At 48.2% G+C, this 59,751-nt stretch overlaps 1 protein-coding gene across 1 annotated transcript; it reads right to left on the bottom strand.

Moving 5' to 3' along the window:
- Positions 1-17,229: 17,229 nt before the first annotated feature.
- On the bottom strand, positions 17,230-51,536 carry STRA8 (stimulated by retinoic acid 8). The gene is made up of 6 exons (XM_074983967.1): positions 51,477-51,536; positions 51,076-51,228; positions 38,414-38,699; positions 33,091-33,170; positions 30,753-30,864; positions 17,230-17,462 (listed from the first exon to the last, which is right to left on the bottom strand). Exons 1-6 carry the CDS (start codon positions 51,494-51,496, stop codon positions 17,388-17,390), a joined length of 726 nt encoding a protein of 241 aa, XP_074840068.1. The 5' UTR covers positions 51,497-51,536; the 3' UTR covers positions 17,230-17,387.
- Positions 51,537-59,751: the final 8,215 nt, after the last annotated feature.

Genomic DNA, 59,751 nt, shown 5'->3' with positions numbered 1-59,751 from the left:
AGGAGGTCAAAGGAGACAAAGACAGTGGTCCTCTCTGGCCTTAAAATCCAGGAACCTCACAAAGCCTTTGCTCTGGATGGAGTAGCCAGAGTGCTGCTGGCCAGAACTGAGGGGCATTGGCAAAGCTGTCTGAGGAGTCCACGACTGGGACGGAAAGGTACTCTACAGGTCATAGGGGAGGGACAAAGGCAGGTATGTGGGAGGCCAGGGCTACGTCTACACGTGAAGCCTACATCGAAGTAGCTTATTTTGATATAGCGACATCGAAATAGGCTATTTCGATGAATAACGTCTACACGTCCTCCAGGGCCGGCAACGTCGATGTTCAACTTCGACGTTGCGCGGCACCACATCGAAATAGGCGCTGCGAGGGAACGTCTACACGCCAAAGTAGCACACATCGAAATAAGGGTGCCAGGCACAGCTGCAGACAGGGTCACAGGGTGGACTCAACAGCAAGCCGCTCCCTTAAAGGGCCCCTCCCAGACACAGTTGCACTAAACAACACAAAATACACAGAGCCGACAACTGGTTGCAGACCCTGTGCCTGCAGCATGGATCCCCAGCTGCCGCAGCAGCAGCCAGAAGCCCTGGGCTAAGGGCTGCTGCCCACGGTGACCATAGAGCCCCGCAGGGGCTGGAGAGAGAGTGTCTCTCAACCCCTCAGCTGATGGTCGCCATGGCGGACCCCGCTATTTCGAAGTTGCGGGACGCGCAACGACTACACGGTCCCTACTTCGACGCGGAACGTCGAAGTAGGGCGCTATTCCTATCCCCTCATGGGGTTAGTGACTTCGACATCTCGCCGCCTAACGTCGAAGTTAACTTCGAAATAGCGCCCGGCACGTGTAGCCGTGACGGGCGCTATTTCGAAGTTAGTGCCGCTACTTCGAAGTAGCGTGCACGTGTAGACACGGCTCAGGAGTGATATATTAGGCAGCTTACCTACTGTCATCTTGGAAGCTTTAGTGTGTGATGTTTTACACTTCTGTCTTGGTTTAAATGGAGTTCACTGCATTGAGGAGGCAGAACACGAGGAATGTACTGTAAGGGTTCAGGGCTTATGTAGGTTTCTTGGAATTTTAGAGACGGCACATATGGATGTTTGTTTTTCCAAACAGTTCTTTGAGGTGAAAGTTTTGCATTAGAAGAATGGGTTCAGTGAGACACATAAAGGCTACATCTACACTAGAAGCATCTGTCTGCAGAAGCTACGGTTGGAAGAGCTGTACCGACAAAACATCTGTCAACAGATCGCGTCTACACATAAAAGTGGATTGATCTTTTGATCCGCTCTGTTGCCTAAAGGGCCCCCCAGAGTGTCTACAAAGCTTTTTAAAAGGCATTTGGTGTGTAGCCACTCTGTGAGTTTTTGTCTACAAAACTCTCCAGTGTAGACATAGCCCAAGTGTGCAGCGTAGGCAGAACGAGGGCAACATTAATGAATGAGCTTATATACAGTATGATCTGAAAGAGAAATCTCGTATGGATTTGCTTTAGAGTTGATAGAAAATATGCTATAGGGCAGTGGTTCCCAACCTTTTTGAGCCAGCAACGCACTTTGACAATTCAGTAAAGACTTTGTGATCCAAGGCAGTTCAAAACCAGTGGCAGGGGAAGGTTCTTCCCTGGGAAAAATTTTTTTAAGTCTTGATTCCCACCCCCAGCCCCCAGGTTTAAACCCCTCGCAGCTCCAAACTGTCCCCCCACCTACCTCACACGAGCGCCGCTGCTGCTCCCTGCTGCTTCTTCACCGGGCCACCACTGTCTCTGTGCAGCTTTGCACAGCCCCCCTACTCCCTTCCCCCATCCGCAGCGGGGCAGTTCCCTGCTCTGCCACACTGAAATGGGATTCAATTTAATTGGTTTAACAGCCAGATCCTTCCCGACAGCTGTTAAACCAGTTCAACTGAGTTCCATTTCAGCGTGGCAAGGCAGGGGCTGGGAGCTGGAGGAGTGAGCAGCAGCAGCTAAAAATGGCTCCTTAAAGAGCCATATGCTGCTCGGAGCCACCCAGCTGGTGACCCTTAGAAAATCTAATGGTGACCTATGTTTGGGTCCTGTAATAATGAGAAGCTTAGTGTAAGGCTAAAGGCCTAGAGCAACAGTCAATGCTTTGTTAACATACAGCAAAGCTAAAGGCCTCAAGCCTGACCAATATTAAGTTAAAGCAAAACCTGTGCTAGGTAGATTCTGCCCACAGGAATGCAGCAAGAGACAGAGCTGATAAGTCACAGGGCCTAAAAGCACATAAAAACACCTAAAAGCACCCAGAGCCAGGCACTTAGTGCTACACATAAACACAGCCTGCTTAGTACCATGCACTCCCTATACCCTCCCCATAGATAACAGCTTAGCACCAGGTACATTCCCACCCAAGTTTAGGAACAGGTCGTAATGACAGCATGATGGAGAGTGTTGTTTTGATGGTACCACCATTATCCCCCCACAAGTTAATGGGTAGATCTAGTTACTTTAAGGGGTGTCAGTGAATTACAATGAGGGGGGTTGTACCTGGATACGTAACTTGTTTATGGCTGTGTATAAAACTGTGTGTAACGGGCTGTGTTGAGAAACCTAGGGGATGACGGAGCTCCCTTGCCATCAACTGAGTTGTGTCCATTGTCATGGCATATACCTGTGCCAGTGTAAACTGTTGAGTCATATTGGAGACGCATGAGGATGTTGGAGACCATAAGTCAACAGCAATAAACCTGGCTCCAGTGCCTTCGTACCTCACTTGATTTGTGGTTTTGGGGGCTCTCCAAGGTCTGCAGTGTTGGCTAACTACAGAGTCGACACTGCTGTCCAAAGAGAGCACACGCATGCAGCCAAAGTGATTAACATCAAAGGGAGCAGATTGGACAACCGAACACTGTTCCGGTAGACGCCGAACCACCTTGGTGACCCCAGCTGCTGATCTGCTGAGTAAGCAACCTGTCCTCTATAGGAATCACGATCTAACATGACAGAAAACTCAGAGCTAGGGAATCCACTGTATAACCCCTCCCTTGAAATCCCCACAGAGTTTGATGAAACATGGACCCACCGGATTGCCAGCCGGCAGGGGTCCTTATGAATTTGAAAAAGAAAGTGGGGAAACTTGAACTGGCATATGTAAAGCAATGACAGAAACTGAAGCTCCAAAGAACAGTAACAAAACCAAAAAGTACAGAACTTTGCAAATGATAGAACAGGCAGTGAGATGTCTTAAACAACATACTACTCTACCTGCCTCCAAGGTGAAGGGAAAGATCGGAGAGAGAAAGGAGGTCACATAGTCAATAAATCACTAGAAAGTGCTAACGCTGCAGACAGGGCAGCAAACAGTCCAAAGAGAGAACATTTTCTCCAGTTAGTTGATTGAAAACAGCTGTTAAGAACTTGAAAAAAAAATGTGCCATCCCACTGTTGTACAACAGACTGCCAATGCTTTTAAAATGCTGGCAGAGCTGGGACAGAAATTAAATACAGTCAGCCTTAGCCAAAGTAAAATTCCGAACATGGGACAATTGTAATGGATGCCACACTGGGGACATGTGGAATAACCCAGATGTACCATCTTCTATTGACCCATGGGCAGAAGTGGTCACACAGCAACTACCTTATGCAGAGAACCAGGTTTTGGAAAAATTTCGGTCAAAACCTAGATCAGTTTACGTTAAAATGGGGTCTACCTGGTGAAGGAGAAAGTCACCTTCCTTATAGTTACACCCCAACTTACTCCTGACGGCTCCCCCAGAAACAAACTATTAAAAGAAATACAACATACTGCCCAGGAGAAAGTGGATGTTTTAAAAAAAAATGGTTAAAATGGGGGGATACTGTAACAAAGCGTTGGATAAATAAATCATACGCACCTCGAGCCAGAGGGTTAACAGACAGGCTCGATGTTTTAAAAGAGAATGAATTAACTGTTAGTCCCCCTCCCTCTAGAATTTTAATGAATTTTGGCATGGTTGCATAAAGGTGCCCAACTATTAAAGATATCATCATCATCAATAACCGTGGGCTCAGCGCCTGTTGGTGTCTGATGCCTCTCTCCTTCCATCTTTCCCTGTCCAGGGTGGAGTGGCTTAGTTTCTGTAGACTAGCTCCACACCAATCTACTATATCATCTATCCATATTCTGTGGGGTCTGCCTCTCCTATTCGAGCTGTCCATTATGCCTAATACTGGGCTCTTGATTTTTCGTTTGTTGTTCATTCTGCAAATGTGCCCAAATAGTTGTAGCTTCCATTTTATAACCATCTGCAGCAGGTCCTCTTTCAGCTGTATCTTTCTCCTCATTGGTGACCTTCTGCATCCATCCTGTTCTCCGAATCTTTCTATAACAACCCCTTTCGAACATCAATATTCTTCATTTCAATTCTTTCGTTATCACCCATGTCTCACATCCATACAACATGCTGCTGAATACATGTTTTCAAGATGCTCAGCTTCTTTCCTAAGCTAAGTGCTTTGCTTTTCCAGATCTTATCCATCGCCTTCAAACTTGCTCTTGCTTTCGCTATTCTAGTTGCTAGAATTCCTTCTTACAGTCTAGCTCATACGTTATGTAGCTCCCCAGATATGTGAACTTCTCTACATTTTGAAGTTCAATATCATCTACACTGATCTTCCTTCCTATTTTCTTATCTCCAAATACCATGGTTTTTGTTTTAGCGATGTTCATAATCAGTCTGTACTGCTTCCCTTCTTTGTTTAGCACCTGCACTGTTTTTGCTAGCGTCTCCTTATCTTCCTCAATGATAACTATATCATCCACAAAACTCACGCTGTTAAATCTTTTCCCAGGTACAGATATCCCTTCTACCTCTTCCTTGATCTTGTCCATTGCTCTCTCCAGATGTGCGATGAAGATACTCGATGATATTGTATCTCCTTATCTCATACCTTTACGTGTTTTAAACCAACTTCCCAACTCCCCACATGTTTTCACCGCTGCCTCCACATTGTCATTGATATCCTTCAACAACCGTATCAGTCTGCTATCCACTCCGTATGATTCCAACACTGCCCAAGTCACTTTCTGATCTATACTGTCAAATGCTTTTTGAAAATCGATGAAGCAAGTGTATATGTTCTTGTTCTTTCGTCGAGCTTTCGTCGCTATCAGTCTTAGTGCCAATATCTGCTGTATGGTACGTCTATCTTTTCTGAACCCCGCTTGCTCGTCTGCTATATGTTCTTCTATCTGCGATCTTAGTCTCTCTGTCAGTATCATCATCAGCACCTTGCCTAGATGACTCATTAGGGCAATCGTTCTGTAGTTCTTGCACTCCAATGTACTTCCTTTCTTCGGTATTGTCACTAGCACGTATCTTGTTCATTCCTTAGGCGCCTTCCCTTCTTTCCATGCTATATTACATAGTTGGTGTATTTCCTGAATCATGCTTTCTCCACCATATTTGATCATCTGTCCCATGATCGTATCATTTCCAGGGCTCTTGTTGTTCTTTCGTCGTTTCACTGCTTTTTCTACTACCTCCTTCTAAATATCAGTCACTCTCAATGCTCGGTGGAGATATCTCTTTCAGTTCTTCAGTTGGTCTCTCTGAGGCACTCGAGTCCAACTGTGCTCTGTATAGGTCGGTGCAATATCTCGTCCATTGCTGCACAATCTTCTCCCTGTTCATGAGCACTTCCTCGTTCTCATCTTTGATCGCCATCTACTTTGGTTGCCATTTCCTATTAATATTCCTAATTGTTTTATACCCCTCCCTGGTCTTACATTCGCCATAATACCTCTTTATATCTTCACATTGCTTCTCTAACTATTTCTCCTTATCCTTTCTGGCTGCTTTCCTTACCTCATTGCATTTTACCCCATATTGCTGTTCTGCCATCTCAGAAACATCTCTTCTGATCTTCAACTCTCTCTTCTCTTGAACCAACTTCAGTGTCTTCTGGGTAATCCACTCCTTATTGATCTTTTCTTCTGGAACAGTCTGCTCAATTGCTCTTCTATAGCGATGGCTATCCTTGCGACTCTCTTATCTAGGTCTTTCTCTGTGGCGATATTCTTAATCTTCTGTTTGAGCACTGCTCTGCATGCATTCCCTCTTTCTTCCCCACATGGCCTTGCCACATCTCTTCTTTTCTTAAACTGTGTCTTACATTTTCCTTTGAGTTTTATCTTGATGTTTGTGATCACTAGACTGTGGTCTGAGTCTCTATCCACTCCTTGGAAAGTTCGGCACTGCTGTACTGATGTTATCCATCTTCTTATCAAAATCATATTTATCATGTTCTTGGACTTCCCGTCATTCGGTTGCCATGTCCAATTCCTACAGTCCTTTTGTTGGAATCTCGTGTTGCAAATCACCATCTCATGCTCTGTAGCAAACTCTAGTAGTTTCTCACTGCTTTTGTTTCTTTCTCCATATCCAAACCTTCCCATGACTCTCTCCCAACCTTCGTTATCTGTTCAAACCTTCACATTCCAATCTCCTCCAATGATCAAAACATCTTTCTTCAGTATCTCCTCTACCGTCTTTGTCAAGTCTTTATAGAATAGCCCAGTCTCTTCCTCTGTACTGTCCTATGTGGGTGCATACACCTGAATGACTGAGATGTTGAATGGTTTTGCTTCAAATCGCACAACCATCATTCTTGCACTCACTGGTTTGTATCCTAATAATGCTCATCTAACTGTTTTGCTAAGAAGGAATCCGACTCCTGCTTCATGCTTTGTTTTGTTTCCCGACCAAATGACTTCACAGCCACATATCTCTCCTGATGCTGCCCAACGCATCTCTGTCAGTCCAAGTATATTGCACCAGTATCTCTCCATCTCCTTCCAAAGCAGCTCTAATTTTCCAGGTGCCCACAGTGTTCGGACGTTCCACATTCCAATGGATAGCATATGTGTTAGCTGTAATTTTCTTTTGGTAGCCAACTTATTGCTCCAACCCCAATCACTTGATTGGTATCACGGACCTTGTTTACCTGGCTGACGTCTGAGCTAGCATCTTTTATCATTTAGTTGTACTGGCATCAGATTTCATTCATACTGTTTGACAGTCAGCGCATCGACACTCATCTGCCAACCCTCCTCCTTCAGCCAGGCTTGGGACTGGCATGGAGCTCGTAGAGGCTTCATGGCAGAGTTTATTAAAGAAAGTAGACATTAATATTGCCCAGGAACCAGTGTTACACAGACTTTATTGGAAACATTAAGCAGACAAACCCTAAGTTTTGATAATAATGCTGCTCAAATGGTTACATGTATAAGTCAAAACATTTTAAATTATCTAGTGCCTTCGCTAAGGAATAGCAAGGCTGCCAGGAAAACCTCCGGCCAAACTGGCAGGCCAGATTCCAATGCACCTTAGGATACCAACAGGGGAAATTAATACAAAAAAAAAGATACAAAATATCGATAGAGAAGATTTAAAATACTGGGTGCTGAAAGCCCTGCACTGGAGTGATGGAATGAGTGAATGTATGTTGTGAGAATGAGAGTAAATCTCTGCCTTGGAAAGAATGGATTGAAAAACTGAAAATTGCTTTTAAACAACAGGAGGGAACCCCTGTGCATGAGTTTAAAAACTCAGTTGCCATAGTGGAGAACAGAGATTAGGATACTCTCTCCCCGTGGCTGCAGCCGGGTTGGAGAGATTGCAGAATGTCAAAAGGCAGTGTGAGACAAGCGAATGAATGTGTGCTGCCTGAAATTTTAAAATAGGAGAGAATGAGAAGCTGCAGCAGCACAGCTGCAGATATGTATAATTGGCAGTAAATCTAAAAAGTCAGAGGAAAAAGATGTAACAAAAGTTGCTAAAGTAAATATGTTAACTCACGAATTGAATGAGCCTGTTGTGAGTAATCCAGTAATCTACCTCTTCAGCTTGGTGCATGTACCATTCTGGAGAAGTGTGCCATTTCTGGGAGAAAAAAGCAATTGATTGAGGCAAAAATTATAAAACTATTGGGAATAATTTTAAATTTGCCAAATATGCGTATTAAACAAGTTCTTATTGTAACAAAGGAAATTAATGATATAGCTTTGATCTCAATGGGACTTGCTACTCAGCCTCTAAAAGCAATACATTAAAACACCTTCCTTCCATTGGAATGTCTGAGCAGTAAATTCCTTAGAATGAAAAATAATAAAACGAATACAAATTGAAAAATGAAAACTAATCCACAGCGTTCAGCACCTAACAAGGCACCTTTTAGGCTTATCAAAAAAAAAAAAAAGGCTGGAACTTGAAAATTAACTACAAACTGTTAAAATAAAACCATGAAGTGGGGAGCTGCTGTAATAGCGTTCCCTGAAATAAAGTGGTTCACAGTGCTTGATATGGCAAATGGATTTTGCAGTCTCTCGCTAAATCCAGAGTCTTGGTATTAAACAGCTTTTGTATTTCAGGGTGTGCAATACTTATGAAACATTTTGGCTAGGAAGTACTGTGACGCACTTACAATCTTTCACAATGTGGTTAAAAAATATGCTGAAAAAGAAAGAATTGTTGCAGACAATATCTTGGTGGTCAGTGAAACAGAGCATAATAAAACTTCTAAACTTTTGCCAAAAGTATGGTGTAAAATTTAACTCTTCTCACTTAAAAAAAAATATTGCATATTAGAGCAGAAACTTAATGGCTCTTAAAAATAAATTGGGACTGTGTAAACAACTTGCTGCCTATTGAACAATACAAAAAGCCCAAAACCACATTATGTATTACAATTAAAAAATAATAATTGCATGTAGCTACACAATCTCATAGGAGAGAGAAGCGTTTGTTTGTTTTTTATTTTCACAGGTATTTACCCGCCCGGCAATGCATGCGGTCCAATGCAGTGTGGGTTATCCAATACATAGGGGCTCCCTGATACCATACAGATTGACCAAACCTATGCAGTGGTCCAGAATTTATAAACTGAGATCTTACCATCTACCACTAAAATACAGACGGCAAGCCAAACCCATCCAGTTAGAACTGTTTTACAGTGGTGGGTAAAGCAAAAAGAAGACAGCAAGAACAACATACCCACAGAGCCGCACCACCTGATCTTAAGAGTGCCTAAGACTGGACAGTTGCAAATATCAAAAATTCCTGGACAAAATTTAATAACAACAGAGGAAGGATCGTAAAATAACTGACTTTACTAAAAGTACACAGGAAACATATGTTTGTTGCTGGATGTTACATTATGTTCTTAATTGGGATTGGTGCTTTTTTTTGGTTGTTGTTTTGTTTTTGTTTGTTTTTGCTTGCTTGTTTGTTTTTTTCACTGCGATTTTATAGACAGGTTCCAATAATAACTCTAAACTTCACACTCCTCCTAAACAGGCATACATACCAAATAAAATTAAGCAACTACAAAATTGGCCGCAAATATTGTACCATGCAACCATCATAAAGCATGTGCAGGAACAAGGAATAGATAATATTAATTCCAAAGTTTTTACAATTTGCTAAATTTTACAAAATGCCTAAATTACATCATGAGGATGGCAAACATGTACCTCATGACGACCATCCCTAAATGGATGTAGAAGCCAGTCAAAGTGTATTATGCAAACAGTGTGGGACTGTGGTAAATAATACCTATGTACAACCTTACCCCTCTGTGTGTTTAGTCACAGACACTGGCCTAGAGCTTAATCAGGCTTGGTGCATTAAATATGAAGGATGGTGGCTGTGTGAATGCTATTCTACAATTAATACTGATAATACCAAAAAAGGCTGGCTTCTCTTGGTACACATGGAACTAGTACAAGAGGTGGTGCGAATACAAGATATACTCTGTGCCCTTGGATACTCAATTTTTTTTTATGTGTACTGCCACTAATACTGAATTTTTGTACCTGCTACCAGTACAATTCAAATTGGGTCTCATGCCTATTGGCCAACAAGCAGTGTTAACACTGCCCCGGAAATGCTCTTCCCATCCATAAAACATTACAGCTGGACAAACATAATTTGGTAGCCCAACAAAGGAGGGCCTAATATCTCATAGCCCTACTCACATCTCCTGTCTCTAGTTACATTGCAATAGTGTATGCATATTACCTAAGCACCTATAACAGTCTATATCCTTATATAACCAGTTATAAGCATTTATGCGCACTTATTTTCACAACAAAGAGCTTTGTCCTCAAACACCCATAAGAGCCAAAGCCATCTCATGTTATCAAATGCATTTACCTCATCTTGTGGTTATGGTCCCAGGCCTAACATTCCTAGGCCCTCCATAAGGGACGAACCAAAACTGGCAAATAAAATCTGTCTGCCAGTCGTATGAGGGAATGTTCAGACTTTGGGACAGATGGGGCATGAGTGTGTGGATGGGAGAAGAAAGATGTCCACATAACAGTGTTTAGCCCACTGGGTCACCTTTCAGTCTATGCATTGTGCTTTTCTGGGATGCTGGGTAAACATCCTCCTGATAAAAAGACAAAAAAATGGGGGAATGTAGTAATGAGGGGCTTGGTGTAAAGCTAAAGGCTGAGGACAACAGTCAATGCTTTATTAACATGTAGGTAGGTAGGTAACATACAGCAAAGCTAAAATGCTCAAGCCTGAACAATAGTAAGTTAAAGCAAAACCTGTGCTAGGTAGATTCTGCCCACAGGAATGAAGCAAGAGACAGAGCTGATAAGTCACAGGGCCTAAAAGCACATAAAAACACCTAAAAGCACTCAGAGCCAGGCACTTAGTGCTACACATAAACACATCCTGCTTAATACTATGCACTCCCCATACCCTCCCCATAGATAACAGCTTAGCACCAGGTACATTCCCACCCAAGTTCAGGAACAGGTTGTAATGACAGCATGATGGATAGTGTTGTTTTGATGGTACCACCATTATCCTCCAAGTTAATGGGTGGCTCTAGTTACATTAAGGGGTGTCAATGTATTACAATGACGGGGTTGTACCTGGATACGTAATTTGTTTGTGCCTGTGTATAAAAGTGTGTGTAATGGGCTGTGTTGCGTGATCTAGGGGATGACGGAGCTCCCTTGCCATCAAATGAGTCACATCTATTGCCACGGCATATGCATGTACCAATGTAAACTGTTGAGTCATATTGGAGACTCATGAGGGTGTTGGAGACCATATGTCAACGACAATAAACCTGGCTCCAGTGCCTTCGTACTTCATTTGATTTGTGGTTCCTGGGGGCTCTCCAAGGTCTGCCGTGTTGGCTAACCACGGAGTCTACACTGCCGTCCAAAGAGAGCACATGCATGCAGCCAAAATGATTAACATCAAAGGGAGCAGAGTGGATGTCCGAGCACTGTTCTGGAAGAGACGCCCGACCACAGGTAGGTTGGGAATCCCTGCTATAGGAGGCTCTTGAGAGTTTCAGTCCCTGTTGGATGAATACCATGTTGTCATGACTGCATGTCACCTGTCATAACTGTCTCATTGTTAGCTTGTTCTTCCCCATTCTGTCTGTTGTATCCACTTGGTTTTTGTTATGTTTGTATGACACCTAACATGATGGAGCCCAGATTCCTGACTGGACCTTGATGGAATTACTGCAGGACAAATGATAAATACATATCTTAGTTAAAGGAAACCAAGCGGAGGCAAAAAACTATAGTGTAGAATACTAGAGAGTTGCAGAATTTCGTCTGGTCCTGTTAGTATTTAGTAACGTTGTTACCTGAGACTCTCTTCTCTTGCTTCAGAGTAAAACCTCTGGAGACATCTTAATCCTTAATCAGACAGTTTTTTGTTTTTGGTCTCTGATGTCACATTTGTTGTAGACAGAGTTGGAAGTATTAGATTTGTATTGGTGATTGTCATTTTCACCATACACACAAAAGCCAATAACAAAGTACTTCATTGATGATAAGTACATTGTATACACAGGCAAAGGAAGGAAAAGGCTGCTTAATAACTTAATTTAGAGCTTGATTTAGGATATTGACTTTTGTATATGTTGGTGTGATGTTAAAAATTTGTGTTTTAATAGTTTATAAAGCTTCAGCTTTTGAATCTCTGGCTCTCCTGTCATCAAGTAATTGCCAGCCTGCCCCCATAATTTCTGACAACTGTGAAAACTCAAAATATGAAATTTTTAAATAATCATTGATATTATCCACCAAAATTATTTAAAAATAATCAAATTCTGCCAGTTGTAGGCTTTGTCAAAAGCACTCCTTGTTGATTCAAATTACTTGAGGTTCACAAATGTAGATTTCAATTCACAGCAAAAGCTCAGCATACCTTTCTACCATACCTACTGTAAACTGGAATCTGCACCCTCAGAGTAAATGAGAGCTCATGAGGTCTAGACCAGAGTTTTAGCTTGCCTGTGAAACAGCAACTTTGCTGTCAGAAATGTTTCTGCTTCTTGTTTATGGTTTGTGTGGAATCCTAGGGGCCTCAACCAGGTGGGAGGCCATTTTATTAGGCATGGTACAGGTATCTAGTAAATTATTGTGAACTAAAGGTAGCAACTGTTGTTGGCTTTGTAGACATAGACTCCATAGCCAGGAAAGAGCCTTATCTTCCTCTGCTTTGACCTCCTAGATAGCACATGCCATGAGATGTGTTTGTATGTAACTAGCTGTGATGTATTATGCTCTAGACTTAGTGGTTTCTTGTTTCCGTTATTCTCCCATCTACAAAGTGAAATCTCCACACTGAAAATCTGTAGCTGAGCTGTAATACATGATCACTCTCACCTTATAGGGGACCTCATTGTATGCCCCATTTATAACTTTTGCAGCTGGGAAACCCTAGGGTGACCACCTGGTCCATTTTTACCAGAACAGTCCCTTATTTAAGCTTTCTTACAGGTGCCCTGACCTGTTAAGAAAATGGGCAAATTGTCCCATACTTTGTGGGGCTCCTGTTCCCTGGCACTTGGGGCTTCTGGGTGGCAGACCCTGCTGCTGGGGAGCCCTGCTGCAGGGCAGCTGCCCAGTTCTCTGGCACCCTAGGCCTCAGGGCAGCAGCCCTCACTGCCAGGGAGCTCCTCCATGGAGCAGCTGCCCTGTTCCCTGGCACACTGAGCCTTGGGGCAGTAGCTCCTGCTGCAGGAGAACTCATCCATGGGGCACCTTCCCCATTCCCCAGCACCCCACCGTGGAAGCTCCCCACTGCAGTGAGTTTCTCCATGGGGTGGCTGACTCGTTCCCTGGTACCCGGCAGCTGGGGAGGCAACTCCACGGGACAGCTGCCATGTTCCCTTCCCCCACTGCCATGAGGCTGGGAACCCCTATTCTTGACACCCTCCCCCCACCAGAATGTTGCAGAGCCCTGTCCCTGGTGCCTCACTGTGGGGCAGCAGGCCCCACCACCAAGAAGCCCTGACATGGCAGTGCACCCCTGCCCCAACACCAGAGGCCCACGTCCCGTATTTGCCATAGGCCATGTGGTCACCCTATTGGTATTCCAGCATTTGTAGGCTACGTCTACACGTGAAGGCAACATCGAAATAGCTTATTTCGATGTAGCAACATCGAAATAGGCTATTTCGTTGAATAACGTCTACACGTCCTCCAGGGCTGGCAACGTCGATGTTCAACTTCGACGTTGCGCGGCACCACATCGAAATAGGCGCTGCGAGGGTACGTCTACACGCCAAAGTAGCACACATCGAAATAAGGGTGCCAGGCACAGCTGCAGACAGGGTCACAGGGCGGACTCAACAGCAAGCCGCTCCCTTAAAGGGCCCCTCCCAGACACAGTTGCACTAAACAACACAAGATACACAGAGCCGACAACTGGTTGCAGACCCTGTGCCTGCAGCATGGATCCCCAGCTGCCGCAGCAGCAGCCAGAAGCCCTGGGCTAAGGGCTGCTGCCCACGGTGACCATAGAGCCCCGCAGGGGCTGGAGAGAGAGCATCTCTCAACCCCCCAGCTGATGGCCGCCTTGGAGGACCTGGCAATTTCAACGTTGCGGGACGCGGATCGTCTACACGGTCCCTACTTCGACGTTGAACGTCAAAGTAGGGCGCTATTCCGATCCCCTCATGAGGTTAGTGACTTCGACGTCTCGCCGCCTAACGTCGAAGTTAACTTCAAAATAGCGCCCGACGCGTGTAGCCGCGATGGGCGCTATTTCGAAGTTAGTGCCGCTACTTCGAAGTAGCGTGCACGTGTAGACACAGCTGTACTGTCCACTCATTTCTTCCTGTCTTCTTCCCTGCTGCCCATCTACCTCAAACACCCTTCTTCCCCAAGAGCCCACTGCGTGTTCAGATCCTGGCACCTCTTGTGACAGCGCCACCTCGTGTCTGCCAAACTAAGACTTACGGTAAAACATTTACAAGTGTCTGGGACAAAAACTAAAAATCCTTCCCTGCTTTGTCATCATGACCCTCTGTGCTCCTGGTGTATGGTGCGAGCTCTGTGCGCTGTTTAGCCCGTAGGCTCTGTGTTCTATAGGCTGTCCCGTCTCCTTCCGAGGCGCCCATCACACATCAGTGGTGCTCAGCAGATGATTAGTCAGTTGGAGGAACCAAATAATCTCTTCATTTTTTTGTGGTGTCTCTTACTGTTTCCAACCTCCTTCAGCAAAGCTGACCAACTTTCCCAGGCCTTCACTGGTTCACCACTCACCTTCTGACCTGCAACAGCAATGAAGGGTCCTGTGGCACCTTACAGACTAACAGAAAAGTTTTGAGCATGAGCTTTCATGAGCACAGACTCACTTCATCAGATGCTGAGTCTGTGCTCACGAAAGCTCATGCTCAAAACTTTTCTGTTAGTCTATAAGGTGCCACAGGACCCTTCGTTGCTGTTACAGATCCAGACTAACACGGCTACCCCGCCGATACTTCTGACCTGCATTACCTTAAAATCATTACTGTCCCTGTGATGTGATGGGTGTAAGGTGGGCTTACATAACTAAATGGCCTGGACCAGAACTTCTGTCCTTGCTGCTAAAATGCCAGCAGGTCTTCTTCATGCCACTTTGTGTAGAATTCAACCACTGGCATCGTGTTTCAGGTCTGAATGTTAGTGTGGGATTCACACACAGACATCATGTGACCCCACCCCTCCAGCAGCCCCATGTGCTCTACTCTGTCCATCCCCCCCCTCACAGCCTGCACCTCCTCATCTGGCCCCACAGGCAGGGTGCTGTAGGGAAGGAAGTTCCTGCCCCATCCCTTGCCATGGCTGGCTGTCCTGGCCCATAGTCAGCTGGCCTCTCTACTGGCACTACATCAGCCCCCGGTGGGCAAAAGGAATTAGTGCAGCTTTTCTTCCCCTTTCCCCAGAAGCATTCTGAGGGCCCAGAGAGAGATCTGTTGGGGAGGTTACTCCTGTGCCTGTGCAGTGACAGAATTCCCCCAGGAGTAAACTGAGCAGCGTTCCTTTTTCTACAAAATGAGTTTTAGCTTTCAGGGGTGCAACCAAAACCACAAACACACAGCCTGAGTGACAGCTGACTGCATTAGCAGAGGGCCTCAGAGTTGCCACTGGCCCTGTTTAGCCTAATGGGAAGCTGACTCCACCATGCCGCTCCTCTGGGGTGTCCTTGCCAACACCACCCAACAGGACACTGTGTGGCAGAAGTGTGTAGTGGGTCTGCCTCACTCCTCCCCTTGGCTGATGCAGCCTGGTTACTAAGGTATTGGGGAGCCCCCATGTTACCACCCTGCTGCCTCTGGGAAAGTTGGGGATACACCTGCTGTCCTCCTTCATCTATGCTGCTGCTTCTTGGAAAGCAAAGGGGCCCCACTGCTACTCCAAGTTGTGGGTGAGCACAGAGACATGGCTGTGGAGCTGTGCAGGTCTCCATGCTATACTGTGCCTTGTGTTCTCTGAGGGACCCAGTTTGGGACCCACTTCTCTCCTGCTTGGGGCAAGAACTCAGTAGCTGGCAATGCTGTGCTTTATATACAGTACCGCCATTGACTTACTGTGCGCAAGGTCACCTAACCGCTTTGGCCTTAGGTTACATATGAAACATGCAATTCACATGTTAATAAAACCCTTTGAGATCTCTGACTGAAGGGTACTTTGAAAGCCCGAGAATTATTTCTTCTCTATTTTGGGAGAAGGCCTCTACTCATCATCCTGCTTCAACAGCCTGACAGTGATTCCCTCAGCAGAGATTGCTTAAGCACCTATGGGCAATCCTCATTTGTTGTGTTTTGGTTTGTTTTTAACCCTGCCATTAAGTCTGATTGCTCACTAGCTCAATAGTCACTGTCTGAACAGCTTTTTACTTCTTCATTCCCAGCTCCTCCCCCCGTACACAACAACACTTTTTGTTTCCATATTTTTAAAAGGCTATTGAAAGACCAGAGAATGCAGAAAACAGGCACAAAAATGATAAAGATGGCTGGGAAAAAATGCCTTAACCTGAAGGACTGACCTCACCTGAATAGTAACAGAGAGGTAGCTGTGTTAGTCTGTAGTCCAACAAAACAAAACAGCAGAAATATAGCACCTTAAAGACTAACAAAATGATTTATTTGGTGATGAGTTTTTGTGGGCCTGTCCCATGAAAGCTCATCACCAAATAAATCATTTTGTTAGTCTTTAAAGTGCTATATTTCTGCTGTTTTGTTTTGTTGACCTCAATTGGTTCAATTTACCAAAAAGCAGCTTGAGAGGTGACTTGGTTGTAAGTACAGGGAGAAAGTCCCAAGTACTAAATGGTGGTTTACTCTTACAGAGGAAAGCATAACATAAACTAAGGGCTAGAAGCTGAAGCCAGAAAAATTCAAGTTAGAAATGAGGCGCAATATTTTAAGTGAAGTAAATAACAATGGAACAAACTACTTCAGGAAACAGTGGAGTCTCCATCATGTGAGGTTGTCATAGTGAGACTGGATGCCTTTCTAGAAGTTATGCCTCAGAGCCAAACACAAAAGATACTTCAGTCAAATATGATTACTAGACGCAATAAGGGGTAGGTGGGTGCTACGTAATGGCCTGTGATACACAAGAAGTCAGACTAAATAATCTAATGGTCCCTTCTGGACATAAATGCTCATGAATATGAGAGACAAAACTCATGGTCTTAACCCTTGCCCTTTTGTACATGATATGCTCTTGTGTATGTAATCTTTTGATTTTGGCACTGGTCTTTGCTTTGGTAAAACAAGACATCTGACAAAAACTCATTCCTGATGAAATGCAAAGTCCGCTTTACAGAAACAAAACCAAAAGCGCTAAACAAACACCAGTCAAACAAAAACAGATGCAATACACAATCTCATTTTTAAAACTTTATAAATATCTGCAACCTAGAAACATTTTAACATATAAATTATGTAACTGCCGCACAAAAGCACTGATGAGGGAATGTACAGTAAACAGTAACAAATCACTTCAACACAGGTGCTCCATCTGTGCCCTGAAGCAGCTCGCTGAAATGGGGGCAGCATCGCTGCCGAGCCCACGCGCGTCACACAAAGCTCTGTGATGCTTCAGTTAACGGCAACACCTGTGGTTACAAATCTTCATCATCAAAGGTCTCCGTGCACCGCAGCATCACGGTCTCATAGTCAAACGGGAGCGCCTTGTCCTGGAAAACAGAAAGCAAAGGCGGGGGAAGGAGGGAGTTGATTGTGGTTATTACAAAGCGGGAGATCTGGCACCTGTGCATTTGAGCAAAGCGAGCGTGAGCACTCCCACCCTGTCAGTCACCAACTGACACGTGCCAGCCGAAGTCAGCGTGTTGGTTGTTGGAGCTGAGCCAGTCTCCTTGTTACAACTAATTGCTGAGAAAGTGGGAGTCAGGCCTGGGCCAGCTGACATCACGTAGCGATTTGCCACTGAGCGCGAAGGTGCATGGTCAGCTCTCAGGTCCTTGATTTGTAGGGGGTGAGCACGTTGCCCAAGCTATTGCGGGCAAGATTCACAAAGGGCCTTACCGATTGTTGTGCTCAGGGTCATGCTGCCTAGCGCTTAGGTGCCTAGGGAATCACTGGAACAACACTGTGCTCCGCAAAGCCCTGTTAGGTGCCTGGGCTCCTATACGCTGACGGGAGAGACAGTCACCAGAGAATGAGATTCACAAAGCCAGTACGTGAGCTACCCAAGCAACACCCACGGGAGGGATGAGGCCTAAGCCCTGTCAAGGACAGGCACCTGCGTCTGGACTACACGCAGCTTTGCTACTGATCCACCAAGTGGTGGAGGACTGACTCTCAGTGCAAGACCCAAAACAAGGGAGGGTGGCATGGAACTGCTTCCTTGTGATCTTCAGTTTAGGGCATAGGGGACTCATCTGGGACGTGGGGAACCTCCACTGCACACCCGCCTCTGCCTGGGATTTGCACAGGGATCTATCACACCGCAGGCAAGTGCCCTGGTCACTAGCATATGGCACAGGGTGAGGTGGGGCTCCCTCGAGCTCTGCTGCTGAAGTTGTCCCATGTCATTTAAAGGCAACGCTTACGTAGTGATTGGACTAGAGGCTAGTGGTTGTGGTAGTCCCGGGAAAGGTGATAATTCCTGTTTAACCCCCGCTTCTTCCCTCAGGAGCCGGGGGGGCCATGAACTGTGTGTGTGGGGAAAGAGGCAGATGATGCCCAGAGTCTGGCTGAGTACCCTATCCCCAAGCTTATCTCCGCTGTCAATGTGCTCTTCTCCCCGCCTACGACAGGAGAAATCTGGTACGCTCTGGTCTGGCAACATCCAGGGTCAGGCAGGACCCCAGATGTTGCTGGACCAGAGAACCTGGCACCCTGGAGCAGGGGATAGCTGGGAGATGGGCTGGAACTCTGGTGATGGGGACCAGAAGTGGCCAAGAAGTGGTGGCCTGGCAGCGGCAGGGGAGCTGCAGTAGGGCTGGGAGCTGGAGCCATGGCAGCCATGGGAGGGCTGGACTCTGGGGCCAGGGAAGCCAGGGCAGTGGTAAGCTGCCAGCCGGGGGCAGAGGTGGAGCCAGCGACAGGCTGAAGGACCAGCAGCAGGGGACCACCTCTGGTCTGACAAATTCCCTCGCTTGGGAGCAGTCTGGTCCCAAGTGTGCAGGACAAGGGAGGTCCAACTTGTACCTGTTTTGTGTGTCCTTGCCTGAGGCCCCAGTCTAGCAGGGTTGCTCTGAAATTGCATTCCGGATTGAGTCCCTGCAGGAGTCTTAAGCTGTGTCTACACGTGCACGCTACTTCGAAGTAGCGGCACTAACTTCGAAATAGCGCCCGTCGTGGCTACACGCGTCGGGCGCTATTTCGAAGTTAACTTCGATGTTAGGCGGCGAGACGTCGAAGTCACTAACCCCATGAGGGGATAGGAATAGTGCCCTACTTCAACGTTCAACGTCGAAGTAGGGACAGTGTAGACAATCCGCGTCCCGCAACGTCGAAATTGCCGGGTCCTCCATGGCGGCCATCAGCTGGGGGGTTGAGAGACGCTCTCTCCAGCCCCTCAGCTCACTGGTGGCCGCGTGGAGCGGCCCCTTAAAGGTCCCCTCCCCCTCCCTGACTCTGCAGGAAGCTGAGGCAACGTGCAGGCTGCAGCCTGCACACGCGGGCAGCCTGCACAACCCTCAGGCACCCACCCAGCGGCGATGGCGAGCCAGGAGCCCCCCCAGCGCCCCCAGGGGACCCCCCGCAAGGGGAGCCAGGGCAGCCAGCCCAGCCAGAGGGCCAGCCAGTCTGGAAAGCGGCAGCGGGGCCCCTCCTGGACGGAGGCCGAGCTGCGGGACCTGCTGGGGCTCTGGAGCGAGGAGAAGGTGCTCCAGGTAATGGGGAGCAAGAGGCGGAACGCTGATGCATTCGCTCAGCTGGCCGATGGCCTGGCTGCCCGGGGTCACCCTGCCCGCACTCCTGATCATGTCAGGAGTAAGGTGAAGGAGCTGCGGCAGGGTTATGCCCGGGCCCGGGATGCGGCCAGCCGATCTGGGGCCGCCCCCGTCACTTGCCCCTTTTACAGGGAGCTCAGGGACATCCTGGGCTCCTGGCACACCTCCTCCCCTCCGGCCACCCTTGACACCTCGGCTGACGAGCCCCAGCAGGCCCTGCAGCTGGAGTCTGCCCCGGAGGCAAGCCCCGCACCCCGGGGGCCCCCCCAGAGGCCACCCCCAGGACATCGCGGCAGGAGGAGGAGGAGGAGGAGGAGGGGGGCTCCTCCTCCGCAGAATCCAGCCTGCAGATCCTCCTCCTGCCATCCCGGAGCCGCAGCAGGGCCTCCGACCCCCAGGGATCTCCGGACCGTGGGAGCAGACCCACAGGTAGGTATCCCTCTCTGGTGGACACCCCTGGGCTTGAGGGGCGGGGGTAATAGATGTGTGTCCAGGGCCCCCCACACGCTCACATGGCCATGGCCCCAAGGACACCAGGGCCATGGCCCTCACAGCACTGCAGCCATCAGCCCCTGCCCCCGCCCCCCCGACCCTGCATGACAGTGCCATGCCCCATCCCCAGGCCAGGGGGGAGCGGAACCTCGAGGGGCCCCCTGGCGGAGTGGGTGGGACACCCCGCAGCAGCAGCATGTGATGGAGTGGGGGGAGTGCCAAAGGGAGACTCAGGCTACATATGAGCAACAAGAGCCGAAGAGCTCCCAGGGCCAAAGGAGGATCCTGGCACTACAGCTGGCAGGTGACACCTCTGCCCTGAACAAACAGGAGGGAGGAGCCGAGCTGGCTTGGAATTGGGGGGCGAGGGCGGGGGCCACAGGTAGAGGCTAGGGGAAAGGAGAGCTGGTAGGCAGCCAGCCTGAGGAGGGGGAAAGCTGCATCCCAGAGGGGCCCCCCTTGGGGTCTTCTCCCCACGACGGGTTGGAAGGACTGTCTCTTCCGACAGCTGGTGCTGTCACTCCCGCCAGAAAGTGGCCATCTGTGGCCTAAGAAACCTCTCCTGCTCTCAGACCCTGCGGGGTGAAGTGAGAGTCGCTCCCACCAGGGGACAGGGTGCAGGGCAGGGGGACCCCTGAACCCCATCCATCACAGCAGCATCTCCCGGGGACGGGGATGGGGAACCTGCAGCACAGGGCGGGGGGGACAGAGGCCACGGCTCAGGGCCCACACTAACGCCTGTCTCCATTCTTCTTTCCCCCCTCCTCTCCTGTGTCCTGCACCTGCACCTGCACCATCAGAAGGACCGGAAGAGAGCGCCGGCGAGGCCTCAGTTGTCCCGGAGAGCCCTCCGGGACCATCGCTCCAGGGCAGCCCCTCGGCCGAGGAACGACCGGCCCCGCGGAGGGCTAGACGGCGGACCCCGCGCCTACTACTGCCGACGGCAACGGACTCCCAGCTGCTGGCCATCCTCCGCCGGCAGCTGGAGGTCTCGGAGCAGCACCTCCAGCTGCAGGAGCGGGCGCTGGCCTGGTGCCAGGAGGCATGGGAGGCCTATATGCAGACATTTAACCGGCTCGTGGACTACCTGGCCCCCCATGCCGCGCCGGCCGAGCCATCGCCCGCCCTGCCCGCTCCTGCAGCCCCACCACCAGCTGCTCCGGCTGTTGCCGGCCCGTCCGCCGTCGCCCCACCACCCACCCGCGAGGGCCAGAGCGCCGAGGGACCCCTGGAGCCACCTGAGACTCGCCGGCACTGATACCTTCCGGTCCAGCCCGCTCCCACCCAGCCGCGGACCAGACTGCAGGCGCGGCGGGGCTCCCGGCCGGGCACGCCCAGTGCCGGGCTATAGGGGCGAGGGGCCCGGGACGTGGTCCCCCCCCTTGTATATAGTTGGACCCTGTTTTTTTGGTGCCCCCGTTTGCCCCGTCCCCCCCATGTAAATAGTTCTCCCCTTTCTCCTCCCTGGTTTTCTTTTTATTATGTATGCCACACAGTTGTTTCTTTGGATTGTTTTATTTTTGTACATATTGCTTTGGTTGAACGTTTGTACTTAGTTTTCTGTTTGTGCTTCACATATTTATTTACACCCCAAAAAAAAGGTTCAGCCAGAAAAAAAAAAATTTACGTTCAGCCACAAGTTCGTGCTGTCATTTGTCCAGGACAAGTGGTGGGGGGGGCGGTGGGGTGCTCCATGGTGTGGGCGTTGGGGCAGGAGTGTGGGGGAGGAAGGGGCGGGCAGTAGGGGGCCTGGGCAGAGTTCACCCCGCGGCCTGTTGGTCGAAGTAGGCCCGCAGGGCCTCCCGGACCCGGGTCCCCTTGGGGTCCACCTGCCGACTGGGGGCAGCAGGTGGCTGCACGTGTGCCCTGCCGGCCTCCGCGGCCCAGCCCTGCAGAAAGGTCTCCCCCTTGCTCTCCACGAGGTTGTGCAGGGCGCAGCAGGCACCCACAATCTGGGGGATGTTGTTGGGGCCCACATCCAGGCGGGTCAGGAGACATCTCCAGCGTCCCTTGAGGCGGCCAAATGAGCGCTCCACCACCTGGCGCGCATGGTTCAGGCGCTCGTTGAAGCGCTCCTGGCTAGTGGAGAGATGGCCCGTGTAGGGGTGCATGAGCCACGGCCGGAGGGGGTATGCCGCATCTGCGATGACGCAGAAGGGCATGGTGGTGTCCCCCAGAGGGATCTCCCACTGGGGGATGTAGGTCCCCGCCTCCAGCCGGCGGCACAGGCCCGAGTTCCGAAAAACCTGGGCATCATGGGTGCTGCCAGGCCAGCCCACGTAAATGTCCTGGAAACGTCCCCGGCTGTCCACCAAGGCCTGCAGGACGACAGAATGGTAGCCCTTCCGATTGAGGTATCGTCCTCCACTGTGATGCGGGGCGCGGATGGGGATGTGAGTCCCATCCAGAGCCCCGAAGCAGTTGGGGAAGCCCAGGGTGGCAAAGGCGGCGACAGTGGCATGTGGGTCCCCCAGCCTCACGAGCCTGTGCAGGAGCATGGCGTTGATGGCACGCACGACCTGCAGAGAAAGCACATGGGACAGCTCCAATGAGGGGTGAGCAGGGTGTGCGTGGCTCTGCCCTGCCCTGCCCTGCCCTGCCCTGCTCTGGCCCCCCTGCTCTGCCCTGGCCCCCCTGCCCTGGCCTGCCCTGCCCTGCTCTGCCCTGCCCTGCCCTGGCCCCCCTGCTCTGCCCTGGCCCCCCTGCCCTGCTCTGGCCCCCCTGCCCTGCCCTGGCCTCCCCCTGCGGGTTCTCTTACCTCCATGAAGACAGCCCCGACGGTGGCCTTTCCGACACCGAACTGCTGCCCCACGGATCGGTAGCTGTCCAGAGTGGCCAGCTTCCAGGCAGCGATGCCAACCCGCTTCTCCACAGGGAGGACACGCTGCATGGCAGTGTCCCGGTGCCTGAGTGCGGGGGTGAGCCACTGGCACAGCTCCAGGAATGTCTGCCGGCTCATCCTGAAGTTCCTGAGCCAGTGGTCGTCGTCCCACTCCCCAAGCACCAGCCGCTCCCACCAGTCGGTGCTGGTGGGGTAGCTCCACAGCCGCCGGCGTGTGAGGCGGGGGGTGGAGCGGGGTGCTGCAGGGGTAGGGGTTGAGCCCTGCTGCCCTGGGGGCATCTCCTCCCCTGGGGCAAGGAGGTACTCAGCTGCCTCCCACATGGCATGGGCCAGGGCAAGCCCTGCTCCTGCCGGGAGGGCTGGGTGGACCTCTAGCTGCTGCTGCTGCTGCTGCTGCTGCTGCTGCTGCTGCTGGGGGTCCATGACTGCGGCGCCCGGGGTCTGTGTGCCTATGGCTCCTCAGACCGCGTGCTGTGCAGGCTGTGTGTATGTGGGAGGGGCCCTTTAAGGGAGCGGCTAGCTGTTGCCCCGGAAGCGCTAGTCCGCCCGTTGACCCTGTCTGCAGCTGTGCCTGGCATCCCTACTTCGATGTGTGCTACTTTGGCGTGTAGACGTTCCCTCGCTGCGCCTATTTCGATGTTGGGCTGAGCAACGTCGAAGTTGAACATCGACGTTGCCGGCCCTGGAGGACGTGTAGACGCTATTCATCGAAATAGGCTATTTCGATGTCGCAACATCGAAATAAGCTACTTTGATGTAGGCTTCACGTGTAGACGTAGCCTTAGGCAGCTAAAAGTCCATCTTCCCCTAGCTGCGAATTCCTCTGGAGGGTGGCTGTGCAGGCACCATGGTGAGGCAGCAGCACACGGGCAGCTGCCAGCTGCCCAGCGTGAGGCTGCAATGTGCATGCCCAGAGTGAAAATGCAGGTGTCGCCAGGGACAGCCAGCCCCCGAGTGAGGCTCTGTGGCTTGTGGTGGTGCCTGAAGTGAGACTAAGGAGCTTTGTGGATCCCACTGACCAACAGCCCGCCATCAGGACCCACTGCCCTTAAAGCAAGGGCAGGCTGTGTCCCTCTCTGGACAGACGTAAGGAAAGCGTCTCTCTTGGGAGCTCAGGGAAGCAGAGAAGAACACGCTGGATGCTCTCTCGGTGTATATCTACACTGCAGCGTAAGCCCAGGTGCTCTGGCATGTTAGCCCTTCGGCTTAGCATTCGTGAGCCTTGAAATGAGCGTCCACACTGACTGTAGGTTTAGAAGAGCTGGACTTGGTGGGTCTCCCATCTGTGCGCACCACTGCATCCCAGGCTTCCTAGCAACCTCCCCAGCTGTAGCTATTCTAACCCCGACTTCACGGTGCGCTGCATTTCTCACAGCTGCAGCAGGAGATGCTCAGGTACCAGAAATCAGGGATGCTCTGTGAGCTGGCATTATAGACTTACATGGACTCACGGGAGAGGGAGAACGGCACAAATGGCTGTATTTGTACAGCCATTTGGCCACAAATGAAGTATGGCTGCTGTACACTATCAGTGCATGTATGTTTTTGTCATGAATTGTTAACTGTGGATGAGATGACTGTTTATACAATGTGGATGTGGGACAATAGTGTGAATTGAACTGTGGATTTTCACTGTGATCTGAATAAATGTAGGGAGAAATCTGTGTTTGAACACAAAGTCTGAGTTGTACTTCATCAGTTCTTTATTTTATTCTTTGAATACACATTATGGGAGGTGACACAGTGATGGGAATACACCTTCTTAAATAAAAGTGTCTGTTGGTGAACGTGGCAGTGTTACTAAAAACACGGTTGTCAGGCAGGCCAGCTACCATTCAAACATTGTAATAGCTCAATGCGAAAACCGATGATAAAATAAAATGCATATCAGAAATACTGAATGGTGCAAAACAGTGAAATATGTGCAACAAGGTGAAACCCGCGCAAATTCTCTATTTCTGCTTGTTCCAGGCTGCCCACGATCCATTCCTTTGCTAGCTTGTTCGGTGCGCACTGGGTGACACTGCACAAGACTGGAGGACTGCAGGTGCGCGGAGGACCATGCAGGTGCATTTGCCCTGCCCAACCAGCGTTCAATCTTGGTTGCACAGGCCACCCAGCAACGGCACTATCCAACGCATTCTTGGTCCTCTGGACACGGTACTGTGGAGGGAACTCAGGCCCAAGTGTGGGTGAGACAGAAGCCTGGAGTCTTGCGGTCATCAGTGCAAGATGCCTCTTAAACAGATCTTTCTGCTGCACTCCTCCTCCTCCTCCTCAGTCCAGAGCCATTCCTGTTCCACAAACTGTGGGAATCCTCTCATTGTGCTTGGCACTCCGCTAGTGCCATTCTGTCTGCTGTGCATTCTTTTCCCTCTGGTGCGGTGTCTGCTCGTTGGCCATCATCAGTGCATCACAGAACTGCTGCCTCTTTCTGCACTTGGGACCATTCAACATCCCAGGTGCCTGCTGGACTGTGGCTGGGTTGCAGAGGTGGAATGGCCTGAAATCAGACATCAAACACAGAACAGCATTATCTCAGTACTTCAAAAAAGGTTCTGGAGGTGTCCTCAGAAAAAGTATCTGTGGTGTGGGAAGGCCAAAATTAATCCCTTTGTAAAATTCAGCTTCAAACTACTGCTAGTGTAACACCTTGGTTCCCAGAAGCTCCATGGACACACCGCAGTTCAGCCGTGTGAAAAGTGCGCCCACCCAGTGGTACCAAGTAATTTTAAAATGTTGTGCATGAAACAAATGCAGACCATTGTAGCTGGGTTGGGGGATGAACTGCAGGTTAGTATCTAAGGCAGGGATGGGTAAAATTTTTGGCTCAAGGGCCACATCAGGGAATGGAAATTGTACGGAGGTTCATGAAGGCTCATGCAGTTGGGGTTGGGGTGTGGGAGGAGGTGAGGGCTCTGGCTGGGGTTGTGGGCTCCGCAGTGGGACCAGAAATGAGCAGCTCAGAGGGTAGAGATGCCAGGCTGGGGAAGAGATTTGAGTGTGGGGAGGGGAAAAGGTGTGGGCTCCAGCTGGGGGTCTGGGGTGGGGCACGAGGTGATGGGTTTGGGGTACGGGAGTGTTCGCTGGGCTGGACCCAAAGGAGGGACAGGAGGCAGATTAGAACTAGGACAGGGGCTGGGGTGTAGGAGTGGGCAGAGGGATGCAGGCTCTGGGCTGAACTTTCCCCCCCTCAAGCAGCTCCTGGAAGCAGCAGCATGTTCCCCTCCTACTCAGCTCCTACAGAGGTGCAGCTGGGCGGTTCTGTGTGCTGCCCACCAGTCGCAGGCACCACCCCTGCAACTCCCATTGGCTGCGGTTTGGAGCTGACTGGGGGTGGGTGGGCAAAGTTTGGGATGGGGGCTGTGCATGGAATCCTCTAGCTGCCCCTGTGTGTAGGATGTGGCTGAAAGGGGGACATGCTGCTGCTTCTGGGAGCCATGTGGAGCTGGGCAAAGCCCTGACCCTGCGCTCCAGCAGGAGCTCGAGGGCCAGATTAAAATGACTGATGGGCTAGATGCAGCCTGCAGGCTGCAGCTTGCCCACCCTGCTCTAAAGCTTATCCGTCTTTAACAGCCCTGACGGGGTCTGACTGGCGAGTACACAGTCTAGTCCCATGGTGTCCAATATGTTCCCCACTCACCACATGTGGTGAACAGGACGCTGCATTGTGGCAAATACGGGGGGCGGCCAGTCCGTGGGTCTCGAGCCGCACGCAGCTCTTGGAGCACACATGGGGAATGCCGTCCACCCACTTCACACAGGCGTCCAGCCGCTTGGCGGGAGAAACACATGGTGGCAGCTCTGGTGAGTTGCTGGCATTGAATGAGAATAGGTGTGGGGAGGGGGCTGGGGCTGCCTGGCTCTGTGGAAGGGCATTCGGTTAAGAGTGGGGTGGGGCTGGTGGGTGCCTGGCTCTGGGGGAGGTGGGCGGCATTTATTTAGAGATGGGGGTCCAGAAGTGCGAATCACGTGGCAAATATGGAAAGACGACAACCACAAGTGTGGAGATCTCTGAATTCCTACTGGATACTGCTGGTGTAGTCCAGGCAGCACATGGCAAGTCAGCCGTGTGTGCCCCACCTTTTCAAGCTTATGGTGTCTGGTGGTCTCTATGAGTGGTGGCAAACAGTGTCCTACGAAGGAGGGCCTGGCAAATGTGAGTTCCCCCTACAGGAAAAGTTTGCAGTTATCTGCAAAAGAGAGTAGGTCAAAATTCATGTGGGGAATCAACAGGCTGCTGAATTAGAAGCCATGTGGATTACTGCCTCTTTCCAGTTTACGAGCCGTGCTGCTTGAATTACATCTACCTCTGGACAACATGCAAACACACATAATAATGGCAACTCTCAAAGGACTAAATGGTCAGTCCCCTTCCCTGGCAATTTGTTGACTACAGACAGCCACCAGCTGTATTTTGGGCACTGATTTCATCACCCTTGTGCACGCCCACATAGACTTTCCTGTTTAAAGGCAGATTATCAGGCTGTGTTGCAACTGATTTGCATGGTGTGATGCACTAAAAGGGAAGGCAACACACAGGCTGGTACTTTTTACCATCCTAGAATGTGTCTGTCAGAATGTGTGAGCACCTAGTTAAAAAACTAATTTTAAATGCTTGCTCAACTCTTGTTAGTGCTTCTCCACCTCCATTCGTAATTTCAGCTTGTGGCTGCAGGTGATGCCAAGATGCGGGGGAGCGCACTGCTTACAGGGGAACACTCTGCTCCCCCAGCTTGTCATAAAAATGGCATTGAGTCATCACCCAGCAATCCTTCCTTCAGGCATATTAACAACAGCAAACATAGAGCCAAACACTTACCAGGCTCTGGGGCGACATTCTGCCTCCTCTGCTTCCACTGCCAGTTCTGCAGCACCCGGCTCCTCTGAGAGGGTCGTCAAACAGCTCCTCGGAGTATGGACCCAGGATGTGCTACGTCTGCTTTGGAGGCAGAACCCCTTCAGGGACAGGTGGGATCCTCTCGTAACTTTGCTAGCTGGATCAGACACCTGCTGCCACCTCCCACCCCCTTGTGCTGAGGTGTGGGGGGTCAGAGGGCTGCCATCCCGTCTGGCCAGAGTATCAGGAATTACAGGGGGATTAGTACCCAGGCAAAGCCTTCCTTACAGGAACAGGATGATGGCAAGTTCCCAGAGCTGAGCATCTCATCCCTGGCTTTCCGGTAGTCACTCATCAGCCTTTAGATCCACTCCCTGGATGGGTCACCAGTCCGCTGAATCCCAACACTACTTATTGCTTGGTACATATGGTCATTTCTGGTCTTCTTACTGGGATGGATCATCTTGTTCGTTTTACACCACCCAGCCACCAGAAGCTTACTGTGGGCCTATGACCAGGTCGTAGCACACTTGACAAAGGATTTCAGTTTAGTGGTCACAGGCTGTGCAGGAGATGGTTCATGGTCTTTGTACTTCAGCAATCAGAATAAAATGGAGGTGTTAAATGCTGAGCAGCAGAGCTGGCATTGGGGATGGCTCCCATTTCCTGGCAGTCAACCAGCTCATCCTGGGAAGGAAGGTTAGGAACGCAGGGCTGTGGGCAGCACTGGTGGACTCTCAGGATGTGAGTTTGGCAGACAGGAGCCCAAACTGCATTCATGCTGCAAAATGGTGTGATTTAGATAGGCCTTGGGGCCCACCGCTCTTAGGCCTTAGGGAGTCGCTCTTGCTGGCCCGAGTCAGATACATTTCTGGCAGACAGACGGGAGGTATGGCCTGTGCATCAGCTTGCACTACAATGGAGCCACACCCAGTCTTTCCTATCACACCAGTGCAAGATTCAGTAGACTGGGGAGTTGCGGAGGGGGATATTTAAAGGCAACTTGGTCATGCAGATGTATTTTCAAAAGTAACTTAAGTATTTATGTTCCCAAATCCCATTTATTTTCAATGTGACTTAGGCTCTTACTGGGTAGATGCTGAAAGATATCTAGGCACCTACATGGCTTTCTAGTGAACTTCCAAAAGCACCTAAGCAGGTCAGGGACCTGAAACAGCAATGTTCACTTACTACGGTTTTGAAAATTCTAGCCCAGGGTTAAAATAACATTATTATTTGGTCAGCTACACATTATACAGCCTGGTGTCAGTTACATCCGTCACCCGACCTTTGTTGTACGCCATGGACTTTAAGGAAACTAGCTCATCCATTCTGGGTGTTTTATGCCATTAACATTGCCCAATTTCCTGAGTTAACCGAGTGCTTGCAGGAACGTCTATGACAGGGCCTGGGTGGAGAGTCTGTGGATGCTGGGATGCGGAGCTGTCTCTGCTCTCAGACCAAGAATCTTGCAGGTTGTATTTTGCCTTGCAGGCGCTGTGCTGCAGTTATCTAAATCAAAGCAGATACCATGGGAAACTCACCTGTTTATATTCATTATAAAGGGATTTCTCCTTGGTTTCCCCTCTAATTATCTCTCAACTGACAACCTGATATTTCTGAGGAATGAAAGTGCCCAGCCCTTTGGTTTTATCTCGAAGGTTGTGCCAACTGTATCATGAACCACCTCAGCCAATGGACTGCAGGTTAACCCACAGCCTCCTCTGGTTCTACAAATCTTTTTGTCTTTCTCACTTTGGTTCTCTCTTCATGGCGTAAAATGTCTCACCACCGCTTCCCTCCCTCCACAGCCAGATGGATGAGAGAGCCTGGGGTCAGCAATGAAAAGGCAAGAAGAGCCATTTCTTTCCAATTTGGTAAAAAACCGCAATAATTCAAGGGCTGCAATGCATGTGGATACCAGACAGTCCTTAATTAATAATGTCAAACCACACTTGCGGTAGCCCCTATTTTAAGGTCAGCACACACGCATATCTCACAATGCACTGAACATATTAAATGGGGAGTTATCCAACATTTTGCTATTTAAATAGGAGGTTGTTCAGTTTTGGGCTTTTAGATGTTCAGTGACATATCGAAAATCATCAGGAGGGTTTTTTTTTTTTAAAAAAAAATCTTCCAATTATAGCATCAGGAGCCACAAAGAAGTCTTTAAAGAGCTGCATGTGGCTGTGGAGCTGAAAGTTGCAGTCCCGAGATAGACTCATGACTACAATCATTCACACTCTAGTAGCACCGTGTTGAGGAAAGGAAAGAGAGAGCCCATTGTGACAACCGGGTGCATGCAGATACAAATGCTGCCATTCTTTACACTCCCACATGCTCAATGTGAAAAAGAAAACACATATATTGATTGTACCTATTTCTTCTTCCCTCTCCTTCCTCACCTTTTATATCACGGAAAATCACACGACAGAACCTAGGAAGCAGAAGTAGCTGCAACTCTTCGATGTTGACCACAAGCAAACAGGATTGGCTTAGGACTTCCTTGGGCTCCCACGTCCCAGGCAAGCTCTGCAGCTCGGGACTTGACCCAGTCTCCCATGAGGAGGGAGAAGCGACCTGCAATCTGAGTGGCTTTCTGTTCACTGGCCAGACAGCTCCAGTGATAACAGTGATGTTTTCCAGAGTTAAATATGGCCCCCATGTCTTCTCTATCACTGCAAATAAAGCAACTGAACCTTGGACCCTAAATGATGAGTCCACTAATCTGTGGAACAGAAGGAATGAAAAAAAAAAAAGCAAGGAAGCCTAAGATTCCAGTTGGATGATCCTGGGAAATATGTGAAAAATTACATCAAGTGCAAATCCCAATCTACTCTTCAGAAGAATACGCTTCCTCATGTACAACAAGCACTTTGGCAAAACCTACCTGGGGAAACTGTGTGTTAGCAAAGAAAAGGCCCTTTAAGAAACCGGTGATCTGCAAGTAGAGTCGGTGGGTATCCTCTGCATTTTCTGAGTTGCAGCTTGTGAACACTGAACTGAAAGGTGGAAAAATAAATTACATTTGAATTTCTAGTCCCATGTCTCCTCCTGCTCACTTCTTTTCCTTTTCATTTATTTACAACCCTTAATAATTTATTTTCAGGATTAATAAAATAAAATCAAGCAATTCAATAAAGGGGAATGTGCAGATGTTACACTCGAGGGCTGGGACTACCCTACAGAGTTCTGCTGACAGAAGAGGCCATCTCCCGACAAAATCATGGAGGTCCACGCTACAAATGCATTCTGTCGAGAATCTGCTGACAGAACCCAGCAGTTTTCCAGGCAGAGTTCTGTTGTGATCGTATGAGCTATAGCGCCTCTGTTGACAGATTCTGTCGACTAAAAATAGTGTAGATGCTCCGGAGGGGCCTCTGTCAAGAGAGAGGTCTTCCGGTTCACTCTGTTTGCAGAGTTTCTGGTTGGCTGTTCTGTAGACAGAGGGCTGGGCAGTCTGGCTGCTCTCTGTCAACAGAGGACGTCGACAGGGGGAGCCCCTATTTGGTGTGGACATGTTCTGTCAGCAGAGGTTATGTCAGGAAATATCCATCAACAGTGACTTCTGTCAAGAGAACTCTGTAGTGCAGACACTGCCTAAATGATAAAAATATGAAACTGTGGTACAAGAAACCATGATCAAACCAAAGAAATTCAGAGACATGTGGCAGATGTGATCATAGGGTTTCAGGAGAAAAATATAAAAGAATTATAATACAAAGTACTAGTCATATTTATCTAGCAGCCTGCATGCTTTAGAACATTACCTTGTGCAAATAAGGTTTGTATTTCTTATATTTTTGAGTGAATGAGATAGCTTTACGTTGTCATAAAAATTGACTGAGAATATCAACTATCAGTAGCTACACTCTGGGAAGGTTCTGGTCAACTTCCCTGGCAGGTTCTGCCTATCTTGAACTGACTTTCAGGCCTTCCCCTTCCCCGGGGCTCCCACAGAGCTCTGCCAATGCCAACACTGCTTCTTATTCTGGGCTTGAGTTGCTTGAAACCACAGGCTGACAAACAGAGAGTCCATTGCCCTCATTAAAAGAAAGACAAACAATTACTTGTTCAACTGGTCCAGAAGGTTAGAAGATCTAACACGAGAGGCATGATTCTCACAAAAACCGAAACTGCACTTCACACAGCTTGGACGGTGCAAATGAGAATAAGTCCCTTTAGACTGTTAGCCAAAACACACTAAAATATATTGTAAAACTGAATGAAATGTGTAGCAGTTGAACAAGTAATTGTTTAAAACAAAAAGCAGTCAAGTAGCACTTTAAAGACTAGCAAAATGGTTTCCATTTTGCTAGTCTTTAAAGTGCTACTTGACTGCTTTTTGTTTTGATAGTGTATAGACTAGCACGGCTTCCTCTTTGTTACTAAGTAATTGTTTGGTTTTCTTTTAAAGGATACATTCAGGCACAGGGAGTTAGTGTCCCATCTACGTGTCTACTAGCCAGCTCCTCCTTTAGGGCAATTGACTTACAAGGAGAGAAAATCACAGCCAAGACACAACTTGCAAGGAGAGTATTTCAGAGCTGAGCCATCACATGTATTTTCTATTAAGAAACAAAGGCTTTGCCCCGGGTAGAGCTCCCAGCTGAGATTAAGACTGTGGCTACTTTCATATCTGACGTGTCCTCTCTTGATGGACTACCAAAGCTCTTGCACAGGAAAAGCTTGATGTAACAGGTCTTTCCTTTCTCTGATGTTGCTGTTCAGGTTAAACTACATTTCTACTCTGTAAGCTGTTTGTTACATTGCTCTGGCATATTAAAAAGGGTGAAGGAGACTATGTTTAAAAATCCTATTTTTTGTTTCACTGGAGCAGATCATGGTTCAGAATTAGCTAACTTATCCCCAGAATGCTCCTGACCTCTCTAGATCTTGTGGGGGGAACAACAGACAGCTTTAGGAATCCTATGTTACGACAGCAGGGAAGATCTCAAATGTCAAAGAACAAAATCAAAAAGATTTTATGTCTGGTACTAATTCTTGAGATTAACAGTGATGGCATTTTCCATTGTATTGTAAAATGTCTATTCATTGCAAGCTTGCCAATTCTTACACCTTAACAAATGGTACAATCACGAGCAAATTGCTGCTAACAGTTGTCTTAAACAGGCTATGGGATGAGGGCATAAATCTGGAAGGTGTTTTATTAATGCACATCAAAAGATGAGGATGATGGCTACCACACTGGGTGTGTTTATAATTACCCTGGACTGGACACTGCTTGTTGAGTCTCATTTCTGTCCAGGAAACCAGCTGCAACATCAAATGCATCTTCAAATAGTATCTATCAAAGAAAGTATGTCAGAAGTCAAAACTGTCAGCCATTGCATAGTTTTACCCAGTCTTTGATGGCTTTCAATAATTAAGTCTTTAAAATCTAGGAAGTCTGTTTTCTCCTTGGAGAGGTACGCTTGTCTGTTAGACTGGACCAATAATATATTGTAAAGGCAGAAAGAAATTACTTTCCTTACTACACAACAGGTCAAAAGGTCCAGCAGTTCCATCCAGATTGTCAGTTTTCTGGAACTGGCTTTAAGCCAATGGTTTACAAGTACCTCACTGAAAAGCAGGGACTGTGCAAGTGCTTCCCAGCCTGTTCTGCTAACTGTTACCCGTGCCTTTGGCTGAAGGTCTCAGCTGTATCAGGCAGTGCTGACACAACAGTCTCACTCAGCTGTGTGCTCCATTTGACAATGAAGCCTGAACTGCTCCAGATTCCAACAGTGCACTGTAGAATCCCAAGTGCCCAGGTGTGTTCCTTGTTCCTCCTGACGGACATGTAACCCTCCAACATAATACTGTAAATAGGCCATCTACGGCCGTGTCTACACCAGCCCCAAACTTCGAAATGGGCACGCAAATGGCCATTTTGAAGTTTACTAATGAAGCGCTGAAATGCATATTCAGCGCTTCATTAGCATGCGGGCGGCCGCGGCACTTCGAAATTGACGCACCTCACCATCAGCTCATGGGAATAAGGGGACTTCGAAGTAGGCGGGGTCCTTGAGAAAAGGAGCCCCGTCGGAACGAGCCACGCAGCAGTGAGGCGCGTGAATTTTGAAGTGCTGCAGCCGCCCGCATGCTAATGAAGCACTGAATATGCATTTCAGCGCTTCATTAGTAAACTTCGAAATGGCCATTTGCGTGGCCATTTTGAAGTTTGGGGCTAGTGTTGACGTAGCCTGCATGAATGGCCTACCTTCCTTCCAACGGAGGCTTTATTGCTGCAATGCATTTACCACGCCACTAAAAAGGACTCAACCTTTCTTTGAGCAGTTGAACACACAGATAAATAACATTTCAACAAAACCAACCAGCAGTCCAGTGACTAACAGATACATTGGCCCATAAGCTTTCATGGGCAAAGACCCACTTCGTCATGAAATCTTATGTTCCAATAAATCTGTAAGTCTATGCGGTGCCACAGGACTTCTCGTTGTTTTTAAGGATACAGACTAACATGATTGCCTCTCCAATACTTGTCAACATTTCAATAAAAGTTTATGATCAGTTACCTTCTGCTTACTCTTTCGGAATGTCTAGCCATCACATGGTCACTCGCATCCCATCTCACCTGAACCTCTCCTCCCACAACCCCCGTGCACTGGACTAGCAGTTTCAGATACACAGTTGACTATCACTGGAGGGGGGAAGGTGGACTGTGAAAGTTAAGTCCAGTTTTATTACTCCATGTTATAAAGTGCCCTTATAAAGAAAACCCAAAGATCTGGGAGCTGCTCTTTGTCTCTAGCACAGCTGTGCTCCAAGCAGGACTTGTGAGGAGAAGGTAGGTGAATGCCAAATTTATCCTTATGCCCCCTGTGAAAGACATAAACATTTCCTGTGATATCTTTGGGATTAAGTTTATGTACCCTTGTGGGCCAGGGACTATATGTAATTCCATGGGGTGGGTGACAACAGCCCTTCAGGAACTAAGAATGATGTGGGTGATTAGGTAAATTCACTCAGGCTGTAATACCTCCAGAGAAGTACCATCCCCTAGAGTGGCCCCCACCCACACTGGTTCTCACTGGATTCTCTACAGGCCAATGAAACATGGACATTTGGACATATAGCCCAAATTTAATCTGACTCAGAGTGTGCTGCCTGATCCAGCAAATGGACACATCTTCTGTCCAAGCATGCCTTCAGTCCTTCCTGGTCAGGCTGGAAGGACTTTGGTCTACTGAGTCCCCAAAGGACCAGTAAACTTCATGTATGCACCTAGGAGCATGTTGTTTTTTAATGTTTTCTCCTTAATTCTTTCACTTTAACTGTTTATTGCTGAGAAAGGTATGTGTGGTAACCAGTAACAGAGGGACATGGTGCTGTTTAGAGCCTCTGAAGAGAAAGCAAAGCTCTGTTGCTGGCCTGGTTTTACTTAGTTAAACTTGGTGGGAACAACACAGAGGAGGCAGGGAACTGTGCAGCACAGGAAATGCCCAGTCAGGAGGAGAGAAATATGGGTCTTCACGCAAGACAGGCAACAGCTGAGACAGCTGAGGAGGAGGGAGCCTACAGTGCATGCATGGACAGTAGTATCACAGGCCAGTGTAAAGCCTCCCCGACCAGCCCAGTGTGGCTCCAGCCACGCTCCAGCCCCAGACCTCCTCTAGCTTCCTGCTCTTGCCCTGGCCTGGAGCTAAAGTGGCCTGCTGCTGGGACCTGGGGTGCCTGGGGGCCACTGCTCATGCCACCTGGTGCTCCAGGGCTGGAGGCGCTAAGGCTGTGCTCCCTACCTGGTGCTTCTGTGCTAGGGCTGTGCTGCTCGACTGGCACTCTGGGGCTGGGGTGCTTGGGTAGCCTGAGGCTGGAGCAGGGGTGCAGGGGTGTGTGTGTGTGTGACTTCCATTGGGGAGAGTTGGGGCCTCAAGCAGACAGGGCAGGGCCAAGGGCTAGCATCTCCCCATGGCAGAGTCATGAGTTGCCCTTGCGTGTGTGTTCTTGTTAGACCACAGAAGGGAAATACAGGTGCAGCTGCCCTGAACTGCGATGCCCGTATGACCATTTCCTGCAGAGACACCTCACTTAAGTGCAAATCAGCAGTACTGCTGCCAATACAAGCCCAGTGCACTTATACTTTGGCCAAACTGAACAATGAGCAGCCATGGAAGAGCAATGTTGGGGATATGCTAAGCAGCAAGAGAGAATTCAGTGTAAAAGTTTACTGCCCCGTCGCTAACAGTGTCCACTTGTACATCATGCTGCTAATGGAAAGGTTCAATTAAAGTAATGGGTTGTCCTTTAAGAGGTGCACACAGAGACCGCATCTACACTAGCAAGTTCTTTTGATATATTCAGTGGAGCATTTACACCCAAAAAGTGTTCTTCCGAAAGTAAATTGAAAGAACGTGGTGCTGCTTTTGTAAGCGCTCTTCCACTCCCGTTTCAGGAAGAGCCCCTCCTTCTGAAAGCTACTTTTGAAAGAACACGTGCGTCGACACGCCAGAGGCCCTTTTTTTGAAAGAGCAGTCCCCATGGGGCCTGATGTTTCGATCCCTGGCCTGTTCTTTCAAAAGAGTGGGGGCTGCGTGGACACTCTTTGGAAAGAGCAGATCATTCTTTTGATTTGGTTTTTTGTGTGTGGACACATTCTTCTGAAAGAAGCTCTTTCAGAAGAGTTCTTCCAGAAGGGCTTCTTTCAAAAGATCTCTGTAGTGTAGACGTAGCCACAATATATTAATATTGATTTTGTAACACTGGATTTTATAAATTCAAATTTGACTATCCTCACATCCCCTTGTGCTCCTCACAAAGCTGACATTGCTACCACAGTCAATCAGCAAATGCTGACTGTTGCAGAAGTGCATTGTGGGAACCTATCCCACAGCTCCCTCCTCCCTGTAGCATTCTGGGTATGTTTGCTGGTATTTGACATCATCTTCCCACATTTCATTGCCTTCATTCCCCTCCCATGGTTAGCAAACATCCATTTTTCCAGTTGGAAAGAAGTAAAAATAGGGCATCAATAAAGACGGCAAAGTTAACACAAATCTCCTTCTTTTGTAACTGAATTATCAAGGATTTTATAAAAATCAGCAAGTGTGTGTCTTCTCAACTGGCCATCCACTGACTGTTCCCCTTCCTGTGATTGCATCTGATCCCTGAAGATAACACAGGGACAATGCAAAGCTTGAAGAAAGAGTAGATAATAAAGTTTTTGAAAAAAGAGAGCTGCTGAGGGGAGGGTATTTGGCTTCCCAGTTCATTATACAGCTTCTGTGCACAGTCTGTGTTTTCAACTAGCCCTCCACCCACTCTTCCCTGCGTGAAGGGGTGCAAAGTTAGAAGAAAGAAGATAGAAAACTCTAGGGAAAAAGGTTTTTGTCTTCCTGCTTCACTACACAGAAATTGCCAACATAGGGGATGGCAGCAACGCCCCGAAAATCTTAGCTGCTGGGGGAGACTCCCCCCCGGTAGCAAGATAGCCCCCTGGGTCCTTGTTGGGGCAGTGGGCATGGGGGGTTTTCAGTGGGGGCCAGTTGAAGTAGTCCCCCTGTGTGGCAGCAAGCCTCCAAAAATCTTGGCTGCTGGCGGAGACTTCCCTGCGGCAGCAGAAAGGCCCCGAAAATATTTTTGGTGCGGGCCAGTTGAAGTAGTTCCCCCAAACATCTTAGCCGCTCAGGGAGACTTCCCCCTATCAGCTGCAAGCCCTCGAAATTCTCTCCGGCCCTTGGAGCCCTAACCACATGCAAGCCAGGACATTGTGCTGCCTGGCAGCATGGTCAGCACCAAATGGCAGGCACTTCCTTTTACTGGGTTGGGTTGGGTTGGGGACTACCCACATGATGTGTTTGAGTGTGGGAAAGACCCTGTCTACGTGGCATCTGTTGGGGACAGAAGGGGGTTTGGACACAAATGTAAACTGCTGAGAAGAGGCTTTTTTGGTGTCGTCTGCAAGCACAACCCCCACAACAGCCTTGCTGCCATGTTGTACAGCAGGGCAGTGGCTGGTGCCAGGCAGCGCAGAAAAAAATACCAAGTGCAGAGACAGACCCACAAACTCCCTGCAGGGGCTATTTGCAATGGGTAGATGCGCTCACAGCACTAATATCAAAGACAGACAGACATTTCTCAGGCTCTCATACAAACATGAGCCCACTGCCACAGACTGCTTGGTCCCGATTTGCAATTCACGGTCTTCCTGTTACCTAATTCCGGTGCATCTGGAGAGCAGCAGCCAGAGCGGAGCGCTGAGAGGGGCCCTGTGGGTTACATACGAGACCCCTCTGGAAGCTAATAAATTCCCTTTTAAGATGTGGTGCTCCCACACCGGCCTTTGCTTGAACTTTTAAATTTGAACTTGGCGCTATGCCCAGCAGGTACCGATGATATTGTGATACTGACATCAGTGAGCCCTAAACCGAGCTAATGGTATTTACAGTGAAGACAGTCACATGGTAATATTGTGCTAACTGCCTTGAATTTGAATTTATCTCATAGTGTAGATGCAGCCTAAGTGCAGCTAGCAACTTTCCTGAGATTTGAAACTTCTAAACAGGAAGCCTAGTAGTAATTGCCACCTACCTCCTCTGGCGTGGACACCAATGAGCCACTGGCTTCCTGACTGTTAGCTCTGCTGTCCCTCACGTTGCTGTCTGTGCACACGGGTTCGGGGCCAGCTGCCTTAGGGTCTGGGAGTAAATTTTGTCTCTGACTACAATACTGCAACACACTGTCTCTTCTTTCCTCTGGCAGACCCTGCCATAGGTGAGACACAGCTGTGGAGACCACAGGCAGAGTGACTTCTTCTGTGCACACAATCCCATTCTCCACCAGCAGGTCCACGGTGTGTTTATAAAAATACAGGTACCTGCAACAAGAGGGAAGAGAGGCGGCTCTGAATCATGGCTTATGGTGGAGCAGTCTCATGGTAAGACCAGCAGGGGATTGGGAAATAAGTCTTAGATTTGATTCCAACCAATGCTGCTGACTCACAATAGGACTTGGCACAAATTACTATTATTAATACAGGTGGGGCTGGAAGCTCCACTTACTATTAAGGTTGCTCAACATTCACTAGTATAAGACTCTATTTTCACTTGCTGCTGACTCTGCCAAACTTTAACCGTCTGGGATAAAATTTTCTATACACTGGGTGTGCGCCCCAGGCTGAACTGCTTTGGAAAATTTCAGCCAAAACAATTCAGCTGTTTCTGAGAACAGGGCCAGCAGGGATGTGAAATTTGGCCAGGTCTGGCTTTTACCCTCTTTGAAAGTATGTCAAAATCTGGCTAAGCCTCAGGAGAGAACTGGATTGTAGCAGCTGAATTCCTAGAAGATTCCATCTGCATGGGGTGTGCTCCAGGCACGAGTCATGCAGGATTGTCCTTGCTGCTGCAGATGTGGGCTGCTCCGGGGTCTGCCGTGTCCAAGTCTGGGCATGAGAACTGAGAGCAGGATGCCTGTCTTCTTGTGATGATATCCCTGACAGCTTATGCAGTGTGTAGGAGGAAACAATCTGATTCCCATGAAGAGCAGACAAGATCAGGAATTGCGGTCGGAAAAGAGTGGGACAAAGAGCACCAAAGAGGGATTGGGACTGGAGGTTGCTGGGATGGGGAAAAAACAGGGTTTGCTGGGTAACCAGCATTTGCTGCGACTGAAGCTGACTCAAGAGAGAGGGAAATGGGGAAGAAGATGGAAGATAAGGAGACTGGGAGCCAGCAGGCAATGGGGATGGGAAGAGAGGAGGAGGACGGACATCAGAGGAGCAAGGGGGAGACTGGGACTGGGGACCAGAGGAGTGTAGCAGAGGAAGTAAGGTGCGAGGAGACAGATCTGACCAGGAGCCCGACAATGATAAGAGGACTGGCACTGGTTGGTCAAAAAGACTAGGATTAGAAGTCAGGGTGGGGCACATGTCACTGAAACTGGGATGTCCAGCAGAGATAGGAAATGTGGCAGGTGGTGGGAGAGTCTGGAAGCCAGGGTGCAAGTGAGAGAGAGCTTGGGTGAAAAGCCAGGAGGGGTGAACTGGGGAGGAAATGAGAATGGCTCTGAGAAGTACAGAGAGATTGGGATGGGGATCGATGGTGGAGCGATCCTAGGACTTGCTGGGCAAGGAGACCAAGACAGGGGTGAGAAGCATGAACAGAGGAGACTGGGACAGGCTAGGTGAGAAGAATGGGACTGGCATAAGAAGCCAGAAGTTAGGAAGTGACAGGACTCAGGGGAAAAAAAACAGATTTGAGTGGCTACACTTGGGGTGAATAGGCAGAAGAATCTGTGCCCAAGAGAACACAAGCTTACCGAGTCACATTGTCAGCAAATATCTGTGACGCCCACTGACAAAACATGTCTTTCTTGTCCCTCCTAGTGGTGGCGCACACAGCGGGTGACAAACTATTACTGCTATAAGTTACTCTTCTATCTCAAGTGGAAGAGGCCTGTGCAGGGGGCGTAAAGGTCCCAGCCCTGCAGCTGGTGACCCTTGAGTGACTTTTTATTTTTTCAGTTTGCTTTTTAAAAAAAAACAACTAGAAAATCACACATAAATCGCTTTTTAAAATATTATTACACTTGTAAGGTTAAGCATTTAAAAGGTAGGAAATGCCAGAATTAAGGTTGTCTGCACACTCTGAACTCATCTATCTTGCGCTTACACGTCCTGAAATGTTTTGTAATTACATGATCATGTCCTAATTTTTCCCTTGGAGCCTCTCTCTTGCAGTCCGCATGCTCAGCCTGTTCTGGGGAGAGGTCAGCATTTTATGTTTGTAGGCCCCATGCAGGATATGGAAGGCATGCAGTGAATGAGAGAGAAGACTGCAGGAAGAGGAAGGATGGTTTCATGTTTAAAGCAACAGAATCCTGCTCTGAAGAATTAGATTCTATCCCTGTTTTTGCCACAGAGTTCCTACATAATTCTAGGCCAGTCACCTAATCTGAACTTTCCACAGGTAGGCGCCAGTAGGGTTTTCCTCATTTTACCCTATGACCTGATTTGCAGGAGTGCTGAATGCTCACAGATGTGACTAAAGTCAGGGGGAGGTGTGTTTAAAAGTAGCATTTAACGCTGAATAACCTGAAAAATCAGGACCTACGTATCTCAAATTGGGAACCAAAAATTAGCAAATTCTTTTGATCTTAGGGTACATCTATACTTCTGGGAAGATCAATCTGGTTCAGGCTGATTGGCCAGAGTTTGATTTTGCATGTCTGGTAAAGATGTGCCAAATCAATCTCTCTGGGGTCGGCAGTCAACCCCTGTACTTCATGCTATTGCATGGAGTAAGGGAGGTTGATGGGAGTGTACGAGAGGCCAAGTCTATACTGGGGACATAAATCGCTTATGATAGCAGATTCTAGCTATGCAAATGCCGTAGCTAGAATTGCATATCTGAAATTGACTTACTTCCCTAGTATTGATTTAGTCCTAATCTCTCTTTGCTTCAGTTACTTTTTCTATAAAATGGGGTTATTACTCTTCATCTCAGAAGGTGCTCTGAAATAAACGTGTTACTGTTTGGGAAGCACTCGGACAATACAGTGATGAGTCCCACAGAAAAGCCCAGAAGGAAATTTATAATTCTGTCTGCAAAGCAGGGTTTGCTAAGTGTGCAGTAAATAGAACTTAGGGACACACCTGGGACAAGGACAAAACAAATTATCGAACAGCTGCTCCTTAATTGAACACCATCCACGCCGTGCACTCAATGAGGCAGGTGTCTGGTGGAAAGAGTACTAGATGTCCTGTGAATAAAGACTGTATCAAAATGCAGGGGTGAGACTGGGACTTGTGCAAGGTCACACAGGAAAGCTGTGGTGAAGCTGAAAATTCAATCCAACGCTCCTGAGTTTTACCACACTACCCAAACCACACATCTATTTCTTCCTACATAACCTTTCCTTTGATCCTGCTGACAGAGACCGAAAACTACAAGCTCTTCACCAAATATTCACAAATCTGACTTACCTGCCAGGAGAAATAAAAAACAAATCGACAGGGCCAGAAGAATACCCACAGACCAGCTACTCCATGATAGGTCCAAAAAAGCCAAGAACAGAACACCACTGGTCATTACCTACAGCCCCCAACTCAAACCACTGCAACAAATTATTAAAGACCTACAACCTACCCTTAATCAGGATGCCGCACTCCAGAAGGCCCTAGGTGACAGGCCTGTTCTCTCCTCCAGACAACCGCCCAACCTTATGAGGATTCTCACCAACAACCACAGTCTATACTGAAGGAACACCAGTCCTGGAATTTTTCTTTGCAACAAGACCCGTTGCCAACTTTGTCCACATATCTATTCTGGAGATACCATCACTGGACCTAACCAGGTTATCCACAGAATCACGGGCACATTCTCGTGTTCCTCAACTAACATCATATATGCCGTCATGTGCCAACAATGCCCACATGCTTTGTACATTGGACAAACTTCAAGCTCTCTTAGACAAAAAATTAATTGGCACAAAACAGACATAAAAACACTCCTGCTTCAAAAACCTGTCAGCCAACATTTTAATGGAGTGGGCCATTCTGTTAATGATCTGAAAGTCTGTGTCCTACTGAAGAGGAATTTTCACAACAGTTTGGAAAGAAAGGCTGCTGAACTCTCTTTTATATTCAAATTCAACACATTAACACGTGGTTTGAACCAGGATGGGAATTTTCTATGTCATTATAGGGGCTCTTACGCATGCTTGGCTTTATCTAATTCTTGACTCCCACCCTCCCTTAAGACCCTCTACTCTCTGATTTTCTCACTTTGATAATATTTTTCTGATTTGTCAACCTTGATTACTATTTTTGGTTCTCTGTGCCTTAAATATTGAGTCTGTTCTGGTATGGCTATGGTCTGAAGAAGTGGGCCTGTCCCACGAAAGCTCACCTAATAAATTATTTTGTTAGTCTTTAAAGTGCTACTGGACAGCGTTTTGGTTTTGATAGTATGTAGACTAGCACAGTGATCTCTCTGTTACTATTCAACCTTTCCTCCTCTTTAAGACCTCCATTTTGTCAACATAAAATGAGGACAATACCACCAGCCTCAAAAGGGAGCTGCAAAGCACAGAGCTTCTCTACACTAGGATGGTTCCTGATTCACTCCATGTTTGGACATTCTTACTTTGGAACAAGAGGGCCTTGCTGCTGTATAGCATCATCCACTTTCACAGTGGTTACCATAAGCAGGGGCCAAACACTCTTCCAGAATAAGCGCGTCTGCACATGCAGTTAATCAAGAACTTCTAGTGCAGTGCTTTAAACTGACATGTTACTTTAACCCACACGTAACTTTTAAGTACACACCCAGCCCTAATTTAGGCTTGTAACTCTTTCAGATGAAAGCTATCTCCTTTCAAAGTAACATCAAGGAGAGCGTATGCAGCCCTCCATGTTATTCTGTTTTATTGAGCTATGAATGATTGTTTGGAAGATGTCCCAATTAACAGATGTCCTGAATCACCAAGGTGCACTGTCTGAGAAAGCAACTGAGAGCCGCTCAATCTTTTTAAAACTGTTATTTTGATGAGCCAGGATTGTAAAGCTTGTGGTGGGGGGAGAACCCAACAAAACCTAAGCCCCTTAGTGTTCCATCATCCTAAGGTTATTCCACTTGTCCAGACAGCAGCAGTGCTTGTAGGAGCTTTGCAAGTTGAGGGTATTTTCAATTCACTGGTGCTCATACAGGAATGTTCTTTGCCAGCCCTAGAGACAGGTGGTGACAGCAGCACCCAAAGAGGTGTTCCTTATCCAACACAAGAGGTGCCATTCTACCGATGAAAGGGAATTCAGCTTCTGTGTCCTTCATAGAATCCTAGAAGCCTAGGGCTGGAAGGGACCTCAAGGAGGTCATCGAGTCCAGCCCCCCGCCCAAAGCAGAATCAACCCCAACTAAGTCATCCCAGCCAGGACTATGTCAAGCCAGGACTTAAAAACCTTTAGGCATGGAGATTCCACCATGTCTCTCAGTAACGCATTCCAGTGCTTCACCATCCTCCTGGTGAAAGAGTTTTTTCTAATATCCAACCTACACCTCTCCCTCTTCAACTTCAGACCATTACTCCTTGTTCTGTCATCAGTCACCACTGAGAACAGCCTCTCTCCACCCGTTTTAGAGCCCCCTTACAGGAAGTTGAAGGTTGCTATCAAATCACCCCTCAGCCTTCTCTTCTGCAAACTAAATAAGCCCAAATCGCTCAGCCTCTCCTCATTCACCATGTGCTTCAGCCCCTTAATCATTTTTGTTGCCCTTCACTGAACCTGCTTCAATGCATCCTTCGATGCTGGATGTTTTTGCTTTGGATACGGCTACACTACAATACGCTTTTGAAAGGCACCCTTTGAAAGATCACCTTTTGCAAGTGCATGTCTACACAGACAACGTGGATTGAAGTGCGATCTGACCCTTTGGAAGACTGTCCTGCTCTTTCGAAAGGCAGCATCCACACAGCTACAGGTGCCGTTTCGAAAGAGTGGAGCAGGAAATACCACAGATGGGGGGTCGCATGACCTTCTGGGCCCTGCAACCAGCCACTCCCTTCAAGGGCCTCTCCCAAGTACCCTTGCCCTGCACATGCTGAGGCCTGCAGAGCCATCACAAGTCCCACAGAGCCCGAAGCAGCCTGGACGCTAGGGCCCATGGACGTCCAGCAGCAGCTCCTCATCCTCAAGCTAGCCATGCTCGACACCATGCTTGGCCACCTGGCCACAGCACTCATGGCCGCTCTCCATCTCCCCCCTGGGGGCGACCCCCCCACCACCAGAGCTCTGGAACCCCTCGAGCCTGGTTTCCACCAGCACCCTCCTGAGAGCTCCACCACCTCTGGAGCCACCCCAGCAGCATGGACTGGTGGGATCAGCTGGTGTTGGGGGACTGGGATGACACCAGGCAGATGCAAAATTTCCGCATGAGCAGACAGACCTTCAAAGAGCTCTGCCACTGGCTCACGCCCGCCCTGAGACACTGGGACACCTGCATAAGGTCCACCCTCCCCCTCAAAAAAAGCGTAGCCATCGCTGTCTGGAAACCAGCCACCCTGCACAGTTACTGGTCAGTGGGGCACCAACTTGGGGTCGGCAAGGCCACCATCAGGGCTGTCACCATGGAGGTAAGGCATGCTTGGGGCACACACCCACCACAGAGGGGAAAGGGGGTCCCCAGGCAAGGGGAATCCTTGGCAGTTAGGGGCCTGGGGAGGGAGCCCAGGGAGAGGGCTGGGCAAAGCCCATCACATCGTCACGAGAGCGCATGCCCTCCCTCACAACGCAGGTCATGCGCACCATCGATGCCATGCTGCTGCACAAGGTGGTCCGCGTGGGGGATGTGAATGCAGTGATCGCACGATTCGCAGCCCTCAGCTTCCCGAATTGCCTTGGTGCCTTGGACGGGATGTACATCCCCATCTCCGCCCCAGAACACAGCTCTGGCACCTACATAACTCAGAAGAGCTACCTCTCGGTGGTGCTCCAGGTGCTGGTGGACTCAAGGGGGCACATCTGGGACATTTATGTGGTCTGGATGGGCCCTGGTGTTCTGGAATTCCAGCCTCTACTGACAAATGGAGGCTGGGACATATGTCCCACCACAGGAGCACCAGGTTGGTGATGTCACTGTGCCCCTGTGCGTGGTTGCAGAGGCTCCTACCCACTGCAGCCCCTGGATAATGGAGCCCTATACCAGCCACCCCGACCCCACCCAGGAGCTGTTCAACATGCACCTGAACCAGGCCCGCCATGTGGGGGAGCAAGCCTTCAGGCGCCTTAACGGCTGCTGGCAGTGCCTCCTCATGCAGCTTGAGATCGGCCACCAGGACGTCCTGAAGGTAGTGGGTGCCTGCTGCGTCCTCCATGACGTTGTGGAAGGAAAGGGCGAGGCATTCCCCCCTGCAGTGGGCACCCGAGTCTGGCCGTGGCTTCAAAGAGCTAGCCCCCGCCCCAAGCCTCCAGGCCTACCAGAAAGGGATCCGCGTTAGGAAAGCTCTCCAGGAGGCCTTCGCACCCAGGCCACACCAACCCTCACTCAGAGCACCCCTTGCAGGCCAACCCACACATATTCCCCTCACCATTTGCCAACCACACCCACACACACGCAAATGTCCACCCCCCACCATCTCCTCAACAAGAGCACGGGATACAGGGCTGGTGGGAAAACAAAATTTTAACTTTGACTATCAACGTCATGTGGTCTAATCATATCACAACAGAACTACCTACAGCAGGGAGCGGGAGCAAACTGTGTACAATGGGGGGCTGGGCAAGGGGGAGGTGATGCAACTGGGGTAAAAGGGGGGACCTCAACATGGAGGGCGGAGGGGGAGCGCTACTCCAGGGCGGGGGTGGATGGCTGTGAGTCCCTTTGGCCCTGGGATCCCCTCCCATCCCTGGCCCGGGGTCCCTGGTGGGGTTGGGAAGGAGCGGGCAGCATGGGGGGGCAGAGTTGGTGGGAGGAGGCAGGCAGGCCAGGAGCCCCAAGTGCTCCTGCAGGACCATGATCATCGCCCGCAGGTGGTCCAGCTGTTTATCCCATGCAGCTCTCCTCCACATGTGGTGTGTCTCATCCATGTGGAGGCGCCACTCTGCCACCTCTATCTCGTGAAGGGTAGCATCGTCCTTGCCGGCCTGCCGTCAAGCCCTCCTGTATCGGGCCCCTTGTGGTGCAGCTGGGGGTGGTGAGCGGTCCCCCTCCTCCACCAGGCTGTCCAGGACCACAGATTGGTTGGGGGGGGTCTCCCGGCCCTCTTCTGCCACGGCTGCAGGAATGGAGAGGAGTACACAGTCAGTCCCATGTTATGCCATGAGGGCCATGTCCCTCCCACAGGCACCTGCCCCCATCCAGCTGCAAATGGCCATGGGGTATCACACTTGCTGCAAGGGTCCCCGCCATGCGGGGCAGTCCCTGGCCAGTGCATGCAGCTCGCAGCATTGTCCAGAGGAGCGGGTGCTGGATGTCGCTGGTGGCCATTGCACCGTGCTGGGAGCCACGGCCACCTGTGCTGTGTCTGGCACGGGTCTGCTGGGCGTATGGGTGGCCTGCTGGTGGCTGTGATGCCCCCGCCCCACAGGCTGGGGTACACTCCCTGCTGGGTACTTACCGGAGCCTACCTCAGCACAGTCCAGTGACGCCCAGCTGCCCGTCATTTAGCTTGATGACCGGGATGGGAGATCAATCACCAGGTCCCGTTTGTCGCTCGAGACCTCAGTAGTGGCCATGCAGCTTTAAATGCGGTCAGACGCAGTTATCACAGAGCCCCACTGTCGCTGGCCAGGGCGTCTCCGCACGCCAGCTGACCGGAGCCATGGAGGACTGCTCTTTTGAAAGAGCAGCCCACGAAGAGTCTACACACATTTCCTTTCGAAAGGGGGCGCTCTTCCTATTACAGGATCGGAGGAACACTTTCAAAAACAGCGCCCAGTTCTTTCAATTTCGGATTGAAAGAGTGCATTTTGTGTGTAGATGCTCCGTGTGCTCTTCCAACAGAGGGCCAGGTTTTCCGAAGGTACTTGCAAGTGTAGATGCAGCCTATTTAGACTGCCACTAAGATGGCCAGGTAACAGGACGATTGTTTGGACATCTGTCTACTGGTATCTGAAATAGCAGCACCAAACTCATTTCATGTAGGCACAGTGATGATGTCTAGACAGAGAGACATAAGTAGGGAACAGCCACCTGTTGGCATCAACTTTCATGACTATTCTGTGACTGAGCTCAATGTGACTGAGTCTTAAAGAAGGACAAGGTTATATATTATGTATTTGTACTGCAATAATTACAATAATCCAGCAGGCCAAACCCATGTCTCTAGAAGTATGTCTACAAAGCAAAGTTATTCCAGAATAACTTATTCTGGAGTTATTCTTCCAAAATAAGCTATTCCAGAATAATGCATGTGCACTACAGGAAAGGCCTGGAATAAGCAAACCTTATTCCGAAATAGAGTATCTATGCGCAACAGAGCCTATTTTGAATTGGAGCCCTTGGAATGCCTATGGCTTATTTCGAAATAGCCCCAATTCACTGTCCACACAGCCCCTATTTCAAAATAGGCGCTATTCCTTGTAGAATGAGATTAACCTATTTTGACATAAGCCAACTGATATTTTGAAATTATTTTGAAATAGTGGTTGTGTTGTGTAGATGCTCACAAAGTTATTTCAAAATAGCAGCCATTATTCTGAAATAACTTAGCTGTGTAGACATGCTCTATGTGACCAACACTGCCCTGCCACCACCCAGCAGCTCCCCTCATGACCTCAGACTGACCAAGGCACACTATTTAAGCATGAAGGAAGCTCCAGCAGGCCATTTTTGGAACAAGGCAGACTTCATCTTCTGCTGAGACAGCTGCTGTCTTGTTCTTGTGTCCTTCCTTGTTCCTGGTCCCTGTCTCCTCGCCCTGTCCCAGAGGTCAAGGTCTCACCCACGAAAGCTCCAAATAAATAACCTGACCTAATAAGCTAATAAATAACCTAATAACCATCACCTAACAAATACATTTGTTGTCTTTAAGGTGCTACAGGACTGCTTGTTTTTTTGAGAAGATACAGACTAGCACAGCTACCCCTCTGAGACTATTAGCCACGTTTCCAGTGGTTTTTACAATTCAGTTTGCACAATTTATATGGGGACATTTGATCTGAAGCAGTTATAAGTATCTGCTCTTGGGGTCCAAACAGCAGGAAGCCAGCTCCTATCATGCATTTCAATTAACGTTAAAACAAAAAAGCAGTCCAGTAGCACTTTAAAGACTAACAAAATAATTTATTAGGTGATCAGCTTTCGTGGGACAGACCCACTTCTTCAGACCATAGCCATACCAGAACAGACTCAATATTTAAGGCACAGAGAACCAAAAATATACCCCAGCCCTGACTACTGCACCCCCACATCCTCACCCCACTGCCCTCAGCCTCCCACACTCCATTCCATAATTTTTTTGGAGTATTTCTAACTGACTTATGATTTGTGTAGCATCTTAAAGCTGAGCTGTGCGTGGATAGCATGCATTTTGGAGTGTTCACTGGCTTGAGTTGTTGGAAAGGATGAGAACACAGGTACTCCAAGAGTTGTGTTCTTTTTCTTTTTATTTGATTTCAAATTAAATGAACATCATACACATTGCTCCTTCTTAATTACCCCTTATTTTAATGTATTTTCTTCCACATCTATGGACTGTTTACTATATATATATATATATATACATACACACACACACACACACAAATATACATATATCTAGCTCTAGGGCTTATTTGTGTTCTTACTGGTGGTGCACATCCCCGCGCTACCTCAGTACTGGTGTTGCACATAAAAAAATTTAACCTTCCCAAAACAAAATTCAGCCCATCCCAGGATGGAATATCTCAGAGGGAACATTGTGCCCCTGCCCTGCATGTTGTCAGGATAGCCCGGGCACATGCACAGACCTGTGGGAGGTTAGGAGAGCCCTGGGTGCATGGCAGCCAGGACCCCAGTGTGCAGAACAAGTAGAAGAGGGGAGAAGAGTAGGGCAGCAGGGGGCCCCATGTGCATGGGTGTGGCTGTTGGAAGCAGGGATGCTGACAGAGAAGGGCAGGGCCAGCTGGAGAGTGGGGGGCAGGGGACAAGGGCAGGGCCCTGTGTGTGAGTGTGTGGCAGAGGTCAGGAGGAGGGGGGAATGGTCCACATCTACAAAAAAAAAAAAGGGGCACCCCCTCCCAGAAATGCCCACGTATGGGCCTGTGATGGTAACAAATAGCTGATGTAGATCTTTATGCAGGGATGAATTAGAGTCAGGCAGCTGTGTGGAAAACCTAGTTTAAATTATGGGCCACCAATCTCTTTAGACTAGAGGCTGACAAGAACTGATAGCATTTGGAGGGGATAGTACTTTGTGTTGCAATCAACCCCAGATGACCAGTTTAGATGATGGACACAAACATTTCTTTAAAAAGGCCATGATTCCTGGTGCTGGATGGGAAATGTGGCTACAGCGTCACATGAGACTAAAGGCTGTTCCTACTGGACAAATCACTGTTACGTTGTGTTAGACAGGAGAGATGCCATGAGGTGGATTCAATACAGAGCAACCGTCATCTGCCACGAAACTTCAAGGTAAATGCCACTGATTCCACATACCACTGCAAAGGTCTTTCTCTACAGACCCCCGATGGAGCTAATGACTCTGTTCCACCAGAATATTTCAAGGTACTGCAGATGCCAATTGCCTACAAGCACCACTTTTTTTTCTGGCTGTTACACAGCAGGAGCAAAAGACAACAGAATGAAAGCAGCAGAGGTGTGCCACCTGCTGGCACAACCACACTCCCACTTTTATGACACCATTATCAGCAACAACAGGAAACCTCCAATAACCTGCGACAGTGAGATCAGCTTGCAGAAGGCTGCAGATTCAAAAAAACCTGACACTTGTATGGAAAACAAGAATTATCCCAATTAATGTTAACACATTGGAAGAAATCCTAACCCTCACGCTTCCCATTTGAACATGGGCACATTAGAAAGAACATTCCACCTCTTTCCTGAGGATGGGGAACCTGCAGGCCATGTCTATGCTCCAGTGATCTTTTGAAAATGACCCACCGGAAGATCACTTCGAGAAGATCTTCTTTTGAAAGAGTGCGTCCGCACACAAAAAGAAGCGGATCAAAAGAGCCATCTGCTCTTTTGAAAGAGAGTGCCCACACAGGCCCGCTCTTCACAAAGAACGGGCCAGGGATCGGAAACACCAGTGCGATGAGGACTACTCTTTTGAGCAAAGGGCCCCCGAGCATCTACATATGCTTTTTCTGAAAGAATCTTTTAGGAAAAGGTGATCTTCCTCATTTGGGAAAGGAAGAGGGCCTCCAGAAGAAGGGCTGTGTTCTTTCTAAAGGAATTTGAAAGAACACCTTTTGTGTGTGGACGCTCCGCTTGTTCTTCCGGAAGAGGGTCTGATTTTCCAAAAGGACTTGCTAATGTAGACACGGCTTCAGAGATTTTCAAAGGTCTGTGAAGCAGAATGCTGCCGTGTGGCCAGTATTTAAGCTTACAGTGCCATCCAAGAGTGAGGGAATTACTTGAGAGCTGTGGAAGATGCTCAGTCTCCCCACCAGTGGTGGGCTGAGAGTGATGCTTCTGTTGGCCTGGTATCCAGGGACCCACAGTCACACAGGCCCCAGGAAAGCTACATTATATCCATTGACTGAAATTGTCTCACATGAAGTCAACTAAAATACTCCACACTTATACTCCTACCGTTCAAACTCCATCAGATCAGGAGATGAAGTAGCTGGAGACTGGATAAGTGTTGGCTTTGCATCCTCTTCTACCGCATCTTTTTCATATTCTTGAATTAAATACCAGACCGTGGAGCCACTCTCATTCATGGCATCTAAAGGGGATGCAGTACTGGAAGGAAAACATGGAGTAAAATCAAATGGAAGTGGATTTTTTTCCCCACCGGGGCTAATGAAGATGTAAGAGATGTAAGAGTTTAGTGTCATTTTTTTCAGCCTGCCAGGTAAAACCTCTGAATCGCTGTGTATTTCCTTCCCTCACAGGGGGACACAGCCACTGCTCTGAAATATATGCAAAGTATTTACTTAGCACTTTGGAAGTGCAAAACGTTATCAGCCTTGATCCAGTTGAGTCCTTACCTGTGATCACTGAAGTACATCTTGACATATTCCTCCTTGACTTCCTCCAAGCTGGACGGGTTCCCATCCTCCAGATTGAAGGACTCTGTTGTCAGCAGAAAGATAACTATTAGAGACTGGGGCATTTGGCGTCCCTTTCATCAACATCAGTCCCAAACAAAAAGAGTAATGGTGACAACTGACTTATCCCACAGAGATTTTTGAATAAACAAAATAGACATTCTGCCTCTTCTATAACATGACCAGCTATATCAGCAGTTTATGAGCACTGGTTGTGAAGGGCATAGAAAGAATGATATCTGTATAATACTGGCCTTGTCACTGAACTGACAACTTTGTTTTTCAGTAACACAGCCAGTGAACCAAAGTCCCTGTTACTATTAGTCATACAATATGTTGTGGTTATTTTCTATCTCTGAAGTGCTGTTATTTTGGACTTCGGGGAGTTTTTCTGACACCATCTGAAACATTAAAAATCGGTTCAACAGCTTTAAATCATCAGCACGGAATTCAAATCTCTACCATTGAAAAGAGGGAACACGCTTGATTTTTAGTTCCAGTTCCCAGATCCTCAGTGAGGTGAGGAGGAAAGGGAACAGGACGCGGAGAACTGCAGAAGCAGCATATGCAGCTCCAAAGGAGGCAGCACTTCCACCACTCAACACCAATTGTTTCGGATGGCATGTGACAGGTGCGGAAAGGAGTCACATCACACTGTCCTCATCCGCAGGAAAAAAAAGTGTTTGCTTCAGGGCGCTGGAATAGGCGAAGGAAACACTATGTGTGGCGGACCCAACATAAAACAAAACCCAAAATAAACCCATCACTGTCTTATACAGGAAACTCTTCCATATAGAGCAGCCCCGGGACTGGGAGGTAGCTGGATATTCCAATTTGCTGGATATGTGGGAGGTTCCAATACGCTCTGGGTAGGGCACCACGTGCATGGCTGCGTTGCGAGCTGCCCTGAGCGGGGCTCATGCATGGTTGTGATGATGGGGAAGCTGCTCTGGGTGGCTTGTGCATCACTGCACGGGGAGCCTCTCGAGGCAGGGCGTGGCATTGCGCAGGGAGCCGCTCTGAGCGGGGCTTGTGCACGGCCATGCCGCGCAGGGAGCCGCTCCAGGCAGGTTGTGTATCGCCATGTGCTGCGCAGGGTGTGGGGAGCCACTCTGGGTGGTGGGTACTGGGTGGGAGAGCAGAGGAGCCGCCAGCCTCACACACAGAGGACAGTATGCCAGTTAATTGAGAAGTCGGGATGTTTTAATACTGGTTAAAACAGAGTTTACTGCATTTTTCCTTTGGAGTAAGTTCCGAGCTAAAACTTCTCACTTCCTACATGTTTGTGAGGAAACTTTGAATGGGATTTCTGTCCCCCTCCCGCTCTACTTTTTGTCCCAGAACAGACTTCTTTCAGTGCCACCCAGTCCAACCCTGGAACCAAAATCAAGAAGCTGTACGCAGGGGGTCAGACTGTGAGTTGAACTATGCGACTATAAAGAGAAGAGGAGGAAGAATCTCCCTGTGACTCTTTTGTTAATTAGCTGTATTGTGGGTGCACAGAAGTAAGAAGGCACTTCTTTGTCACTACTGGCCCCTGAAATATGTGGGTGAGGAGCGGGCACAGCTTCCCAATCCACTGGCCAGTGCAGATGACCCAGTGAAAGGAAGCAACACCCTTAATTTGCTGCTGATGTAGGCCAGAAACAAACTATTATTTGAATCTGCCCTCCCTAACCCACCTGATCAAGGGGAAAGCAGGAGAAAACTGGTTGGCACCGGAGGAAGATCTATGAAGCACAATGCTTCCTCTAGCTATTCCTGGGTGATATAGTTCATAGCCTAAAGATGCCAGCTTGCCTTTAATACTGGTTCAGCAGCTTGGCTAGCTGTCCCTACTTGCCACACAAATTAAAAGCAGGCCCAGGAAAACTGTTGTCAGACATAGATTTCCATACAGTACCTTTCATCTTCAGCAAGGTACTCAAGGTTTGCTCCAGCTCCTGGATATAATTCTTAGCTTTACGCAAAACCTGACACTAAATACAAAGAGAAAACAGAACCAATCTCCTTGTGTTCTGATGGCACTGACATTACAATGTGTCTAAAGTGTCTTTTACACCTTTTCCTTTTAGCTGACTACCTAGCTCCATGTCCCTCTAAAAACAATTAAGTGGCCCACTAAACTGTAAAAAAAAGGGAAGAAACCAAGAATAAGAGCAAATTCAAATTAAGAGTTTAATTTGCATGCTGTACCTGTACATATACAGGTTTGGGGTTTATTCTGACCATTCTCTACAGTCAGCAATAATTGTTTGGAATTCCTTATTTCTGGGACTGTTTGCTCGTTGGGGCACATCTGTAAAATTACATGTACATCAATGGTGCAATATTTATTAATAAAGATGATAATAATAATTATAAATTAATCATGACCACTAAAACATAATTGATACATTTTAAGCCATATGACATATTATTGAACATTTTCTGTCTGTAAACATAATGTTTTCCTGATCACTTCCAGTAGGAGCAATGTGAGAAAACCTCTTTAGCCAAATTCTGCTCTGTTACACTGATGTAAAACTGGAGTAACTTAACTGCCTTCAGTGCAATTAGTCTAGGCTTACACCAACATACATGAGAGCCAGAATTTGTCCACCTGTGACTAAACACACCAAGGATACAAGAAAGGTTTAAACATTGATATGGTTAATGGGAACATCCATAATTTGGAGAGTTTTTTTCTTTGGTAGCTATAAATCCAACGCTTCAGTGCATCAGTCAATTACTAACTATTAATGGCTAGGAAAGAACTTCCTCACTTCACTGGCCCTTGAAGAACAACAGCTGTCCTTGACCCAAAAGGATCATAGCTGTGACGTGATACTTCCCAAGATAATAGAGTAAAGCTGAGAAAACTCTTCGGACTCGCTGAAGTTCTAAAAAGGAGTCAGAACTCCAACAACACTAAATGAAACGTAAAGTCTTGTTAGACAAAACAAGGAATCAGGTCTGGGGTTTGCCTTCTGAGACATGGATGATTTTTCGCCTGAACGGTGTCTCTGCTAGAACTTCACAAGCACAGCTTCTGCCTCATGCTATGTTACAGCTAAAGTGTCTGAACAGGTGAAATCTCTAAATGAAAATACTTTGCACCTTGCAAGCACCTCTTCTACCCAAGGATTTCAAAGCTCTTTACAATGACACACTCTTTGAAATATTCATCACCACCCCCATTTTGCAAAGGAAACAGAAGCACACATAAACTACATGATTTATCGAAAGGAGTCGGTTAGAACAGAGCCCAAGATTCCTGGCACCCTTTCCTGTGCCTTGCCCATGGTAAAATTCTTCCTCCTTGGTAGCATTTTTAGGGCCAATTTAGTGTTTTTTTTCACTTTTTATGCAGTATATTTTGCTTAAACAAATTCTAAAACTAGTAAAACACAGGAAATGGTACTGTTAGATTTTTTTTTTTATTTTGACAACTTTACCAGTTTTCTTCTCCCCTCTATATAAGTTAACTCATGAGGTGAATGAACTATTTTCCCCCTAGAAGTCTTTCTAACCACAACCCACTGGTTCTGATCTTACAGCTGCATGTCAAGGATGCAGTTTAAACCTGGTGCTCCTTGACTAACTTCCTGAATACTGCCATTTTGTAGAAGCTCAAAATCTACAAAGTGGAAGAAAGTCACATGATAAAGCCCCTGCCAGTAAGACACTTAGTTTTTCTTGTTCTAATGGCAAAATTTGTACAAATAAAACACATTCTGGGAAAGTTGCACATGATAAGATTACATTTCACTTACATATTATATCCATGAACCCCCAAACATATGTTTACAACAATGAATCTCGTCAGCTACACTTTGCCTTTCCAAATATGCAACCCTAAACAAACAGAGTTTCTCTTCCATACCTTTGATGCTGAATTGTCTGACTGAGAATAAACAGTTTCCCGCAGGTTGTTGAAGAGCCCTGCTAGCGTAGCCCTGTGTCGTGCCTGAGATAAGCGTCTTCTTGCCACATGGGGCTCCAAATCTTGCAGATGCGTCAGGAACCCAGGAGTTACCCTGACATATGGACTGCTACAGTCACCAGATGTCTCCATCAAAAGCTGCAATGGAACATTCAAGTTTTACTAAATAAATAAATGGCACTGAAAATAGAATGAGTCTACTGTAGGGGTGGTGGGCAGATGTACAAGTAAAGTTGAAGTCTTGAAAAAGAACAATTCAGATCATTTCGAGCAGGAGCTTATTAAGTGAATTTTAAATTGTTTTATTTTCTCCCTATGAAAGCGAGCTAGCACTACATAATAAAACCCGATCTACCACTCATGGTGGGCTAGTTGTGCAGTGTGGTTTGAAACACACTAAATTAAGGCAGGCAGGACAGCTGTTTCTTGCCCTGAAAAGGTGTGGTTAATCTTTGTCCGGGTTAATCTTTGTCTGTAACAAACTGTGCTCCACCTTGCAATGTCCTAAGTGCTGGCACTGAATGAAGTCACTAGAAGACATTGTTATTTGTGACACTGTAATAATTTTCTCAGCTAAGTGGGATGTCACAGTAAACTATGATCTTAGATGGGGATGGGTGAAAAACCTATAAAGGCAGATCTTTAAAAGTCACCTAACTATCCACTTCAGTTAAATGCTAGTAGTGAAGAAAAAAGCAAAATACAGAAATTATATTAAACAGAAGCATAAATGACTTTTTATGGTGTCATCTCCTTTTTAAAGGCCCAAAGTACCATTGAAATTACTGGGGAAACACTCATCGATTTGAAAACAAAAAAGCAGTCCAGTAGCACTTTCAAGACTAACAAAATAATTGATTAGGTGATGAACCTTCATGGAACAGACCCACTTCTTCAGATCTGAAGTCAGTCTGTCCCACGAAAGCTCATCACCTAATCAATTATTTTGTTAGTCTTGAAAGTGCTACTGGACTGCTTTTTTGTTTAGATAGTATATAGACTAGAATGCTATCTCTCTGTTACTCATCGATTTCAGTGTGAGTGGAACAGTTTTGATGTTAACAAAACAATATAGTTTAAAATTGAATTTGAGTGGTCACAAATAGTACTGACTTTTAGGAAACTATATTTAAGGTAACTGTTGGTTTCCCTATGGCATACATGTGTGGTATATTGGTTTTGTATTGTACTACGGAATGGTATCCATGCTTTAATGTAGCCCTTTATTACTTCTGGTATAATTAATTTGTATGAATTTCTAAAGAATGGCAAAAGCCAAAGAAATAAAAATAAATGTACCAGAGAAGTAGCCGTGTTAGTCTGTATCTTCAAAAACAAGAAGTCCTGGGGCACCTTACAGACTAACAGATATTTTGGACCATAAGCTTTTGTGGGCAAAGACCTGCTTCGTCAGATGAAAAGCAGGTCTTTGCCCATGAAAGCTTATGCTCCAAAATATATTAGCGTGTAAGATGCCACAGGACTTCTTGCTGTTTTTGAAAAATGAATGTGTAATAAATAATAATTTCACATTTTCTTTACCAGACACTAACAAATACTTTTACACATGGATTTAGGCACAAAAATAAGCTTACTGAGAGCATAACACCTCCTCCAGAAAAAGTCTGAAAAGGTTTTTTGAAACTACCCAGAAATGTGAAGTAGGCAATTTTATAGGGCCCAATCCCTTATTCTTTAAGCAGGCAAAACTACTATACTATTAGAAGTCATTAGAAGATTTTCCCCTCTAAGCTCTCTAAATATTGCCAGTCTAAATTAGCATATTTTCTGAGCCTGCTGTAAAGTACCAACTGCATCATACTTTCATATCCCTACATGTTCTTTTCCTAAAATACACCTTACATCTCTTAAAGTTTCTACCTAAAATACTACCAAAACAAATGATTTATATTGTAATTTTAAAATTTCCATTCACTTAAGGAAAAATGGCTTGCCCTTACCCTCCCCTGCAATATTTGGAGGGAGGATCCTGATTAGAATCTTGCTGATATTTTTGTTATTATAGCTCAAACCAGGGAAAAATTATTAATAAACATGTATTATCATGAATAGTTCCACAACTGAAAGAAAAAAATCAGATCAAACAGAACTATCATTGCTTTTAAAAGCCTTAATTCACCCTTCAGGCTCCCAGAAAAAGAGACATTTTAAGAAATGAAAGAGGAATTTTTAACATCTCCTCTTCAGATTATTTAAAATGATGTAAGTGCATCATAAGACACTTGTTTAGGAACTGACAGCTACAGTCTCTGCACACTTCAGAGCCCTGGCTCTCCTGTCCCTATGGCCTTTGTCCTTCCTTTTGAGTCCCCACTCTTTATATAGACTTTGGCCTTCCCTTCATTTCTGTGAGCTCTGCCCCCTTCTAAGACTGTCCCAGTTTCCATGGGCTCTGTGGTTCAATCCTTTTCAAGGGGTACCACTACTTCCTTATTAGCTCTGTCCCCTTCTACAGGCTCTGCCCTCCCTTTTTATAGGCACTGCACCCTTTCCAGCAGCGCTACCCCCGGGCTTTCCCTATTAGCTCTGCTCCGTGCTTTCTATAGGCGTTGCTCCCCTTCTGGGAGCTCTACCCCCTTCCCTATTAACTCTGTTCCTTTCTATACACTATGCGCCCCCCCAGGAGCTGCCACCTGTCTGGGGGTTCCATCCCCTTCTCTATTAGCTCTATGCCCTTCTTTGCTCTGATCCTCGTTTCTCCCCAACTCTCTTCAATTACAGTCAGTCCTCCGAGGGGCTGGCGGTCTCAGGCGTCTCTCCGGAGCATCCCTCCGGCCCCACTGGCTCTAGCCCGCCCTGTCCCAGCTGTAGCTCCTCCAAGCCCGCTAGTTCGCTAGCTCAGCCGCCACGGCCCGGCAACACGGGACGCACGTGGCAGGGAGCCAATCACAGCTCGGGGGGAGCCTCCACAGGCCAATCGGAAGGAGGCGGGGACGGGCGAGAGAACGTTGGCACTGTAGCTCAGGCCTGCGAAGGCAACAGGAGCGCGGGAAAGTGCCGCAGGGGCGGGGGAGAAGGAGGAGAAGAGAGTCGACAGGGAGGGGCGGAGGGGGAGGAGAAGGGGAAGGGAGTCTGAAGGGTGTAGGCATGGCGGGGGGGAAGGGTAGCGAAGAGTGGTGGGGTGTCCCTGCAATGCAGTGGTGCGGGGTGCGTGAGCGGGAGTCTGCAGGAGGATGCAGGTTTATCAGGAACTGTGCCACCATCCCACTCATAGCTGGGTGTGCTCAGCTTTGGGGTGGTGCTTCCTCCCATTCGGCGGGACACATGGCTGCGCTTGCGCGCAGTTGGGCTGTGTGAGTGTAAACGGTAGGTGGGGCTGAGCATGCCCGGCTGCTCCTTTGAATCCCGTGAGCACAAAAAGTCCTGTCGCACTTTATCGACTAACAGATATTTTGGAGCATAAGCTTTCGTGGGCAAAGATCCTTTGCATCTGACGGAGCGGGTCTTTGCCCACGAAAGCTCATGCTCCAAAATATCCGTTAGGCTATAAGGTGCCACAGGACTTCTTGTTGTTCTCGAAGATACAGACTAATACGGCTACCTCTGTGGTATTTGTATCCCGTGTAAGCTGTGGAAGGCCCCTTCTGCCTTTTATGGGTGTCCCAATAATTAAAGCGGTGGTGCTTTATTTTTTCCTTCCGAGAGTCCCTGTGATCCGCTCAAATATGTGTGCCAGGGGGAGCCCTTGTTTTATCCCACCGCCCTCTGGGAGGGAGGGACGGGAGGGGTTTGTAACGGGGTGTGTAACTGGCAATGAGTAGGACTGCAATGCCACCGGCAGACAACTGCAAATCCCAGCATGCAGCATGGCAGCCTGCCGTGAGCAAAGAAAAGAATTGCAGGCTGGGAGCTGTAGTCTCTGCGGGCCACACTCCCGCACTGGGAATCGTCCCTATGTTAGAGCCCTATGGCTCAGTGGATCGTGTTCAGCCCCCAGCCCCAGTCACGCTGACGTGTCTGGACTAGTTACAGCGGTGGGAGGAGTTTGGAGGAGGCTGGTCAGCTCCCGTCTTCCTGCCTCCTCTCTCCCACAAGGCAGGACAGATGCCAAGGGTCTGAGCATAAACGACTGATGTGGCTGCTTGGATACTGAAGGGTATGAAAAAGGCTCATGTCCTGCAGTGACCCATGGTTCAGCATCCTAGAATGGTTAGAGAAAAACCACACTGAGCCTAATGAGACCTGACATAAGCCCGACAGGAGCAATGTTATCGCAGCCAGCGAGGCTGCTGTGGTGACTACAGTAGCTGTGACTTTCGCCCCATGAAC

This window comes from Carettochelys insculpta, chromosome 1, assembly GCF_033958435.1.
Source record: "Carettochelys insculpta isolate YL-2023 chromosome 1, ASM3395843v1, whole genome shotgun sequence".
Classification (NCBI taxonomy): domain Eukaryota; kingdom Metazoa; phylum Chordata; order Testudines; family Carettochelyidae; genus Carettochelys; species Carettochelys insculpta.
The sequence above is the reverse complement of the archived record's forward strand: the minus strand, read 5'-3'. Positions and strand labels throughout refer to the sequence as shown.

What these genes read in the sequence shown, in the direction of transcription:
- STRA8 (XM_074983967.1), bottom strand. Translation starts at nt 51,496, where the DNA reads ATGTACTTCAGTGATCACAG. An exon ending in TGGTGTCCACGCCAGAGGAG is followed by an intron (nt 33,171 to 38,413) that starts GTAGGTGGCAAT and finishes TTTCTTTGATAG; the next exon opens with ATACTATTTGAAGATGCATT. An exon ending in CAAGCAGTGTCCAGTCCAGG is followed by an intron (nt 30,865 to 33,090) that starts GTAATTATAAAC and finishes TCCACCTTTCAG; the next exon opens with TTCAGTGTTCACAAGCTGCA.